Source organism: Dendroctonus ponderosae, unplaced genomic scaffold, assembly GCF_020466585.1.
Source record: "Dendroctonus ponderosae isolate FM_Combo_2020 unplaced genomic scaffold, Dpon_F_20191213v2 Dpon_F_20191213_1, whole genome shotgun sequence".
In the NCBI taxonomy this organism is placed as follows: Eukaryota; Metazoa; Arthropoda; class Insecta; order Coleoptera; family Curculionidae; genus Dendroctonus; species Dendroctonus ponderosae.
In genome coordinates this window covers 40608738-40680826 of record NW_026017110.1, presented here as the reverse complement: position 1 = coordinate 40680826, position 72089 = coordinate 40608738, and the positions used below count along the sequence as shown (strand labels likewise).

At 33.1% G+C, this 72089-nt stretch overlaps 2 protein-coding genes across 4 annotated transcripts in view; one reads left to right on the top strand and one right to left on the bottom strand.

The window, feature by feature from the left end:
- LOC109533970 (protein timeless homolog) overlaps positions 1-29544 on the top strand; it is a 362432-nt gene extending 332888 nt beyond the window's left edge. Inside the window, exons 21-26 of one of the 3 annotated variants that reach the window (XM_048663569.1) lie at positions 21993-22101; positions 24243-24361; positions 24720-24798; positions 25112-25278; positions 27736-27839; positions 28668-29544. In XM_048663569.1, coding sequence (XP_048519526.1) covers positions 21993-22101; positions 24243-24361; positions 24720-24798; positions 25112-25278; positions 27736-27839; positions 28668-28731 — 642 coding nt within the window. In that variant the 3' untranslated portion in view covers positions 28732-29544. Of the gene's footprint in view, positions 1-13835; positions 14712-21992; positions 22102-24242; positions 24362-24719; positions 24799-25111; positions 25279-27735; positions 27840-28667 lie in introns of those variants that run through there. The other 2 variants (XM_048663603.1, XM_048663631.1) reach the window with 2 other exon arrangements.
- Positions 29545-40530: 10986 nt separating this feature from the next.
- LOC109541466 (venom allergen 5) lies at positions 40531-67501 on the bottom strand. Its single transcript, XM_048670591.1, has 8 exons — positions 67302-67501; positions 58671-58765; positions 55492-55613; positions 48839-48923; positions 45651-45820; positions 45252-45352; positions 41446-41540; positions 40531-41105 (listed from the first exon to the last, which is right to left on the bottom strand). The coding sequence occupies exons 2-8, from the start codon at positions 58762-58764 to the stop codon at positions 41044-41046; spliced, it is 729 nt and encodes a 242-aa protein (XP_048526548.1). The 5' UTR covers position 58765; positions 67302-67501; the 3' UTR covers positions 40531-41043.
- Between the last annotated feature and the right edge of the window lie 4588 nt (positions 67502-72089).

Genomic DNA, 72089 nt, shown 5'->3' with positions numbered 1-72089 from the left:
TTACGGCGGAGTATTTCACTTTGCTTACTTTGTAGATAATTCCTTTACTAGCACTTTTTCTTAGTGGTGTTTGCTGCGGAAAATCGTTGTTCTATCAATTTTAATCCACTTCTTGTTCGATTTTGAATTTTTGGAAGTTTCATACCTGTGTAACTAATTATTCTGGGTTAGTTTGGGTTCCCATTTTCTTTCCTTTTCAATAAAATAATACTGTTTTCTACCATGTTATTTAACTTCAACTGACCTTGGCCACAAGGGAAAATTACCTTTCTGACTTATTCACTGTTATAATAGCACAGTTTTGGAAAATCATATTATTTTACTGAAAAGGAAAGAAAATTCTAAGCCAAACTAACTAATGATTAGTTTTAGAGAAATGAAACTACCAAAACCACAAAATCGAACAAAAAGTTGATTAAATCGCTTAAATGGGCTCGAAATTGGTCAACTTTAAATGAGCAAAAATGATAGAAAATCGATTTTCCGCAGCAAACACCACTAAAAAAAGGATGATCTACAAGGTAAGAGAAGTGAAAATACTCCACCGTAATCGTGACATAACTAGAAAATTTTCATTATTTCCATTAGAAATCTATGTCGGTTTCAAACAAAACAATATAAAAGTAAAAACTACGTAAAAACGTCTAATAAATAAATCATTTTAATTTTAAGTTCACTTTTTAATTTTACTGATTAAAGGCCGTAGTCTCCATTTCAACTCAATTAGGAACATTTTTTATCTTAATTTTAATGTTGTCATTTTTCTCAGATGGCAAGAGAAGAAAAAAGAAAAAAATTATATAGATATCAACATTTGCTGAATAAAAGAAAACGAGAAGATGAAATAGAAAAGACCAACTCAAAAATTACCCAATTTTTTAAGAAACCCCGTAGTAGTTGTCTACAAATCTTCCAGGCAGTACTGAGGATAATCGTAGTGGTCCGTCAACTGCAATGAGAGTAGATGAAAGCGATCCAGATTTTATTTTGTTACCTTCATACTGCAATAAACAAGCGGAAGATGGTCAGAAAGTGCCCTTGGAGAAGAGATTAATTCAGATAGGGTACCAGAAATCGTGGGGTCTTTACCCATTTCTAAGGATCCGGGTTTATGGCCTGGTACATTATCTCCATCCCAAGTTAGAGAATTAGTTGTAAAAAGTACTGCACATTACCAAAACAGGGATTATCATTATCCAAAGGACAAAACGGGGCGAAAATTTTCCCACTTTTATTTTACACGAATTTTACCAAATAATGAAAAAGTTCCACGAGTGGTTATTGTATTCCGCCGAGAAAAATGTTATTTATTGCTTTTGTTGTAAAACATTCAATGACTCAAGCACTGCCAAACATACAAAATTAAGTAGCCAAGCTGGATTTAATGACTGGCCTCACTTAAGCGAACATATCAAACTTCATGAAACGAGCAAAATACATCTTTGGTCAGATTTTTTAAAACGACTGAAAGCGAACCAACCTGTTGATTCGGAAATGCAAAATGTATCAAACAGGGAAATCAAGTACTGGCGCGAGGTTATTTCAAGAATTATTTATACTATTCAGTTTCTGGCAGAACAAAACTTGGCGTTTCGTGGTTCTAATAACAACTTATTTCAAAAGAACAATGGTAATTTTCTAAAATGTATAGAGATGTTAGGGAAATTTGACCCCATTATGTCTGAACATATTAATAGATGCCAAAAACAGCGAGAGGGACAAAACATATGCCGAATTATTTAGGGGATAAAATACAAAACGAGACAATTAAATTATTAGGTGATACTATAAGAAATAGTATTTTAAATGAGGTAAAAAACGCAAAGTACTTTGCTATATTACTTGACTGTACTCCCGATGTGAGCCATCAAGAGCAAATTTCAGTTTGTGTCAGATATGTAAAATTGAAAAATACTGGAGCAAGTGTGGAAGAGCGATTTTTAACATTTTATCCTGTAAATGATGCAACTGGTGAAGGTTTAACACACTTTTTGTTACAAACTTTAGAAAATTACGGCTTAGACATTCATAAATGTGTAGCGTTGTTGCTACTTTAAGCCTTGGCATATTCTTTTGCATAGAAACTGATGATGGTGGAAAACACCGAAACGTATTTTAATTGATAAATAGACAATAAATGACTGAAGCCCAGGAATTGACTTTGATTTGGAGTTAAATACATTAAATTGCTTTTTAAAGGAATATCGATCTGATCAAGGTTTCAATGTCATGGTTGTAGAAGCTAAAGAATTAGCATCTTCCCTAGATGTAGAACCAATATTTAAGAGTCAGGAAACTGTAAGACCGCGAAAAATAAAAAGACAATTTGATTACGAAGGCAAAGATGAACCTATAGAAAGTGAAGAATTAAAGTTTAAAGTTAATTGTTTTTATGAAATGTTAGACATTGCAATTTCGTCTGTAAATGAAAGATTCTAACTTCTGTCATCTCACTCGGGTGTGTTGAAATTTTTATGGGACATTGCTGATTTTAATAAGTATTCTGAGCAAGAGCAATTTAAAGAGCAAAATAAACTTGAAGAAGCTTTATCTGATAACAATCGAAATGAGAAAGACATAAACGGGGTCGAACTTTTGCAAGAAGTGCAGTTCCTACATCGTTTCAATCAAAGTGGTTTATCTTTAGAGCAAGCGCTTAATTATATCATAGAAAATAATTTAACTCATTCGTTCCCAAATGTTACCATTGCAATACGTATACTATTAACCATACCGATTTCTGTAGCTACTGCGAAGAGATCATGTTCGAAGCTAAAAATAATTAAAGATTACTTGCGGTCTACAATGAGTCAGGAGCGCCTGGAAAATATTTCCATAATATCTATTGAATCTGATTTATTACAGCAGCTTGAAATTCAAACGCTAGTAAATGAATTTGCGACAAATAAATCCAGAAAAGTAAAATTTATTTGATTTGTGGATGATTTCGGGTCGATAATAATTATTTGTAAAAATTTGTTTATGTACTAACCACTAACTCTAAGTTTCATTTTTACTAACCATGTAATAAATATATAGTTTTTGTTTAATTGGCTTTTTGTCATAGTATTAAGAAAAAATATAGAACATAGTACCTAAAGTCTGTCCAAACTCGCACGACGGTGCCAGACAGGCCTGGTCACATTAAAGAAAATATCGAAGCCGGCTGTTAATGCTGTTCCCGATATTTTCTGTTCATTGAACATTGGTATTTGCCGAATCATGAGTGCATGGATTCGAAAATCATCAGGTCCCACGTCCCACTCCCATACATACAAAACCTTACCACTTCATGAGAATAAAATATCTTCTTTCACTAAAACTCAGGCCAATTGATAACTCCGTGGGGAGTCAATGGGCACAAAGGCAGGTATTTGCCTTTTTTGCTGTGTTGTAATATCGAAATCCCAGATGTTGTACTGGTACTGGGACCAGCATCGTAGGCGAGCTCTGTTATTTCAAATCACATGTTATTTTAAATATCGATAACAAGCACGGACCGTTTCATATCGATATCTGTTTCCAAATAACTGTGACAAGTATTTCGTCCCTAACCCACACGCATTTTTGTTATAACGCATGGGCTCTAAAGTAACCAATTTGTTGTTGTAGTCGCTGAGGTATGGGAAATGCTTACTTATAGACCGGCCAAAGCCAGCAGTACCCACTAAGATCTATTCTTCACCTTCGAGGTGCAATTAATATTACCCTGCCGTTATTTCTGGTCTATTGGGACCTCGCCTGTTTTACTCCCTTTGTATACAATTAATTCCAGACCAATTTGGAGGTTAATACGGATGAATTAACTTGGTTGGCCTGGCGCAAATGTCGTAACGATTTGCACTTTAAATTATTTCTGCAAGCAATAGAACAATATTCATTGGTCTCAAAAATTGATGGCTATATACCAGGTATATACCAAGGAACCGAATTTTGAGTCAAAAACGTATTGTAATTTTTTCCGGTCTTGCTTTATTTGATCTTTGAATTGATCTTCAAATTGTATCAGGAACAATAAATGTTGGCAATTAAAAAAAAAATTGCCAAATTACATTTTATTTAATTATTTTACTTTGTGCCGCAGGAATAAAATTCGCGATAGCCGACAAATGCATTTGATTCGGTGGCAAAACGTAGCAACAGTTGCGTCAATTAAAAAACGCATTATTTCGCTCTATCCGTTCATGAACGTGAATAGCAAATAACTTAGTAATAATTTAAATTATTACAACTTGTTATCATTTAAAAATTAGTTTATTTTTTAATCCTTATGTACTTTTGTATTAATCTTTTCTAATCCGTTTACTCAGGGTATTTTTTTGTGGTGTGCTATTCTTCCCTTAATGATGAAATGTAATGTTTTCAACAGTATAAGACGGTTACTTCAGTATTATGTTGTAAAAATGAGTAAAAATATTCATACGAAATTGTGAGGTTTTGGAACCAACTGCCTGCGCTGTTTCTGAATGTTTAATTTTTCCCTCAAATTATTTTCAAATTAATATACTTTCGTTTTAAATAATAAGTGCTTGTTTATGGCAAAATCAAATAATTTTTCTGTTTATATTTATAGCATGTCTCGAATTTTTTATTTGACGAATAGCGAAAGGTATGACAGGATATTCGTTAAATAGTTGACGCGTTCACTACCATTTGAGTATGACTTTTTCGGTTATTCGACATTTGTTAATACGAATGTTACCCTGAAGTTTAATCAGCGTACTGGACTTTCATCTTCAGATGTGTATTTGATTAATATGCTTAAACTGTATTGTTTGTCATTTCTAGTCAATCAAGTCATGTAATAAAAAGTAGTTCGGCATGAAGTGATGCTATATTACTTTTTATTACAATTCCGATTATATTTCGACAAGCAACAAGGAAAAGTAAATTAATAGATTTTTGAAGGGTTCAAAAACCCGGAAAAATTACAAAATTCAATACAAACGCTATCATTTTATTTCATATAGTGTGTACACACCCATTTCCAACAAGGAATAGGTATCTTGTTTTTAAGGTTAATGGAGATTTAAGGCTCGGAAATGTAGAAGTCGTTATTTACTATTTGAAATGCAAAAGGTAGACATTTCACTGCCCAATAGAGAAAATCAAGAAGTACTGGAAGAATTAATAATCAGTAATAAAAAGCCCTATGGTTTAAGACAATAAAATTCTAACACCGACTAGTAACGGATTTTTTTCTTATTGCCATAAGGAACTTGCATTATTGCTTATTCCCATAATGCCATAATAACATCTCTCCATCTAAATTTGGACGATCAATAATTCAAGTGCAGTCTAAAACATGGCTGCGTACAGAATATTTTGAATTACTTAATTCTCCTGCTGTTTTATTTTTTGGCTTTGCAGACAATTCTGTTTCAATAGAGAACACAAAATATTTGTTAGCGGAAAACAGTTCTCTACCGCCAGATTTAGGAATAGCAAATTACTGCAAACTACCAAAAGCTAAACGATAATCAATTCAATTAGCATTCATCAATAATGAATTAGAAATATGTCCGCCACGCTAGGTGCACAAAACTTAATTGGGAAATCATGATTTATTGGATTAACTTGATTCGTTAGTGTGAATTTCAGCTTGGATAATTCATTTTTAATTGCATATATTTGAATACTCGAAGGTTTCAATTTATTTTTTAATTGTTGCCTTAATGGAAGTAATCTTTTATTAATTACCAATTTTATTCTGATATTGGTTTACATATGCCAGTTTCTTTTTTAATTATAATTCCTAAACTGTATTTTGATTCATTTAACGTTTTCTTACTGAGAACTAAATTTTTTTGTACTTTCAACGTTCAAGTGTGTAAACATTAATATTTTTATACAACTTATAACAACTTCCAAAAACTTTCGTTTTTGGCAGAGCTCTTTGAGCAGATTGAAAATGAAACTAGGATTATCCTCATTTTTTATTGGGAAATATTATACAAAGAGCACAAATGTACGAAAATGTTTACCGCGTCAGTTACTAAATTTAATTATGTCGTCATTTTTTTAAAGTAAATTGGAAGCACCTGAATAAAACCAGGGCAAATCTCGGGTTGATGCGTCATATTGGTGCTCATAGGAATTCCTACCTGAAGAATAAATTGAAAATTTGTTAAGCTGATATGATGTGTTGTTAGTGACTTTCTGATACACAAGACGCATTGAATATTAAAATCATCATATGAAAATCAACGGCAAATATTTTATACTTAATTTTTTATCGTAAGTTTTGTCTCACGCAGATTTATTTACCTCTAATTGTTGTATTTATCTGGCAGATTATAATAATTACTTTAACAATTAACAACTAGGGTTTACAAAGTAATAACTCGCTTAAAAATATTTATTAAGTTGTGACATTGATCTTAATTGATTCGGATTTACACATCGTTGCTCATAAAACACTCAACTGACAGTGGCAAAATTAGAATATAGTAAGTACCCTAACGTAATTTACAATTTCCCATTATTGTAAGATTAAATTTATATAGCCAAACCCTAATCCTTGCTGGTTGATGGTGTTTTTTTTTGGTCTAAGCAATACTTCATTCTCAATTCCAAAGAGCTTCTGTAAAGACGTTATTCTAAATATGCAAATCGAGGTATTATAGAAACAAACCGTAACAGAAAAATTCACAAAAGGTGTCAATATGTGGGTGAAATTATGCTATTGCATGATGTGGGATTTTCTCGAATATCAAACATTTTACAAAAAATATCGTTGTCACTGAAACCCACATACATTTGATATAAAATACAGTTGAATGTAATTGTATTTTTGATTTAAAATTCAATTGTTTTGGCAACGGGATTTTATGTGAAATACACATATCGTAACTTCCGTAAGTTTGCAAGTAAACACAAATATTCTTTTGTAGCACAGTTTTACCTATGGTAGCGGAATTGAATGTTAGGAAACTTTCTGCGTACATTGCAAAAATACTTTGGTTGTAACACCGTTTTTATCTTGCATTTTATTAAAGTATTACATTTTAATTAAAATCGTAATACAATCGCATAGTAGTCGCATACACGACTGATTTTTAGACTTTAAGAATCAGAACGGCCTTCTTAATAGAGGTGAAAAAATCTGTCGGAATTTAAGATATTGGCTAGCGACACTTCATTAGCTTACTTTTTTGTTGAGAGAAAGTTTTCTACAGCAGTCGTGTGCAGAAATAAGCAAGTTAGCCACTTTGAAGCCTCGAATTTTGTAAATGTATGATCTAAGATTTTTTAATATACTCGTTGACTAAGTTTCCAGATACGAAAGCCACTCGTGCTTGCAAAACGGCAAGAAGAAATTCTACCTAACGACGGCCTAAAAACTCGAAAAACCCAGTAGTTTCAATTACAAGTTTGTTTCATAATTTTCTTCTTTTCTTTTGAGGTGTTTCCTGGCGATTTAAGGAGAACAGATGAAATACTCAATAAAACATTTTCAAATAAAAACCGAGATATCTGCAAACAAAAACATCAGAACCTTAGCACCGGTGCATTTGACCCGCAGCTGCAATGTCTATGCTTTGCTAAGAAAGACCGCGAACAAGTTTAGATATTTTTTCGTCACCTCAATATTAATCACACAGGACGTAAAGACAACACAAGCGTGTCAACAAAGGTCCTAAAATGCAGTAATTCCTTTTAAGGGGTAATAACGGGTGATGGAGGCTCACTTGGGGAGTACGAGAAAAATATAGAAAATTTTTTTTTGCGATAATTTCTAGAAGATATTAACAGTTGAAAATCGAGTTTCAACTTTGTTATTAAACATTATTTTGAAAGTGTTCCATGTTTAATTGGAAGCCTATTGAAATACTTAAACATTCAAAAATAAAAATTACGGTCTTTGCTTCAAAGGATGAACATTTTTGATATTCAAAAAGTCCTCTTCTACAATTTTTTGATGAAAAGTCAAAGTGGCAATCATGTTTTTTGGCATTAACAGATAGTTACAGGGATAGCCCTTGTCAATAATAACAATAATTTGTCAAGCTGTGGCTTACTTTGAATTTCCGTTCACGAATTTGCGGATATGCGATTAGTTCAGGGGAAATGCTACAGTAACAGCAGAAGCTGAAAGAACTCACGCCAACAAAGAGCGAGGAGAGTGGTTCCAGAAAGATAGTGGACGACAATTGATGTTCGGGTTCCAGACACAGAGGAACAAGTATTGGACATAATTACAGCAGAGCTTTCCAGGGGCACTCAGAACATTGCACAACAACTGACACTTTCACATTCACCAAATAAATACCGGCTACATTGCTACCGCGTATGTAAGATTCACATTAAACCAATGGATTACTGAACACCGGTATAAATTGAGTAGGAGTTAATTAACCAAATACGAGAAGCTGCTCGAGAAGAGTGCATAATAAGGTTATTACACAGGCACTTGTTTGGAATTACAGACTTAAATGTATGTTCTTGTAATTTCGAAGCAATTAATAATTCGAGGTTATGAGTTTCGAAATAGGTTCCGTCATTCAACGATTTCTGTTGAATTCACCGTTTATCCTTGTCACTTTATTGTCACTTTCCCTATTTATCTATGGTTACCGGAGTTTTAAATACCTACGAAGCAACAGGTATTAACGTAATGTTAAATAGCCAGATTACCTTGAAAAACATTGTTGCCGTTTTTCTAATATAGTTTTTTCCGAATTTCTCGGTTTTTAATAACAATTAATTTTCCTACAAAGCTATAATTAAGCTTAATTTATTTTACTATTTTTTCTGTACTCCCAAAACACCGCCAGACAACACCTCCAGAGGAATGACGAAAATTTTGAATCTATTTGTATACTATAATTGTACTAAACATATTAAATTTGGCTAAATTTGTAGGACAATTGGTGAAAGATGCTTATTTGGGTTATTGGTTTAGCGGTCAATAGCTAGTGCTAGAAAATAAAATCTCATATCTATTGATCGGTATACCTGAGTCTAGATAGGCATCTTTTTCGAATTATTATTACGGTGGTTTAATAAAATACAACTTCAATTTGAATGGTAGTAAAAAATTGACGCAATCTAAACATAACAAGAAGTAAAAAACAATTATTAAATCGACACTTAACATTGTAAATTGTTAATCTGACTTGGTGAAAAGATTTTACTTTGAATCCATTAAGGTATCCTGAATGAATCTAATTAAGATTTTATAGCCGTACGAAAGTGAAATATAAAAGCTCGCAAAATATTAAAATACTTCGACAAAGTCCGAAATTCCGTATGTAAATTTTGCTTAAATGTGGTATACATGTGTACTATTGGAGAGTATACTGATGGAGGAATTCGTTTTATTTGTAAATGTTTAATGTATAAAGTTAACACATTTGAGCAATAACCTCGGACGTTTATTTATTTTATTCTAATTTTGGGGCTACGCTTTAACTGGTGTTGTGAACAAAACGTGTCATTTCAATCCAGAGAATCACCACTTAAGCTTATAAGACTTGCTAGTACTTAACCCCTTAGTATAATTTCTATTTTCTGAACGACAACATTAGCAATATAAAATATGTGACAGTGTAATGTAAATGTCTTTAACATTTTTAATTTCCAACACTAGTAATATCGATCTGGAATCTGGAAATAACTCGGAAAATAATGTTCTTGATTACAAAAAATTAAATAACACTTTAATAAAGAGAGTAGTCTTGTGAATCCGTTACACCTGCGCTTTATGCACAGTGATAAATGATGCTAAAGAAATAACAAAATGATTAATGATAACTCATTTGTCGTCATTAAGCATAAGGTAAAAGCGGCATGACAATTAAAATTTATATTTTATGAGCACTTGCGCCATCTGCTGTATGGACGGAAGAAACTAGATTTAACAGAATTTATATCGATCCGTTCCTTTTGGTGTCCTGTTGAGTTGATTGCCAACGTATATGGATATTTCTAACGAAACTTTCGAAAATTTTGGATGACATCAGTTGCGACTGCAGAAATTAAATGTACAGTATCGATCAATGATATGTTAAATAAAGTACCGTTCAAAAGCAAGTTTAATTTATTTTTGTGCCACACCAATACCATCAAAATCCTTCACAATAATTGAATCGTACTGAATCAAAACACTTTAAAACCGAAAAATAACCGAAGTACAAGTTGAATAACATTTTTTTTATTTCAGAATAATCTGTAAAATTGCAGTATTCGTAGATGACGAAACTATTGGGTACATTTCCATAGAACGTGCTTTTACAATTTTTAGCCAGTGATTTAAATTAAAAAATATTCACTTTTTTTAACATACAGTTAATTTATCATCAGGTTTTGCTTTTTGGCTCATGCTGCACATTTCTGTTTATATAATACGTTTCTTTGAAATTGTATCTACCAAATTTTGTTCCTCAAGAAAAAATATTGTCTGAATTTAGTATCAAGTTGGTTCTTTGGAGAAAAATGTTAATATTATAGTAGACTCTAAAGAGATGTGTATCCTGTAGAAACTCCATCGTGAATATATCGGCTATACAGGGGTTATGAAAAAATGGAACAGACGATAGTAAAATAGTACCGAAATGATCGAAGTGCATGACTTTTGCTGCAGTGTGCAGTTGACACAGTGTTGCCGAAATAGCTTGTTGCACCCATCCAACGCACCGGCACAGTAACTCACCGGCGCAGTTGTGACCTCTGAAAGCTTTAATCCGCCCCTGGGTTAAAAAATTCCAACTTCCAAAGTAAAGCCAGTGGAAACTCAAAAGATTGACATTCTGTAGAAGACGTTTGTGTGTAATGGCGTAAACTTGCACCTTTTGTAATGGCTAATATTCAAATTTCGTGTGACTTTTTGTGGAAAATCCACCAGAATTTACTCACACATGATCTTACAACTGAATCGAATTTCAATTTTCCATCCAATAATATAAAAACAACCTCTGTGGCTCGTAGAACTCAGTCGATTTCGAAATAAAAAAAATCAGGCAAGACTGAAACTTTTGACTTTTTTTATCACAAAAAATATGTAAAACTGGAACCCATTTTTGCATCTCTACAAAATACGAAGGCGCCCAAAATATTTTCAAAGTTTAAAAAATAACTACGGAAGAACCAATAGCTCAACACATACCAAATCTAAAAGACTAAAAGTTCTACTTGTACATGGAAATCAGGGGCAAAGTAATGCTAAAAATCTCTTTAATACGGCAGGAAATCTGTTAAAACCCAAACTTATTTGAAATCGGCAAAGCAAAGAGAGAGGAATATAAAGAATCCATAAAACTTCAGTTGCTTGTCGTAAAACTGAACTCAGTTCAAGCAAAAACATTTATAGATTACAGATAATTCTTAACAGGTTTCTGCTAGCTGGCGCCCTATCCTCTATTTTTACCCATAAATCCTAAAAAAATCGCTTCACTTTTATAACTGGCCACATGGGCCACGTTGATTCTACATTTCCGATCTAAGAACGCTATTCACACAATACAAAGGATCATCGACCGATTTCATCGTTGTTACAGAAAAAGAAGGCACCGAAAGACAGAATAAACATTATTATTTAATCATTTGATTCGCCCTTTCGATGATTCATTCCTTTACTTGACAGTTCGATATCAGTTTTTATATTGTTGACATTTTTCTAGAAAGTTCCTGTTCGCATTGCAATATTTCGAAAGGCAAATTTCACGTTCCAACTTAACGAAAGCCACGAACAACTAAGCGGAAAACGATCCAAGTGCCGATTTTTCACTAGTTTAATTTTAAATTTAGAGCGATCTATATTTGTCTGAATTTCACTGAGCTACAGAGATTAATGCACAACGCCAAAACTAAAATTCATATCCGATTTAATTTTGTTTTTCTGAAAATATTGACTAAACAAAAAACCCAGAAGAAATAACTTAAAAATCAAAGTGGTGCTCAATTTCCGAGCGATGAAAGAAACTATCGAAATTTCAACTAATTAAAAATGTCCTTTAAAAATTATGATTTCAAGAATTATTTCGCCACAAGCGCAATTTGGCGTCCGGCGCAGTGAGGCACCATGAAGAACTCACCAACTCACAGAGCGTCATTAACTCAAAAGTTTAACTCAACATAGTGTTACCCAGGCCTACTGGATACTACGTCGGAGTGATGAAAGCAATTTAGTACCTGCCGCACTGAATTCCCATTTAGTGAATGGTGCATTAAAAAAAACTAGTTCTTATTTCGATTCCTGGGTCAAACAAACTTTATCTGTCACAGAGAGTGGGTAAAATATATCGTTTTGACGACATGCGTAAGTGCTTATTGTAAAATTGCTTCAACATTATTATAGGGCATAATTGGCAGATTGTATTACGAACACCTTGAATGTCCAAACTATGCATGTAGTCTGTATTGTATTACTTTGATGATAGGATCGTAAATTACATGAAAACTTTGACAATACATTACATTTCTCAAACTTCTTGAAAATTCTAGTTAACAAGACGAAAAAAAAATGTATCTCGAACTCAGCAAAACAAACTAAACCAGACAAATTTGCCGTAACTTGCTGACGTTGAAATATATTGAGGCAAATAGAAGTTTTCGGATTTCAGACACTGCCATTTCATACCCAGAGCTTTTCGATACCTGAAAAATATGTTTTAATTATGTAAAATATATTAGTTTTAATTACATTATTTTATTTTGATAAATTCTCGTCACGTCTTCTCAATTTGAAATTCATATTTTTTGAAGGAGTAAATCTGTACATCTTTTCTTTAATTTTCCTTTCAAATATGGGTTAGCATGCAAACAACTTGTTAGCATTCAATCACTAATTCAAGCTCTTTCTGTTTAAACTTCTTCCGGCTCTAGTTCCTGACCACTGCGATGACTGAATCTGAGAGAATACCTAATATTTAGCATATGACATGACATCTAAAAAGTACATATATGACTCGTCCATCTTTAATTAAACCTTTAATATTGAAAGTTAAAATTAACTTAACAATACCATTATTATTTTTTTTACAATATATCTCGATAAGGGAAAATCTCGGTCGCCAGAAAGTCGAGAAAATAGGAATTGGAGCAGTTCCTTCACATATATTTTACCATATATCAAATGTATATAAAAATACACGTTGTGTGGATTTTGGTAGCATAAATCGTATTGGGCTGTTTACTTCATCAAATTAATTCTATTGGTTGAAAAGAGGCCCATTTTGTGATTTAGAACCAATTCTCAATTAGAATCAATTTCTCCAAAGTGGTTAATTTACTATTTTCGGAATAGATGTACACCTCAACTATGAGTTGACATGATATAAAAAGTAATTTTGTTTAATTTTGTCACCGCTCTCATTTTTCCTCAATTGGTTATTGTTGGAACTAAATATCAATTATTGATTCTTTCATTCATAATGATCTTTGCTGCTTGGTCTTTACAAGTATTTCTTACACATACTTTGTTTGTGAGGACATTTTTACTTCATAAATACATGCAAGTTATATCGTATTAGGTAAATGAACGATCAGTTTTCAAAATGCAGATGTTATCCGATATAGGAGTATCACTTACAACGTATTACACACTAACCACTATTTATTAAGGCATAAGATGAGCAGACACGGTCGTCTGCCTTTATAAAAAAAAACGTTAGTTGACGTTGTAAAGTTCACAAATCTTTTTTTTTAGTTCAACCTCAAATTATATTTCACACATCTGAAGATATTCATTCACTTGTTTCCTATTTGAATAGCAACTTTATGAAACCAAACACGATATGTTTCTATATGTCATTAGTCATGTCTATAGTCATTAGAAATTTTGCAATATTTACAAATGATAATGCATTTTAAAACCATGTTTTATTTTGTTTCAGGAGGTTTATTGGAGAATACCAGGTCATTTGACGCCTCAGCTACTGCAGAGTTATGAACACATGATCCAGCAAGCTTTGGATAACACCCTTGTAGTTGAGCCCGAAGAACCTACAGTTGAGACCTCACGTATAGAAAAAGATGAAAGTTCTGATGATGAATATTTGTTTGACAGAATTAAGACTGTGCCTGTAGTGCCTAGAGACACTACAGGAAACGAGCAAGGAAGTATTCCATCCAATATCACAACAGTTGCGACAAAGTCTGCAAATGAAACACAGGACACTAGCGGTTTGGCTGAACTCACCGAAGAAAATGCTGAAGTGCTAGAGCAACCAAGCGAAGTAGAGTTCCATATACAAGAGTTTAATCTCGACGATAATGAAACAGGAACAATTTATGGGGGAGAAAATAAAGTTTTCGATGAAAATGGAAAAGTATCTGAAAATGATGATTTTCTTAATGCAGTTGAACCTGCAAAAGGTGAGAGCAGCCGGAAGAAAACGAGGCACGTATTCGAAAGCGACAGCGATGATGAAACTGAGAAAAGGCAACGATCAGTGTCGTCTTCGGATTCAGACGCACCTATAACTAAAAGAGCTCGAATCATTGACAGTGACGATGAATAAGATTGTTCCATGTTTTGTAATTTTACACTAAACATACTTGATGTCCCGTAAATAGCTAGGTGTTTATAAGTTCACATTAGCATATTTAGATCGATTGCTGCAAATGTTTTAGGCTATTCGCATGTCAGTATTAGATATTTTCTGCTTTGTCATTTATTATTTTTAATTGATTTTATTGCTATTTTTTATTAATTTGTTTAGGTTTAGTTTCACCTGTAAGCTGGTTCTACAATAAATCAATTCCAATTACATCTGAATTTTGTTCACATACGCCTAGTTATTGGCAATGTTCTTGAGTTTCATTGCAACAATAATTTTTTCATTATTTATGCAAGAGTGCACATATTTATAGCTAGTATTAAGTTGTTGTCCAACTGAGGTAAGTTTTTCTGTTAGGAAATGAATTTTAACTATCCTGTTTAACAATTTACAACCAATATAACATATGAGGATTCCAAGAAAACAATCAACTGAACTAGATGCTCGAGAGCTAATAGCAATTTAATTCCGTTGTTGAATAACAAGTTTGATTTATTTAACCTCGGATTAAATAGTTTTACTCACATTAGCTATTAATTCGCGTTAATGATATTCGTTTTTTTCGAAATAGATGGGAAAGGATTGGCATTAGGTATCTTTACTAATAATTGTATTTATTAAAACCGAATTTTATATGCCATTCCCGATATTATAATTGCACGTGCCTGATATTGTAAATAAATGCAGTTAGCTTTAACGCAGCAAAGTGGGCTTTGATTAACCAAGACAACAAGAATTATTGAATGAAACAAGTGAACTTATTTTGAAATTTGTTTTTGCTTGTTAAATAGTAACGCGCCAAAAGTAAAGCAACTTTTAAATAATTTGTTAAAAAAGGCGGTTTTACTTAATCAGTATTACATATGTGTGTGAGGTTGGTTTTATAGTTCTTTGAACATACTCTATGCTAAATTCGTCATGCCAAGAGTAATGCCAATTTCAAAACACTTAAAGCAAAGAGTTGAAAATGCATTCATGGAAGGTACTAGACAAGCGGATATTTGAAGACAGTTTGTGTTACCCCGGTGAAGTGTATCTGAAATGATTTCATTATATAATACGAGAGGACATTAGACAAGTTACCAAAATCGAGAAGACCAAAAATAACAATAGCATTAACTGATATGTAAAGACCGGATAAAGAAGCCCAAAAAAACGGAAGAAAAGTGCCTAAAAAAGCCTGAAAATATTTTTGAAAAGCACAAAATTAAAAAAGAAGCATTTGGAAAAAAATTAAAACAAGTTGTAATGATAATATATTGTTATTTTTATGTATTATTTTACATTTAACACGTTCTATTTATTTTCAATATACTTAGTTACTATTAACAATGCTTAAAAGAAAGTATAACTAAATGTTTCTCCAAATTTTCCGTAGTAAAACTATGTTCCTGTCTGATAAAATGTTTTTGTATGCAGAAAAACTTCGTTCTACATCTACACTGGTTATAGGTGCATAATTAAATTTTGGTATAATTGCTGGATCTATTTTAAAATCGGAATTTGGCGAAGCATTCAAAATAGTAGATACTTTTTGCAATGTTTGGAATCCTGTATTCTTTGAAAGAGTCTGAACCAATTTTTCTTTTAATATTTGACCGATAGATCCTGGAACACTATTTGCTGCAGCTTCAAAATTTGTAAAACACTTTATGGATTCCACTAACGACAGCTGCTGTTTTTCCAAAAATTGAATGCTTTGACTTACAAATTTAAAATAGGTTTTGATAAAAGCCAAATTATGTGCAAGTTCGGGTACTTCTAAAACTTCCTGACATTCTTGAATTGCTTTGCTTTCTGTACCTTGAAATTCAAGTATTAAGCTTTTAAATTCGTTAAAATTATTTGCATAGTACAAGGTAGCATCTAGCCAAGTTTCCCACTGTGCGAAAATAGGTTCTGGGAGTAAAGGAATATCAGGACCTTTTTCCTTAAAAAGTTGCACTCTCAATGGAGTTTTTATAAATATGTTTTGCCATTTTTTATTAATTTATTTACCAACGGATACTGTAATCTTATAGTTTCAGCTATGCGGTTAAGCCCATGTGCTAAGTAGGTGCAGTGGATTAAATTATAGTAAACAATTTCAAGATTTGATGCAGCTTTAATCATGTATGCTGCTGCGTCGGAAAGCATCAATACATTTTTTTTCATTTGGAACCACCTCAGGCAAAACAAACTTGTTTAACTCTTCATGTACAAATCTAGAAATAGTATTACTGTTCGTTTTTGTTATTTCCTTCGACCTTATTAAAAATCCTTCTGTGACAATATCTTCATTCAAGACTCCTATAATCAGGTTGGCTATATATCTCCCACATGTGTCAGTTGTTTCATCTACAGTTAACCATATATAATTATTTGCAATATTTTTTTTAATTTGCTGCTTTTTAATTTTTTTAATTTTTCATCATAAACTGGGCTGACGTAATTTTTCCGAAGAGTACTCTCATCTGGAATGATTTTTGACAATATTTTTCTAGAAATTATCTAAACAAACTACTTCGTAATTTATTCAAAGGAATGTGTGATTTAATCATAGCACTGCACAAATCAAAATCAAATTGTTTTTGTTCATTAAAACGAGAATTTGAAGCTAGTGAAGTCAAAATAGTTTGTTGATTATTTTGACTTTTCTCATATTTTTTAATGTGCTTCTTATGCTGTTCAGTTTGTAAATGTTCAGTCACGTCGTATTTTTTGTTACAAACAATTTGCAATAAAATAAGAAAATATTATCTACTCATATTTTAAAATTTATTAAAACCAATTTTTTTTATATAGTATCTTAAAGTCGTTTAACTAATGTCAAAAAGGAAATCTCTTAAGACTCAAAAAATGCAGAAAAATAAAATTATATTTTAAACAGGAAACAAAGACGAGAATAAGAATTTGCGAATTGTTACTTACAGTTTCAGAACATGCTTGACAAAAAATATTTTTATTGTTAATTTTTAGTTCTTTGTGACCCTTAATCCACTCTTCAATGGTTGGCTTTATTTTGGCATTGTTTAAATAGTTACCACGTACAGCTAATTAAATGCAAGTACAGACGATACAAACAAACTGGAGACCAGACGACCTCGTCGTAACTAACTAAATAAATAACAAAAGTCTTGGCATAGCGCAAGGCTAAACTTTGGGGAATGACCTACGTGCGCACGGATTTTTCGGGCAATCACGAGACGCCTTGTAAAGTTGCCAAATTTACTTTATATGGACATTTATTCCCGTATAATGTTTTGGACTATTTTTAAGATTATTTAAATATGCTGAAAAAAAGCATAAAAACTTAAAAAAAGCAACAAAAGCATAATAAAAGCTATCGCAATATACTTAGTTTGGTATAATTCGTTTAGAAATTAAATAATCTTATGGTTGCTTATAAAAATCAGCAAATAAGCAAAATGCTTAAAATCCGGTCTTTACTGATATGCTTTCATTTGAAACTTTCATTCACCCAAACTTGCGAGTTACGAACTTAGGTATGGTATCCTAAGTAAAATGTTCTAGTTTCCATATTTTTCTTCTTTATAATTTTATTTGTTGCCTTCAACTGATTACGTGTATAAAAACAAGTATTTACGTGATAGTGAAAAGAAAAATGCCCTTTGTAGGCAGAATCCTGATTTCGCTTGTTTTGACCAAATATTTCATCTTTTAGTTAAATTTATTTTTATCTTCTGAGGAATGACGCTAATCACTCTGTGCAAGTAAGGCACTGTCTTATGCCGCCTAAATAGTTTATCAATTTTTATACACAAATTGACTGCAATGCGGAGTAGTTATTTTTCTGTTATAATGTTTTATCTTTTGCCTACTTCGTATGTGCATTTTGAGCCAACTGAGGTTTGATGCTAAATGCAACAAATCTTTCTATTCTACAACTAGGCAGATTTGTCCTTATAACAAGTTTAAACCAAATGGAAGTTTTCTCCTGAAATCAAGTAAAGTAACAGTAAATAATTCCGAAATGCATGTATAGGTACGTTTGATTGTTCACACTCCGGCCAAAACTATATACAGTCTTCTTGTTTTTGCTAATTAAGGCACCCTAGTGGATACAATTTAGGTGCTCTGAATTAATAATTAAATTTGCTGCTAATATGCCACAAAGTTTACTGCTGATATGCCACCTATAATTTTAGATTTTGGTTTGAACATGAAAGCCATGACGACTATGCAAACATCAAACAAAATTATTTAAGTGCTAATGCTATTGTAAAATATCATCCAATATCTGTCAAACCGGTAATTTTTCAATTGCAGTTAATGTGAGGCATTATAGACCTAATTAAATTGCGAGTGACCTTTGTTTTGATTTATTGTTTTCTCGGACAATAAAATTCCGATTTTGTATCTCAAATTACTAATCAATTTTAAAGTGTGATTCGCATTAATCCACCATGTCATTATTGATTACATGTTTTATACATTTATTGCCATTTAAAGCATAAAGCTAATACAAAGCAGAAATCCTACATCGTTTCATGTTAGCTTAGTTAGTCTTAGAGAAAATAGACCAGAATATAGCTGCCCATGTTGAGCAAGCGAGGTTTTTAGAAGCCTCAAAAGAAGTGGCTTTAGAAGTGCCATCAGCGGAAATGTTTTCTTTACAATTTTTTTGTAAAAAATTGTGCATTATGACTCCTTGAAGAAGAGAGTAATTTTTCTGGAAGTCAATAGTATTCGATTGACCTCAAATTCCCAGTACATCTTCCTGGCCAATTCGACCGACTTTTTCAATTCGCTTTAATAGTTTAATTTGCTAGATTTGTCACCTAAGTCAGTTTTGCAATTAGTATTTGAAAACTCAGTTTCCATATGTGTTGTTAGAGGCCTTATTTTTGTGGGAAGTAAACCTCCATAACTTTGTGCAAAAAAATACTTATTTCAGTCTATTATTTTCCAAACTCGGCAATAACTACCTTCATTGCATTTGGAACATTCAAAATCGGACTGCAGCTGTACCTTTCAATAAATTTTGTATTTTTCCTTTCGACTAAGTTATACAGGGTGTCCCACCGGCAAACGCCGCAATCGATATCTGGCTAACTATAATTAGGATAAATTTGAAAATTGAACAGTGGGACGAAGTAATTGGGGGCAAGCGACCTAAAATATTTTCAAGATGACTACACTATATATTATTTCATTTTTAAATTCTACTCCAAATTTGAAATATAGTTCATGTATAGCATCCTATACCTGAATCTAAGCGTTTTTGAAATATTTGAAATTGTATGTAAAAAATGATAGTTGCAGCCCTTGGAATAGTTATTCATTTTTTTATACGAGAATTTGTGCTACTTAATTTGAGTCGCATTTATTGTTGAAAAGGACTTACTTTAGTGAAATTTCGACAACATTTTGGAAACTATTAATAAAAAGCGTTGAAAAAATAAGTTTCAAGTTTCAAAAGACACTTGGGAAAACCGCCAAAAATCAATTTTTCCAAATGGAAACCTGCGTTTCTGATAATTTCACCTTATTTAAGCTTGGAAAAGGAAGAACTGCAGAACACATCTTGGAAACTTTGGACTGGGAGAGAGAAATGAGCGTGGCGATACTCTGAGGACATTGGCAGCGAGACATGATCTGATTGTGACCAATACATTCTTTAAACATAATCCTAGAAGATTGTACCGGGGGAAATCGAATGGTGGAAAAACTAGGAATCAAATAAACTTCGTACTCTTTATTAGGAGGATTAGAAACAGCATCATAAACATGCAAACTTATTCAGGAGTAGATGTTCAATCGCATCATAACGCGTTGATAGGAAGAATGAGAACTAGGCTTACATTTAATTAATTTTCAATTATTTTAATTATATAACTACATTACATAATATGGTTTAGAAATAAACAGCAACAAAATAAAGTTCGTGATAATCAGTAAAAACCAAATCACGCGCGGTACTTTATTGGTAGACGGAACTCATTTAGAAAAAGTCAACAAATACACATACTTGGGCACGAACGTAAATGATAACGGGGACCATTCTGTAGAAATCAGAACGCACATTGAAAAAGCCAGAACAGCATTTAGCAGAATTAAAAAGTCTTTAGCAGCCACGAGTTACGGCTGGCAACGAAAATTTGCCTATTGCGATGCTACGTGTTCTCGACCCTTTTTTCGACGCCTCCTCCAAAACCTCCAGGCAATTGAAATGTGGCTGTACTGAACAATCCAACAAATACCTTGGACAGAGAGAATTACCAATACGGAGGTGCTGAGAAGGATGGGAAAAGAAAAAGAGTCCTGAATACAATTAAGACTCGAAAGCCTACAATATCTGGGATATATAATGCGCAATGAGAGCAGATATGTCCTTTTGCAGAAAATTCTCCAAAGCAAGGTATATGGAGCTAGAGGAGTAGGCAGAAGGAGAATATCGTGGTTGAAAAATTTAAAAACGTGGTTCAACCAATCAACCACTCAGCTATTCCGCTGTTAGCAAAAAAGTTCCAATTGCCATCATTATAGCTAACATCCGGAACGGATAGGCATTCTAAAAAAAAAGAAGATTGTTTAAACTTATTTATTATTTAGGAAGAATGTTATAAAGCTGAATCATGAACATGTAACACCTTTTCCATTCGATTTCCACAAAAACAGAAGCCTTCATGCTGTGATGTTAAACAAATTATAGAAAATATCAAGAATTTTGAATACGTCTCGGTGCATGTTCAATTTAGGGCAATCAGAAAACTTTGAAACCTCTAACTTGGAAAAAAAAACTGGTTTTTGTTCTTGATATAATAATAATTAATAATACATAAACGGTTCTTGATATAACTTTATCACATTCCCCATAAATAATAAATAAGTTTAAATAATCTTTGATTGTATAATTTAGGCATCTGGGTATGATTATTAATTATTTTCAAAAGGTAAATGACAGCTGTCAGCATTCTTTTGGCATTTGATTGTATTAAAAATGGCCACTAATACTGGCAGGATTTAAAATGAGATGAGGGCAAAATAGCCATATAAAAACATTAAATTGACAATATTTCGAAAACTAATCAATTTTGGAATAGATAAAACTATCAAAAATGAGGGTTTCCATTTGAAAAAATTGATTGCCATTTTGAAAATATTTTAGATCGCTTGCCCCCAATGACTTCAGCACACTGTTCAATTTTCAAATTTCTCTTAATTATAGTTTGCAAGATATAGATCGCGGCGGTTTCCGGTAGGACACCCTGTATTATAATTTTATTTAACCCGTTTGAAAAAAATGTCAATTTTAAATCGCCTTGTAGATTCGCAAATGCAATAAAAAGCAATTTCCAAGAAAACGTTTCATGTATTTGTCAAAGCACAATAATCGTGCAAAAGACTAGTCAAAAGCCAAACAAACAATCGTAATCAACGTTGTTAAAATTATCAACACATTTGTCACGGGAAAATTCATTTCATAAATAAAGTGTTACTGTTTCAGTTAGTAGGAAAGTACGCATTATTGCTTTAAATTTTGTGTAGGGTTCAATACGCATCAGTCAATCAATCAGTCACGAAATGGGAACAAGAGTTGTGCTGTTGCTGGGTCTTTGCAGTCTGAGCTATGCCTCATTATGTGGAAATATACTTGGTAAGTTTAGTTTCCGACCATGTATTATTAGACAGTATATTTTTTAAGTTTTATCATTAAAATAGCGCTTTGAAATTATTTCGTTGAAATAATGTTTGATCTAAGTTTGCACTTTGGCGAACGTCTTGTGATAAGTTATTGCTTAAAATTAATAATGAAAATGCAAATGCATTCACGGAATATAACTTTTGATTGTCTAGCTCATATATTTCTATTGATAAAAATTAATTCTTAGTGCAGTTACTTACAGAAAAGTAATGCATTTTTGTCGAATTGTTGAATGGATTAGTGACTAGTTTAAATGATTTGCAATATATCGCTGTTAATTTTCAATAATGCTTATAGTTGATAACATTCCAGTAACGAAACACAAATAATTGCGAAAGAATTTGAAATATTTGAAACAATTGCAAATATTTACGTGCTGAATAAAATGGAAGCATTACAATATTACGGCAGTTCAATATTTTTTCCTGAGGATCTCTTTTATTATCATTTAGTAAGAGTCATATCTGCTCCAAAGGAAAAGTTGACTTATGTTCTACCCCAATTCAGGGTGATTCAAAATGGGCGTTATTACTCGGGAGGTCTTTAGGGAGTTAACATTACGCAAATACCTATTACTTCAGTATCGAAAACTCATGGTCAATTGAAATAGGTTAGGGTAACAAGTAAATTTAACGGATTTCAGCAATATCTCCTATAAAAATATATTGCTTAATTATCTATTTATAATTAAACCCAGGGTAAGTGATGAAGAAAAAGGTTAGTAACCTATAAATAAGAAACACATTTTCGTGATAGATGGAGAAACAAAAATCTTAGATAGGAATCTGTGAGGTTTGCAAAGAACCGTTTTCAAATGTGAACAACTTACACCAGTACAAGAGGTGTGTAGAGTTTTGCCCGTTTAACTCCAAACATGTTTGTGCTCGTGTAATCATATTATTGTGCACTCTTCGCAAAATTCTTGGGATCACATTTTGAGAAGTTTTGTGTATTCGGTTAATTAAATCTTGCTCAATTTGTAGCGGTGTTCGGTAGACCAGATATTTAATGTCCTTCGTGTCCTGTTAACGTTACAAAACTGGTAGGGATGTAGCTCTTTCTCGGTAATTATCCAGTGCACCGTGGCCTGGGCAAGTGTCGGTTGTCGCGCAGTACTCCGAGTAATCCCCGAAGGAAAATGCGGTAAATACATATTGGATATGTATGGAACTCAAACAACTCTTGGTCGCCTACTATCTGCCACAATTTCTGGAGCCAATCGTCCAGTGTCTCTAGCCCTTTCTGTAGGCTCCGAATGAAACATAGGACCATTTCAAAATAATACTTAATGACAAAGTCGAAATTCGATTCTCAACTGTTAATATGATTTTTCCAAAAAAAGTTTTCTATGTTTTTTTTTTCGTAATGTTCTAGTGGGCCCTACAAGTAACCGCCTAAAATAATGCGAATTTTGGAGCATCTAGTATAAGAGTATAAGAGAAAAATGTTTTTTTCTAAAGCATATGCGACATCTCGAAATTCCCATTCAGTAATATCTTCGGTGTTTTCTATAAAGAAATGGAATATGTCAGCAGAATAAGTTATCCCTGAAGATGAACTTTTTAATAAGGACAATCAAGAAAAGTTTCGGTTATAACATCTAAAACAGGTTCCAACAAAAAATGTTCCAATCATCCAACCTTGCTATCGCAGCAAGTTACCATTACTCACAGGCGACGTATTAGTAGAACGTGCTTTCTTCATATGCAATTAAATAGATAAGAAACCATTTATTATGCGACTTTAACATGAAACATCCATTATATGCAACAGACTGCTAAAGTATTTGTAATTGTTTAAAAATAATGTAGATACAAAATTTGCAGGTAAATTTAGCACGCCGTTAGATACATAAAGCACTTACGTTGATTAAAATCAAAAATTACTTTTTCCAAATCACTCGTTCTCTGCATTAGCGGTTAGCTAAAGAGTCACAACATTTTTAAATTTAAATAAAAAAATTTTGACTGGCCATGTTATCCGAAATAGAGATAGCAAAGCATATTTGAGCTCAACTACACAGTAAAATACGTTGATGATTATCAGTTAAAACCTTTTGTTGACAATTTATAGTAATCCTGTTAATGTTTTAGCAGACAGGATAACGGACTCTGATGCAAGACTTATTGAAAATAAGCACAATGAACTTAGAAAGCTTATTACAAATGGCAAAGTACCTGGACAGCCTCGAGGTGTTAATCTGAAACGATTGGTGAGTTTCACAGTTACAGTACAACAGTAAGCATGAATAAAGCATTGAATTGTTAAAGAAATCCTATATCTAACAAAAACCTCAATGACGAAATAAAAGTCGGGTAGCCACACTCAACAAAATGTTACCATATTTAGTTCAACAAAATCTAATTTCACCAAAACCCGCCACATTAAATGGATAGTTTTGAACCCAGAATGTACTAGATAATTCGCTTAAAGTGGTTAAACATGGTTCGTAAATAAATACTGAATTGTAATTTCAAGACTTTTGCGCTTTTCTGCTGCAAAATTGGTCTTACTTATTCATTTTAGAGTTACCCGAGCGTTACATTGTAAGGGCATATCCTTTTTTTCAGAGTTATGATGACAAACTTGCCTCCGCTGCTCAGAAAATAGCGAACACTTGTAAATTCGCTCATCGAACCGTTGAAGATGGTGAGTATTTATTGCCAAGATCGTGTCAGCAATAAATTCAGTATTAATTGACGAATTTGAGGAATAAAACGTTTGTTAAGAAATTTGTATGCATGACAATACTTTGGACTTGTCACAACAGATTTGTGCTTTTCGCTTCCGATTGCGTATCCAATTGATGCACTGAAATATTGATTGCCATGTTTAGGCACGTTTCTATTCAATGTACCATTATTTCAGTTAAACAAAATGAAGCTTGATGCTTTTCGAGTTAATTTAGAAACATTCCATTGGAAAAACACGATTTATTTATTAAGTCCAACCTAATTTTCAGGACGCTGGCACGCAGTGGGTCAGAATCTGTATATTTTGTATTCGACAAGTCCAAGCAACGAACCAGACTGGCCAGAAGTAATACAAAGCTGGTTTGATGAGCACATTAACTATCATTTTGGAACATGTTGTGACAGCGGGCCCGATGCTACAGGACACTATACTCAGGTAGTAAAACTTATTTTGTAGTAATATATTAAGTATTTAATTAATACTTAAGTACTTAACAGAATTAAACAGAGCTTTCATTTTGCAACCAGCCAGCCTCAATAATTTCGAATTGAAGAAGTTTACGGTTTTCAGAAAAACACGTCCATTTTTTTATGAAGGGGCAATCAATTCCAGTTTCGATTGGCTTGTTTTGCTTGTCATACCGTTGCTTTTTGCGTTCATTTCTTTTAAATTATACAGGGTGTCAATTTGAAAACTTTCTTCCCTTAATATATTTCTTGTAGTTGAAAATATAAAAAATCAGAAAGGCGCGTCAATTTTATTTGTAAAGGGGACATTTTAAATTAATATTTTTAGCCGCCTTGTTTTGACCCCCTAGGAGGGGTAGATGTCACCCTTAGAATCTTAAATGGGAAGGGGGGGTCAAGTGGCATATCGTTTTAAAGGGAGTTCAATTCTCTACATTAGTTATCACTTTGCTGCTTTCGGTCAAGATATTTCTGAATAATCGCGTTTCAAAGGTGTAGAAACAATTAAACTTGCGTGCATTCAGATATTGTTTTTCAGGTTAGTGTTTACACAAAAGCAATTGTACCTATTGGGTCTCCTTGTAATACATATGACGAGAAGAGTGGGTTACACTGTTAAAATCGTTGAATAACAGAAAGAAAATTTAGTTTTAGTGTAGTTTAAACATTGAATTCTTATTTCTGATTTTGATCTTATTTCCTATTTATTGATTATTTTACATCGACAAAAATTACTTTTTATTTGCGGAAGGGACATTTCTACAATAAAACCTATGACATCTACTTACGCTCTCTATCTTATAAGTTGTTCAAGTGTTGTCACTTTTCCTGTAAACAGTATCAAGGTCTGTTTTTAACTCTTCCCAGCATTTCGAAAAACTTCACTGAGAATTGCAAATCATCAATATCAGCAGGTTGTGTTTTTTAAACAATGGACTTCAGATGTCGCCAGAGATATAAGTCTAAGGGTGTTCAATCCGGTGATGTTGGAGGCCATTCACTTGGCCTTCTACCAATAGATCTATCCCAGAATATCTTCTCAATGCTGGGGAGGATTCGAAAATAGACTTTATTATTGTTTACAGGAAAATTTATAGCAGTCTAAACAATTTATAAGATATTAATGAGTTTTTCGGGTTTTTCGGGTAGGGACGGGATTCAACATTTTGATGAAAGTAAATATCTATCACTTCATTCAAAGGAACATCATCAACGGTATTTAAAAGGTTTCGTTGGACTATGTCCGAATATCTTAATTTGCTCAACAAAATAAACGTCGCAAGACCAAATTTTCCCTAAATCGGAAAATTGATAAATTTTGACTGCTGCGGGTGATTTGAATTATCTTTGAGGTGTTGTCTAATCCAATTATTTTTCTATCAGTTCGTGTGCAAAAAATTAGTGATTCAAGCAAAGTTTCTGCGGGGTGGCAATTCAAACGATACAATTTTTTTTTTATTTGGGATGCTCCACACCGAACCATAAAGATGAACCTCAAATCTCAAAAAAGTTTTTGAACTTTTCCCCTATCCTTTTTTTTACTGGGTGATGTCAAAAAATTAGTTTTTGGTCTTGTTGATAACATTTTTCCTCATGTACTGTTTTTCAAAATCTACATTCTCATGTTGAAGCTGAAACTTTAGTAAAATGTCTTTAGTATGATTCTAAAAGCTCAAACTACAATGTTGCTTTATAGTTTTTCATGTCGCGTAAATTATTTTTGCGTACCGGCCACATTCTTTAATACTGATGATGTTCACATATTCAAAACTCAATAAATAATGCAGTTTTTCTTAGTTTCAATTTACAATTTTCCTATTACTTACATCGAAAACGACTAGTTCGGTATCAGTTTGTTTGAAGTCTCTGAACACAGAATTTAATTTCCTTTAATATTAGAAAGGTTCTGATGCGACAGGGACGAGGGATGAGACATAAAGCTAATTAAAATATAGACTTAAATGTTCCTCCTTATATTATTCTACATGTATTCTGTACATTTTTGCAATTAATAATCCTGCTTCGTTTCAGGTGCAGGCACTCTATATCTAATTGTTTCCGGAAGTTGGTTTCATTTTCACAACCGAAAATAAGCGAAAGATTAGTTCGGATTTATTTCTTATAATTTTATTTGCTTTTCGTATCCACTTAAAGGCTGAAACTTCAGTGTAAAAAGTTTGAAGTTTTATTTTAAATATGTTCTACAAACTCTCGCAACTCAGTATTTTTTTAGAAGAAAGTTGAATTATTTCTTGTTAATAAAGGGATATAAATGACAATTTTTCGTATACTATCGTTAAAATGACGTTGAAGAATATTTTAATAATTTTGCATGTAATCCGGCGTCTGTCCTTGGGAAATTACTATTATCAATAACTATTGTTTGAAAAATTATTTGTTCTACTTTATTTTCTTATTATTTTAGCTGGTTTGGGCTGATACTGAAGCAGTGGGATGTGGCTATACGTATTATGAAACAAACGAAGATTTTAAATATCACAAGCTATACGTTTGCAATTACGGACCTGCGTAAGTAGATTTTGCAACTTACCTCGACACAATTGTGACATATATACAATGAGTACCAGAAGTAGGTACTGTCTTAATTCGTTTAAAATTGTGTGCGGTTTGTCGACCTAGCTACCATTGGGCGCGCGTAAGATGTGCAATGAAACTTGTTAAAATCGGTGACTAGGAAGGATAGGACCTATTGAGTGGCCTCCTAGATTGCGAGGCCGATAGCATAAAAAAATCGCATTAGCTAATAAAAGTTGACATGTACCAATTTATTTTCATAGCAAAGAGTTCGCTAAATTTTAAATAAAGTTATGCATTAATTTTGGGATTCATAATATATTCGCATACAATTGAAATAAATCGTCGCTATTAAATATCTATCGTTCCAATAGCCAATTTATTTTCAACTGTTGAATTTACGTTTTGCAAATTTTTGCTGAATCATACTTAGAATTTAATTGGAGTGTTCAAAATTTAAATAAAAAGCTTCCATTTGAAACAAAAAATATGTTGATTGGTCGTAATTTATTTTTGGTCCACTCGGTAAAAATAAATTTGTTATAAAAAAATGAAATTTAGAAATAAAAATCGATGGATCCGGCGTTTTTGCCAAGAAACAAAATTTAGACATTACTGCTGGTAAAAAAAATGGCATCTAGAATTTGTTGAATAAGTTGTAAAAAAAATGCGTATCAAACAAAACAGAGAATCTAACTAACTAATCTGAACATCCGCCTAATAACTTCGGGACTTAAGATATTTGTTGCCGAATTACAAATACGATGTAGCAAACTGCAATTAATGGATGCATTTCGGGAACTAATTACTTTTATTTTTTAGAGGGAATTATATAGGACGCCAGCCATATCAAACTGGAACGCATGGATGCGAAAATTTATGCTGAAATGTTTTTAAGCGTTCTTCGCAATAATTAATTTTCAGTTGGTTCACACACCAAACTACCCATTAAAGAGGCTAAAGTTTGCTTCCTGTTGCTTAAAATAACTTTAATGCCCTAAACTCCTTTAAATATTGTATGCTTATATAATAAAAGATAAAATATTAGATAGGTAAGTAAAAAATACTAATTTTAAACCCCTAACATTTATATCTGTCAATTCTATCCCACTAACTATACTTTTGATTATCCCCAAAAACATTCAAAGTTGCTGATCTTCCAATATTTGTTGCATAAAAGGTAAGGTATCTGAAATTCTATAGATACTGTTTACTCATTTATATCCCATAGCATTGTCAGGTTTACAATCTAAAATGGTTGAGTAATATTCAGAGTCCTCCTAAAACATTCTGGAGGAAAGTGCTAGTTTTTGTATTTAAGAGCGTCAAAGACCACGAACATTACAATATGTTACTAGTAACTATGATGTATAATGAAGCAAGTACTTCAAACGATCTCCATTATTATGAAGGAACAAGGAGGAAGAATTGCATTTGTTTTTGGAAAAACTGTATTCCGTATTTACTGGGGTTGTTTCTGGAATTCATAAAACAATATTCTTTACAAAGCCCTACAAATACAAAAATGGTTACATTTTATTCTAAAACTGAGTAGATAAGAATGGCAGACCTTAACACTAGTTATTGAAGTTATTAACACAGTTATTTGAACTTACTATTCGTATGTACCATAATAAGTAGAGTATTCTAGTTAAAATAAAAAAGCATTATAGTTATCAAATAAAATATGTTTATCAAATTTTAATGTATTTTGAACACTATCTAGGCAAAACAAATTATTAAAATAAAATTCATGTCATTTAAATTCGCAGAAATACATAAAATAGCATTTACCTTCGAAGCCGAATAAGGCAGGTATAGGGAACGTTATACCGTTTGACAGGTATTTTTAAAGCGTAAGTATTGAAATATGTACATCATAATATACAGGAAATTCTGTTTCAAATAAAACAGTTTAATAGTCAACTAAATATAAGTATATCAAAAATTTTTATGTTATATGTTCCTACCTTCTCTACGATGTTTCGGGAGTACCTACATGAAAAATAATTAAAAAATTAATTTTTATTAATATAAGATATTTGCAAAAAACTAGATCAAAAGGATTGGCACAATGTTTTTATTAATACTGTTTCTTTGTAATTATTAAAAACTCCAGTATTCATGGATATACACAAAGCAAGGAAAATAAAAGAGTAATAACATACTTTGAGGTTAGGATAACCGTGTCACCTTGCGGTCAGTGCTGCCACCTTTTTGGGGCAAATGAGCGATATAACTAAATCCGTCATAGCTGTCATCCGAAACCACCTGCTAAACGTGACGTATCATTGATGAAGTAAAATACAATTAAGTTGTTAAATAACTAGAAGTGTTCAAAGTTCTGCCAGTTTAACTCCAAACATGTTTGTGTCTCAATCACTTTTAGTGCACTCTTGGCAGCAGTCTGAGCTCACATTTTGAGCAGCTTTTCGTATTCGGATTAACAACTACTGCTCAATTTGTACCGGTGTTCGGAAGATCAGATATTTAATGTGTTCTCGTGTCCCGTGTGTCTTACATACATGGTAGGAATGTAGGCCCTTCCTCGGTGGAGTTATCGAGACAACTAAGTATCCGGTGTTTGAGAAAGAGTAGTTGTTGTCAAATGCTTCAAGTACTCTTGGAAGGCTCAGCTGCAATTATCTGCTATACCTGTTCCTCTAGGTCTGGAATCCGAGCATCTTTAGATTGTCCACTATCGGCGTCAATTCCTGGAGCCACTCGTCTAATGTCTCTAACCCTTTTCTGGTGTAAGTTCTTACAGCTTCTGCTTTGTTACTGTGGCATTTCCCCATAACTAATCTCATATTCGAAAATTCGCTGCTGGTGGACATTTTGTAAAAGGAGCTGTAAAATGAGTTACAGTTCGACAAATGCTTGTGATTATTGACAAAAGCTATCTACCTGTAACTATCTGTTAATGACAAAAAATATCATTGTTGCTTTGGCTTTTCACCAAAAAGTTGTAGAAGAGTACTTTTTTAATATAATTTTTAGATTTTTAGATTTTTAAGAAGGCTACCCATCAAACATGGGACCTTCTCAAAATAATGCTTAATAAGAGAGTTGAAATTTGATCTTCAACTGTTACTAACGGTATTTGAGGTTGGGAAAGTAAAACCTCGCGATTTGATCTGTCAAAGGTAAACATCATCCGAAGCGTTTTTGTTTTAGTTGAAGGTTTTCCATTTTGGAACATATCTCGTTTAATTGTCGAAAAACGCGTAAAAATTATTAAATGTTACTATAAAAATGGTGGTTCTGCTGTATCAACGTTTAGGGCTTTACACGGTTTTGACGGTCGACATAATTGACCCACAGATGTTGTTGCTTAAAGTATGGAGGAAGACCCGAATTAATCGATTCCCCAACGTGCTCAACTTTTGGGCTTGTCTTACGGTTCATTGTGGCGAATTTTGAATCTCCATCCGTACAAAGTGCAACTGACTCAAGAACTTAAGCCTCAAGTCCATGGGCAACGCAGAACATACGCAAATTGAGTGATTAAATAACAAGCCGTTGATGATGATTTTCCGAACCGAATTTTCTTCAGCGATGAGACTCATTTTTCGGTCGGTGGTTACGTGAATAATCAGAACAGCCGTATATGCGGCTATCAAAATTCTCAGGTGATCTCAGAAAGACTTTTGCATCCTGAAAAAGTGACCGTATGGTGTGCATTATGTTCCGGTGGTCATTCCGGTGTGTTCTTGGCCAGAAGTTTTTTTAAAACAATCAAGGAAGATCCATAACCGTCAATTCTGAGCGCTATGGACGTATGTTAACCGACTATTTTTAGAGGGAAATTGAAGATTATGATCTGGAAGACATTGTGGTTCCAGCAGGATGGGGCAACGAGTCACACAACACTGGCAGTTAGAGCTCTTTTGCCACAGAAATTTCCAGGGCGCGTAATTTCGAGATTGAGTGATGTCAGTTGGCCAGCAAGATCCGGCGACCTAACACTGTTAGATTTCTTTTCCTCAAACTCTTGAGCAACTGAAAGCCAATATTCGTGAAGTTATGACCGAGATATTACCGCTAATGTGCCGAAAAGTCATTTAAAATTACCTCAAAAGGATTGAGGCCTGTAGGAGGTCCCGTGGAGGATACTTAAATGATATTGTCTTTCACGTATAATGGCAAGGTTTAATCTTCATATCGAATTCAAATTTCCGTCTCTATCTGAATTTTTGTGTGTTTTTTTTTACTTTACTTTCCCAAGCATAAAATGGATAACCCTGTATCTTTCTTCTCAATATTTTCCTCATACTCTCTAAGTGAGCCCCTATAGCCCCTTAAAAGGAATGTCGTCAATTTAGAATTACCCTGTATAATAGTAAAGTCAACGCCATTTATTTCTTCACAGACCATCATTTTTATTTAATGTGAAACTCCATCAAGAGATATCTTTTGGGTAGGTATAGAACAGTCAAAAAGTAGAGTTTTTGTTAACTCTACTTTTTTAGCCGTCGAATTCAACTATGGATTGGAATATCGTTCCATAAGGAAAATAATCAATTCAATCAGTGTAATGTTTATGGAGACTGTGTATATTCTTCAAGAATTTTAAGTTGTAGCCTTCAGAATCCAATGTAATTCCAAGTGCCGCAAATGTTCAATCTTATTTCGGTTTTCGCTGCATTGAGCAAGACGTTTGGAGTGTCCTGTATTTAGTTGCCTATACAGAACTCTGGCTTTCACAAAAATTATCCGAAAGTTTTGATTACCCAGCAAGCTTATTGTTTGAATTATAATCATTTTGTAACACTAAAATGGACTAGCGACCTCTTTCGCTAGATACTTTAGCTAACAATTTTCGGTCATAGGCAAAGATTTCCTAAAGACAGAGTTCGCCGATATTACAACTTTGAATTTTGTCTTAGGCTAGTTTGCAAAGAAAATCAATGATTTGAAGCTTGTAATACTAAAATATAGATGGCCCATTTATATTTTTAGCTTTTTAGCCATAGTTGGATGGGCCTTCCAATAGCATATGCAGTATAGAAAAATTGACATAGAAAATGTACAAAAATCCGTCTTTTTAAAAAGCACCTACTCACTTTTTTGGTCCTGTTTAGTTTAGTTTCTTATTGTTTAATCACAGCAAAATTTTCAAATATGACCAAAAAACTTAAAAAAATATCAATGTTTGTACGCTGCTACAAAATAAGTACATTAGTGTCATATAGAGAGTTAGCCTGGCCTTTCAGCTAACTGCCTGCCAAATTTGGTTCTTGAATTTGGAACAGTTCCCTAGATATTGTTGTTTGTTCCGTAAACATCTGTAATGTCATTATTTTTTTAACCAACTGATCTATACAATATTGAATTATTCAAAATCATAACAGGTAAGTTAACAAAACTAAGGTGTCTCAAACTCGAAATTGAGCCGTCCAGCCATGCCAAAATAAATTGGAGTTTAAATTTAATATAAGAAAATTGTTATACTTTTCATACACCTGTACAGCTGGAGGGCTTAATGTATTTTATATGGCTTCAGCATGAGTCGTTATGACCGGAAACAAAATTTGAAGTTTCAAAAACAACTGTAGGTTGGAAAACTTCTAATGCACGGTCTACGTAAATCACCCTGTATACTGGGACATTCTCTGGGTCGAAAGACGATCTGCCCTAACTTTTATTAAGGCAAAATGTTTGATTCTGCTGGTGATGGTGTAAGTTCCGAAAAAGTTATGTTTTTTGAACTATCGGGAGAATGGTACGATGCATTTTAGATGGCTTCCTGTATATTTTTGTGATAATATCGTTCTAAATAGAGAAAATAACATAATAGCTTTAGATAAAATAATGTATTTAAAAAGTGACGTGGAAAACAACTTAAAAATATCTTAAAGTACAACACTCTCCCCTACAACCGACGATGCAACCATCGAGTTGAAAAAAAACCCGAAATGTTCAGGATTGTCCAAAAATTTACCACCATCCGAAAAAATTCGATTTTCATTGCGCATAAAATGCCACTTGGACGCCGGATCTGAGTTGTTTATCTTTTTTTATCCTGTCGAATTTTTATTTACGGCTACATAGACTTCCTCAATAAAAAAAAAAGTTCATTATTCAGACGAGTAAAACGATAAAATCCATCAGGCAAACGATCACATCATCATGTTTGTACTGTACAAATCGCCAGTTTTTTTTGAAGAACTCGCAAAACTTTTGGTGCTGAAAAAAAAGAGTGGTGGTGAAAAGTAAGAGTGTGTTGATGAGTTTTTCTAAAGCGAACTTTTGGTGCAAGTGAATCATTAGAGCCGATTCGGAAATGGTTCAGGATGGGGCCACAGCGCGCAGAAAGTTGGTAATATATATCTAATATACAGGGTGTCCGCAAGAAGTAGGCATTTTTCAAAACACTTAGTTTGAACTTGTGATGGTTTTCTGAGAGCGAAGAGATATTTTACTGCTTTTTTAGATTCCAATTTCAATGGAGCTCAGATTACTTCCTGTACACTAAACAACTTTTTTTCTATCCAGGTGACACGATGCAGCTTTCAGTTATTTCGGCTTTACATTTTTCTTGGAAGATCGCTTACAGATATTGTTGACATTTATTTTATTATACATACATGTATTAGTGCATGTACTATTTACGCGACGAGGAACGACGAGAATCTGGATTCTCCATTGTGTATTGCGTTATTTCAATTTATTGTTTTAATACGAACGTAACAGCAAACAGGTAAAACAGGTCGTGTCGTTTTTCTGTGAATTTCACTTTCTCTTCTCTTGTCTGTACTTTGTTACATTTATGAGTGATTTCCTCTGTGAATTATATTATATCTTATAAGCTCTTATATTCTCAATAGGGATTTGCTCCATTTTCAAAAACATCATTTTTTACTTGGTTTTTGTACCTTTCCAATTTAATTTGATACAACATTTTCTGCTAAATTTCGCTATAGACTTTTGCTATATTTTTACTTGAAATCTTCAGTGGTCGATAGAACACTCGTAAATTTGGTTCTACTTCAATCAGCAGCTTAACCATAATAAGTATCTAAACTTTGACCTCATCGACCGTTTTTTAGGTAGGTGCCATTTAAAAACATTATTTTTTTACATTTTTTTATGTCAATGTCAACATATGCACTCATATGTTAACAAATAAAAGCTTCATATAACTACCTAGCCAACTTGGAATTTCAATTTAGAACCGTTCCTTAGATATAGCTTGTTCCGTACACATCGTTAATGGCATTTTTTCCTTAAACAATTGAGATATCACAAACTGTAAGAGACAACGTAATAAAACTAAAGTTTTCCAAACTCGCCATCCGACGGCCAATCGAACCATGCTAAACAAATTAGGATTTGAATTTAAAATAAGAAAGTTAGGTGATGTTGGAGTTGTAGTACACCCTTTAGCTCCCCTTTTAATATCATCATATTTCATTAAAAGCCGTAGTTGTTCTTTTTTTCGGTAAGGTTTGGGAAATGCTCTTTTATGCACTCCCAGAGCCGGTGATCCGTCGCTCTGGGTTGTGTGGGACTCCAGCTAAGCTAGTTACTCACTAAAACCCTTTCCTCACGGCCGAGGTGGTGCTTGGCCTTGCACCGCGGTCATTTCTGCCCTATTGTGCCCTCGTATTTTACTCCCTCATTATCCCTGATTTCTCCCAAATTGAATAACATCGGATTTTTTTATGAAAAGGTCATAAATTGCATTGCCCATCCGCAGACTAGCGCAAGCTACTTAGTGCGACAACGTGCAGAGAAGAGGTTGATGTCAAAACAGCAAAATTAATGTGCAGACTCATCTCAAGACTTTGGAATCTATTTTTTTAGTTGAATTTATAATTAATATTTAATTTAGTTTAAAAAATGGCGAAAAATATTACTTTTTGTTGTTTTTTCTTTAAAACGGTTTAACATTGGAAACTAAATTTTGGTACACATTATAAGCTAATTGAGTGCCATTCTATGGTAGTGTTTTTTACTTCAGTCTACTTTCATACAGTGTAGAAATGTGGAACTCCTACTTTTGTTTTGTTCAGAACTTTTTTGTGTGCACTTAAACTTTTATCAACAATTTTTTTTTAATTACTACAAGTTATTTATCAACTTTTTTATCTCTTATTGTTTTTTCTAAAGGGCACTAGTTTGCCCGCAAAAAAATTGAATCGTTTCGGCTTAATCAAAACTTTCCAGGCCGTTGGATTGCTAGAGGTCAAGAAACTCCTATAAACTTGCCTCCTAGATCTTCCGAACTAAACTCGCCTGATTTTTACTTCTGGGGCCATTTAAAAAAATACGGTATATTCACCAGAAGTGAATACAATCGAAGAACTTTAGGAAATAATTTTTAATATTTTCAACGAAATAAGAACTTCAGTGCAAACTTTCCGGTCTGTAAATTTTAAACTCAATAAAATACTGCTGCTTAGCTAACATTAGAATGGGTACTTAAATTTAATTTTGTTTGTTTATATCGTTGCGCATATTGTTACCATGTTTTTATTTAAGTAAAATTTATTCAAACTTAATAATTGTAATCTGAACCAAAATACACATTTTAGAAAAATAATTTAGCTTGTTAGGAAGCAACTAATAATGCGTACCAAAATTGTTATATGAAAACGTTATAAGATTTACAAAAATTAACTTAATTCCTTACACATTTTGAGAACGACAAAGGAAACGATTTTATGTTTTTGCGGGCAAACTAGTGGTATTAGGAAAAAACAATAAGAGATAAAAAAGTAGGCAAATAGCTTGTAGTAATTAACAAGATTATGTCGAGAAAAGTTTTTAAGTGCACACAAAAAAGTTCTGAGTAAAACAAAAGTAGGGGTTCCACATCTCTACCTTGTATAAAATCAATCTGAACCACGAAACACTATCATAAAATGAAACTCAATTAGCTTATAAAGTATGCCAAAATTGAAGTTTCTATGTTTAACCGTTTTAAAGGAAAACAACAAAAACTAATATTTTCCGCCATTTTGCAAATCAAATAACTCAACAACGAAACCTCAAATTTAAAAAATTCTCAGGATTGCCTTCCTCCTTAAATAGAAAAACACGATGTTAGAATATTTTAACATATTTGCGGAACACCCTGTATATGAATTATACAATTATATTGGGCTCGGAAGTTTGTGTTTTTGCGGGTTTTTCACTTACAGTTTTGTATATGGCGTAAACACAACCAGTAATAATGATTACATATATAATTAATGTCCATAAATTGACGCAGGTGACTTCTAGGGGCGTTGTCAATTCTTGAAGGTGGATTTTCTGTTTTTCTAATTTGTTGTCGATTTGCTTGGTTTCTTCGATATTGATTGATTGTAAATCAATATAAGGGTTGCCTAGGTGTGGCTTCGGTTGAAGATAATTTGCAGATAAGTTCAGCATCGGTAGGGAGATGCTCTCGTAGTTTAATCGGGCTAGTTGTACCGGTTGTAGGGTGGACTTTTCGATTGTCAGGCTACATTCATTGGTCAATTCGATTAAATGGGAACGAATGAGTGGAATATTGTCTTTTGTATTGGGGCGCAAAACAAACATTATCACTTGTGCTTGGAATGTCAGTATCCTATTTCCATTCCTGATTTTGATTATTTGGATTTAATGTATATTGATTCGGAAAGAATGGCAACTGGTGATATTTTTTCTGTGGGATACCAGTAGGGACAGCACATGGGGGATTGTTCACGATGTAGTTAATGTGGTGCGTTTGCACAGGTATTGATTTGGTGATAGTTCTTGGCAAACTTGGTCCACGTACGAATATTTAGTATCGCTAATTGCAAGGTATGGTTCATGTGGAAAGTTTATGTGGAATTCAGTTGATTGGTTCCTAGGGATAGGTACTCGGTATAGTTGGTAATAGTGATACATTTTTGATTCAACCAGTGGAATTTCTAAAATGAAAGTAACCACTAAACCCTTTGAATAGCTTTTATTGTTTATGATTCTTTCCAAGTTTAAGGTGTTTTACATTTTTGTTTCTAACGGTAAACTGTCAATTTGCGATTGAGTTTTCAGTTGCTCGATTTCTTTCATTAGTTTGCTTGGATTGATTATTGAATTGTGGAGCACATTTTTGTTTTAGGTCTTAATTGTAAGCTTGTTGCAAAATCTTATCTTTGCTTAGTGTACATTTTATTGATGCTAGTTTAAGTTACATTAATGTAACTCATGCGCTGTACTTTTGAGGATGTTACATGCGTGTTTCGTAAAAAAATATTGTATCAGCACAGATCAGCTAAGTATTGACTGCAGTTACGGTTTAGAGTTTCGTTGACAAAAAAAGAGCCCTCATTGGACGAATACCAGTTAAATCGAAAATTTGGGTCTTGGTTTGCTCTGTCGCTAATAACTTTGCAACGTTGCAGTCGCGTATAGTCATCCTCGTTCAGCTCTTGCACTAAATGGATTTTATCTTTTACAAATGGTTTTTAAATATTCGTTCCCTGAACACTTGAAATTTCACTCAACTGCCACGTACTTATCTTTGATTCTTGAGTTACGTGTCCTTTAACTGATACTTCCATTGCTTAATTGACTTTTGGATTTACTCCACACTTTTTGCTCAGTACCGAACCAGTTTAAATACATTTTCCCACTAATTCGAGGACATACATTCGATTGACATGTTTGACTGCATGCTGTTGGTTGAAAATCTCATCGGATAGGTCTCCATAGATTTACTATTTGAAGCGAATATTGCAATAAATTCAACTCTTTCAGCTGTATTGTAACAAATTTTTGTACAATCCAGAAAATTACAAAAAACCACTGAGTAACATTTTAAGATAAGTTCAAGCGTTGATCTGCCTTGTGGTATTGAGAACGAAGTTTTTAATGTTGTTTGGGATCTTGTGCTAGATAAATCACGCAAGAAATAAATACCAAGCTTTTGACCGGTACCAGAAATGATGCAGTGAACGAAAGGTAAACAAACAAAGGACATCGAGCACCAATGGGATGATGGTTTATGTATTTTGCTTAATTTGTTACAATATAGGTACTAATAATCCTTTCTAGCTTGTTAAGTTGAGTATCTTTCGTTCGCTGCACCATTGCTGGTACCGATCAAACGCTTCTTGGTAGTTGTTCCGTGGTTTCCCTGTCACAAGATCCCAAACAACATTAAAAGCTTCGTTCTCAATATCCAAGGCAGATCATCGCTTGAATTAATTATAAAATGTGTAATTTTAAGACACAATTTGACAATGAGAAATTCTCATTACCTGAGTTCTGTATTCAATTTTAGAACTAATTATTTTTACTCAAATAATCATTAAATAAATAATCGTGATAGTTGTAGAACAAATGTTGTACTTACATCACATCCTACTGGTTACGCAAATAACTATTAGCTCAGTACTGACTAATGCTGCCATTATAATATTTTTGTTATAAATATGTGAGCCTCCTCACATGCGAAGCAAAACCCCAGGGGTCCGTCAAATCCAGAATTTCACAAATGCCGAAAGACTACCTATTTTAAAGTATAAGTTTTAATTTCTCCTAGAAATTTTTTATTTAGTCATTTTCACTTTGATAGACTGACCTACAAATCTAGCAACAACAAGTTATTGAAATTAAATTTATATAAATAGTATTAAATTTTGTATCCACGTGTGGGGTTTTCAATAATTTATTCAAACTTGTGGGTTTCTGCTCAAAATACAGCATGGTCTTGTGATATTACGGTTAAACAACTATCTATAAGATATTTAATAATCAAGTTCAGTAAAATTCTGAATAATTATGCTTCCGTATTCTTTCAAATATTGCCAATACGGGATACATAATAGTTCATCTACGTTTTTTTAACTATACTAATTGGATGAATAAGAAGAATTTCGATGACAGGAATCTTAATAATTTTGTCCCATTTCCAATCTCTCTTGAGCCGGTGTTGCTTTGTAATATCTGGCTCAAAACAAGAAAAATACGTTCTCCCTCACAGAAACGATGACACGACCCTTTTTTGAAACTCCTTTCCCAATAAAAATTATTTTTAGTTTTTGCAAACAGGTTTGAAGCCCTTTGAAATTCTTCAAACTTCAATGTTTTCCAAGTTGTTTGATTATTCCTACTTTGCAGAGCAGATATATTAGCAATTAATAAAAATGCGTACAAATCTGCTATGCGATGCTGCAAACAATAGAATTGGGGAATCTTGTGCAAATCAGACATATGCATATTTGTGGTTTTGCTTGGAACACGAGTTTTTCCAATGATGGTTTACAGAGATTTGTGGGATTTAGTTTTATCTTGAGAGCTTTATGTAATGTGAATTATTTAGATATGGATCAGCCGTTAACTGCAATTCATTAATTTTGTGAACATTTTTGGCACCTTCTCATCTACTTTTAAAATTAAGAGATAAGACATACATCCTACTTTTTATAATTTATATTGGTTTACAAAGATTCCGCCAATTCAATTGGTTGGGGTAAATTAATGCAATTTTGCCAGCGTTTAAGCTTACCATACGTTGTTTTTACATATGAAGTACGAATATTTGTGGACTCAATAGTCACATTGCATAATTATACTGAGGATTGTTCATGGCTGAATGCTGCAAAAAAATTTCCCAGTGTTTGACTTAATATTCTTGCAGTATTTAATAACTGCATTTTTAAACCCTGTCACTGTTCCTTAACATGTGATTATGAACACATAATGAATAAATAAACACAAATGTAAAAATATTATTTATTTTGATAAGTTTACGTCTGTATTTTAACAAAGGTTACTAATTCTATAATACTATTGAATTAGTTTAATTAAAATGTACATACATTCTACGAATGGAATTAAATCTTATTTACAAAATTTACAAAATTCGGTAATAAAGTTTGGCCCATTTTAAATTGGAGGAAAATGCCTAGGTATACAGATAATATATCATTGATACTAAATCACTGGTGATAGATTTCACAATATATTTATAGTAGACATCTAGAAATTTGCCACGATAGGCCTACCACTACTATAGAATGGTAAATTAATCCTACAAATCTATTAAAACTTTCAGCCTCTTTCATCTACAAACTACATCGGGCAACGTATTTAATATAATTTCCCATTGTCCCGGTACTCCATCACTCCATCAATTTAGTTCTAAACATGTTAACTGAACACACTCAATCACAACACATTAAATACATTTAGGTACATTCAAGTAATGATCGCCAACGTAATTGATATTTGTTTAGTGGGAGAGCCTGTCCAGAATAAAATTTGATATTCCAAAATAGTAGTCCGTGGGCTTTGCTAAAACAAATAAATTAACTTAAGTATACATAGTTAACTATGCAATTCATTAAGTTTGCAGCTGTGTGCAATGTTACATTTCATCGCATTCATTAGTTATGCCTATAGGAATTGGTGCAACAATAGCATGTAACCCTGAGGAAATTTCAAGCAATTTTAGATGTTTATACTGAACTGTGTGAACTGAACTGAAATATTGTGTTTGATAGATGCACTTTTATATTTGGACGAATTTCTGATACGAAGTAAACATAAAAACCATTTAAATACTGGTGCGCAAAGTTAATATACTGGCAAGGTGTTGTAATTCACAAATCCAGAAAGTTCCAAAAATACTTACAACATAGTCCAGAATAGTGGCTCGATTCAAGCAAACCGTATTGATTACAGCTGGGGTGCCCCTTTTCATACGGAGTCTGACCCAAAACGTTCCCTCTGTAATTGAAATAGAATTCATTACCATCCAACAAAGGATCAACGGTATAAGGGTCATTTCAGTATAGCAGTCTAGACCGACACCGTGTAAATGAATATGTTTTGCAAAATATCCAGTAATTAATATTACACTTCAATATAATAAATATATTTTATAGAATATTACGAACCAAAAAACATGTTTTAGAAACACGTGTCTTTGGAGGTCTGCATAGAACAACCAACCTAGATTTTATGTTTGTGATTCGTTTATGGACTTTCAGCCTATATGTGATTTTATAAAGTCTGTGGATGGTTTAATATCAGAACACTCATGATGTTTTAATAAACCTAAGAAGTGAGATCGAAATAAACCGTCCACTTCAACTCCTACGGATGGAGGCAAGACAATTATTCTGCAGATGCAGATTGGATATCGCATTTTAACAAAAAATAAAAATGCAAGAGCTTCAACAGTTGGCGGACATCCGTGCTTAAACTTTTTATATCTGGATTAGTTAGGCACCTTATCTGGACGGACATATTAAAATATACAGTACCCACGATTCATATGCGGAAAATAGCATATTTGCTGATTCATATGTAATTAGAATTGCTAAATGTATTTTAACGCCACAAATGCATCGGAGTTACACTTGTCCAAAAGCTTTACGGCCTACTAAAGCTGCACCAATCCTGAACAGGTCTTGTGGCACTCAAACTCGAGGTCCACCAAACGTAATATTATGTCTAAAAAAACAAACACGTTTCTGCGTCTAACTATGGAAAGACTTTGCAACACACTTGCAGGAGAAGTTGATTTTTCATTATTCTAATCTCTCTGTGCTTCCATTGAAAATCTGATTAGAAAAGTTACTCTTAGTGCTGATTTACAAATTTTGAAATTAGTGTCGAAACATCCTTAGATTGTGAAGTAGATACTGAAAACATAATGAAAAAAACTGCTGCTAGCGTGCGGCGCATAAGGTATTGCGAACACTTTTTACCAACGTTCATATAAGAGATGTAAAGAGAGGCAGAGTGCATTCATAAAACAGGAAAAAGGTAGCAATATAAATAAACGCAGGACTTAAATTATAAGGAAGTAGTTTTGTCGCCTGGAGTGTTAACGCCACTCATCACTCACATAAATGGAATGCAAACGAAAGCAAACTGACAGCAAACTAAAATTTACGAAACAGGTCCAACATATCAGAACAGAAGCAATAAAGCGAGCTAAAGTTTTTTGGTCACTAACATACAAAAACCAAGGGATAAGTACGAGGACAGCAACCCAAATTTACAAATCAATTTGCAGACCAGTACTTGACTACTGTAACATCCTACTAGCAAATGCAACGAACAGAACAAAACCACATCTCCAAATCACAGAACAAATGGCACTACGAACCATAACGAGGATAAGACATCCAAACTACCCACTGCATAACCCACCAACGCAACTGCTGTACGACCTGACACGGCTACCAAAAATAATGGACAGACATATAGTACTTCAACAAAAATGGAGTAACAGAGTAAACACCTGGACAGTACTGAAGCAACTGTGATTATCAAGGCCCACACGAAACTCACGTTACTTACACCCTACGGAAACTCTACTAGAACACTACAATAATGCATAGACCACGACATGACCAAATACTTAGTTTTTACTTCTAAGATTGTTAAATTCTTGTATAGTGATAATTGTTACTTATTTTTTTGCTAGTCATTAAGTTGTTTTTTTTTACTATCATTGGGCGGAAAGACCGCAATGGTCCATAGCCTTTTCACCGAATAAAGATGTTGTTGTTGTTGTTGTTGTTTGGAATGCTATATAACTTCTCCTATAGAAACTCAGCACATGTCTTTTTCAATTTTTAAAATTAATTTTAGATTTTTAAAATTTTCAATAAAATAGTTTTTTGCACAACTAAACTCGTAATTGAAGAACTACTGACTAAGTATTGAAACTATTTCAAACCGTCGGTGTGTTTTTATTTGTAGATAAACTAACTAAACTCAACTACGAAATATGAGACATAATTGCAAACTTGGCAGGCAAGGTATAAGCAAAATATATCTAAAGCAAAATTAGAGTACTTTAGCTAAGTAAAAATGTAAAGTGCTTTAAACGCAATACTTAATTTAGGAGAAGACTCTATAAGACAATATCAACGAACCAAAAACTTCAAGCAAACTTGTTCACGATGTTCCAAACTTAATAGTATTTCTGGGTAACTCTATTGTAATTGCCTTCTGTTCTAATGGTTATTTTAGTAGCATTATAATTTCCCGTACGCCGATATATTAAAGCTAACTTCTTGTAGATCAGTGCGTGTTCGTTAAACGTAAGCTGATGATTAAAATTTGAATAATGAATATGTTGTTTTTGTCGAAGATGAACGAAACACAAAAAATCAAATTTTAGTATAAAGTACCAAACGTCCTGCAGCAACCACACCAGACCCAAAAAAGATTGATATTCTAGCCTCCTCTATCATTATACAGGGTGATTCAAAATTGTCGTCATTCCTTTTAAGGGGTAATAGGGCAAAAATATTGAAAATTTTTTTCGATGGTTTCTAGAAGATATTAGCAGTTGAAAATTGAATTTCAACTTTGTTATTAAGCATTATTTTGAAAGTGTTCCATGTTTAGTTTGAAGCATTTTGGAATACTTAAGCATTCAAAAAGAAAAATTACGATCTTTACTTCAAATTACGAAAATTTTTTTAAGAAAAGTTCGCTTCTACAATTTCTTGATAAAAAGTCAAAGCGGCGATGGTGTGTTTTGTCATTAACAGATAGTACAGGTGGATAGCCCTTGTCAATAATAATACTAATGTGCCAAACTGCGTTTATTTCCTTTCTCTAATTTGCGGATATGCAATTAGTTCAGCGGAAATGCTACAGTAACAGAGCAGAAGCTGAAAGAACTCACGTCAATAAAGGGCGAGGATAGTGGTTCCAGGTAGACCACAATCGATTTTTAGGTTCCAGGCACAGAGGAACAAGTATTGGACATAATTGCAGAAGACCCTTTCAGGGGTACTCAGAACATTGCACATCAACTGACGCTCTATCAGGCACGAAATAAATACCGGCTACATTTCTACCACGTATGTAAGATACACATTAAACCAGTGGATTACTGAACACAGGTATAAATTGAGCAGGAGTTAATTAACCGAATACGAGAAGCTGCTCGAGAAGAGTGCATGATGAAGTTGTAGTAAGGATTACAGAGGCACTTGTTGGGAGTTACGGAGTCCAATGTATGTTTGTGTAATTTGAAAACAGTCATTCCCCTACAGAGGAATGACGCCAATTTTGAATCACCCTATATACATATGTTTAAAATTAATCCATTGACTGGTCAATTTTTATCATATTTAATTGGCTGCAATAAAAAATATTAAAATTTTCTGATGGCTAATAATTTGTGCATTTTTTAAATTTTATTTACATCCAATACAATGAAATCTCTATTTTAAATTATATAATGAACGAAACGCCAAATAGTTAAAAATTATGTATTTTACACAAACATAAATAAAAAACAAAATAAGAAATATTTTAAATTGACTTAAAGCCATTTGTGAACTTAACTGAAAGTTAAACTTATTTTACTAGGACCAAAAAAATGTCATGCGCTTTCTTTTCGAGTGACGCTTTCCAAATAATGTGTGATCAAAGCAAAACATTAGAGTTTGTTTCAGTGCTTACCCTGGGCCATAATTGCATACGTAGTTTTTTGTGTATCCTTTCGACGGGTCGTAATAAAAGGCAAATCCGCATCCTATAAGATTGGTCTCAGCCCATAGCATCTAGAAGTAAAATATGAACTTAGTTGAAGCCGAGAAATCTTGTGTTATAGGACCAAATTATTTTACAAATATAGCAAGATATATTTGCTACTTAAATATATCGATTAATGAAATTATCTGTTATTGGACAATGATCCAGGTTTTTTTAAAATTTGCACTATTCTAACGGGTCGCATATCAAGGAAGCAAATTTGATATCGTAACTTTAATTTTCACTAACTTAAGAAATAATCAAAACAGCTTTCCATGACATAAATATACCACCAAATAGTAAAAGTAGAAAAAACTGGTAAACTACCTGTGTATAATGCCCTGTTCGTCCTCGACCGATTCCTCCAAAATTAAAGAGTTTGTATTCGTTGAACCATTTGCGAATAGCGTCGGGAAAATCTGAATCAATATCGGAGTAAGTGGATGGAGGTTTCGTCGTCCACGTTGTCGCTATATTTTGGCCGACCGGAAACCTGGCTGAAAATTAAAAATACTTTTTCTTTTACTCCATTACCGAAATAAAACACTGAAACAAAACTAATTGGAAGCGGTCATCTGACCTGGACCTAGTTATCGGAAACTGGCTGCACTAGAGTAGGCGCTAGTTGAACGAGTAAGTTTTCCAATCCGGAAACTTCATTAACCGGTAGTTGTAATTAAAATGCTCTTTTTTTGCTAAAAATTGTTAGCCAAGCGAAAGTCCTAGCTGGACTAAATTAGATTTATTTCAAGAGTGTCTGAGTGGCCAATAGCGTAATAATTACTTTTAATTAAATTTGATTTAAAATAAATTAATATGCAGTTAAATTTCTACCGGCTTCAGCAGGCTAGAATATTGAAATTAAATGGTATAACTGGACTATTTTTGATTTGCAATCAATCATATTAGAAAACGATATTAATGAGAAAAATAAAAAAACAAAAGCTGAGGAAAGTGTAGAAAATCGATACAATGATATAGTTTTTCACAAGGAATCCAATTACGGAATTCTAAAAATATTAGTAAAATATTTTTGATTTAGCAACAGTTCATCAATAGCTATGGAATATTTTCCTTAAATCTTGCCTAATAACCATGCAGAATTATCTAACACATTTCTAAAATAACAATGTTTCATCGCTTTCATCAGAAATAGGCATTACAATGATATCAGGTTCACTAACGTCCAATATTATGTTAGTGGCGCTTTGTAATTACCGGCTTATATCCTTAATTTTCCACTATAAAATATGGGCTGAATAGTAATAGTGATTTTCGGAAATCTTCGTTCTATGTAAATGACTTTCTATAAATACACATACAATAGAAACGAATTCATGAAAATGTAGTAATAACTGTATATTCACGTAAGTTATTCGAAATTAATTCGTACTTTAAAAAATATGATAATTTTTTTTTAAATATGCATAAGTTAAACACGATGTGTCTAAAAAAAGTTTTCATAGAATCAAATGTTGCGAACAGCACTTTTCCGGTTCTCAAAAGACGTAATTGGTTATTTTATTAGAGAACTTGTTCTAAAACATGTATTTTACTATTTGTCCGAAGCAGTCTGCAGCAAAACTCAAGTGTACGCCAGTAGTTAGATAAAATATTAATAAATTTCAATTTATTGGGACGCACCTCAGCTGCTGAGCAACTTTATGGTTCAGCGGGGGCAAAATTTTCATTTATTTAACAAAAATTCAAAAAATAACGTATCTTTATTTATTACAAAATATTTGTAAAATTTAGGTACATATGGCACCTGTGAATGAAAATCGTCTAGGGGTATTTCTGATCCTTGGGTTCTAATATACCAGTAGTTACCCAAGTCGGCTGACACTTGTTCAATATTCGTATTGATTAGGTGAAGTTTTTTGTTTGCAAAGGTAGGTTTAGCACTGGCAAGTACTAGATTAATGCAAGTTCGTCAGAGGTAATAGATTTTTTCACTTAATCCAATTTAGTTATTGATTTCATGTATGTACGGAATTAAGTCTATTTTCTGAGAGAAAATTCCAGAATGCAATTAATTCAAAGTCGCATATATTATGAAGACTTTTTGACGTAGACAAATAACGTTTTTTCGATTAGATCTGTCTGTTCATGTGTCTGACCGATAACCGATCGATAATTGCATTTTTGCAATAAAAGACTGATATAATATACATATTCTACGAGTATCAAAACTCAATAAGAAATACACTCCACTACATATCAATGTGCAAACCTGTGTAAACCAAGTGTATAGTAAATAACTTTTCTGAAGGTACATTTGTAGAGTATTGGTGTTCATTTTAAATGATTAAAAATGTTAAAAGCAATTAGTGATAGGTGTTGCTTTGTTTATATTGAGTTGATCGGTCAATAGATAATGGATAATAATAATTTCTTGGGCCAAGGTTGCGGCTTTATTCAAGCCATCAACGGGGCTCTAAAAAGTAACAGAGTGGCTTGTCCTAAAATTGAATAAAAGTTACTTGTCATAAATATAAAATTCAAACGGAACCGAAATCACAGTCAAACTGAATATAAAAGAGAAAGGACAAACATATCTATTTAACGGTAACCACAAGCAGCCAAAAAGTTCAAAGTTAAAAAAGTTTTAAAAACAATATTTGGCATCATCAATCATAACTAGGGACACTCATCAAGGAGTTAGTGCATTTCCCCCGTATAACATTGGACAGAGCATGTTAACAGAGGAAGATGTAATATTGTACTAATTTAGTTCTTCATTGTGCTCGTATTTGAAAAGTGTGAAGAAAGTCTATCTGAAAAGGAAGCATTAATTCTTTGCTTTAACATTTATTTATTTGTTGTTATCAAAAAAACATCATTCCAAGGTTTGTTTCTCTTTTCGACTATAGTAAGTGGTTCGATGTTCGTCACTTTTTAATTTCTAGCAGAATGTTGATATAAGCCTCGTTCAAATTTTCAGTGTCCCTTCTAAAATTAATCGAGTCATGGATTTCAATGAAGATTGATTCTCTCAAAAGTCTTTTGGATGGTTGCAGTTGACAATTCAAAATTTTGAGATTGTTAAAGTCAAACCTATGGTTTTGAATTGTTTGATGTTCTACCAATGCGGTGGTGCTGACAATATTGGTCTTTGTTGTATCTCTTTTATGTTTAGAGATTATCTGCTTTAGATGTCTATCTGTCTGTTCAAAATAGCATTGACTGAAATCAGAACAAGGTATTTTGTAAATTATGTTTGACTTTAATTTTGGAGTATTGTTTCAGCACATTGCTGAAGAAGTTTAAAGACGCATGCTTTACAATCTCCTACACTACTTTCTCTACAGGAAATAGCACGAAAAGTCAAATGCTGAAACAATGCTTTTGAAGTGGCCAAAGGTGCAATTTTTTTGCACAAATTTCATTTTAAATAATGTTACTTCTATAACTTTATTATTTGTGCCTGAAATGTCTGAAATTAATTCACTGAAAAATTTATTCGTTTAATTATTCACTGAACAATTCACTACTGAAAGCAAAATTCTACTTACTGTTATGCCGACCTTCGTCATGTCTTTCCGAGTGACAAGAAGCCGCCCACCATTGAGCACGATTTGCCAACTCGTCGTCCCATTTCTAAAGAAAAATAAAAATGCTTGATTTTAAAGTGTAACTAAATACACGTAATTCACGAATTAAAATTAATGTCTACAATTGCAAGATCATTCAGGCTGTGATTTTCGGCTCGCTCTAAATTGCCAAATAGAAACAAATTGATGAATAATGTTGGCGCTTTGTCCGAATAGAGAGTAGAGTAGAAGATATTTACATGCTTCAAATGAGAAATATAAATAATAAAAATTTATTATGTTCTAAGGTAATTTAATACGTTTTTAAATTTTCTAAATCAAAACTTAAAGTTGAATCATACATTTTATTACTACAAAAATATAAGAATGTTTTTTATTTAAAACACGAAGAAAACTGTTGATTTATTCATCTCATAAATGGGCAGTCTGGTGAGGATAGTTGGTTGGCTATTATGGTATTGTCAATTGGACACGGAGGTGAATATGAGAGCCACTTGATCTTGTAGTAATACAGGAAAAGTCATTGATTAATCGCCACCGACTCACCAAATATATGAGATTAACTTTTAAAAATTTGCATAATGTTGCTCGTTAAAAAATCCAATGGATATCATTATCGCTCAGCTAATAACTATAGGACTGTGACTAATTATCAAATTATAGATGAAAATAAAAACACATCGTCCGGGACTAAAATACTAAAATAAACGCGTTTCTGATCAATTTTACTCGTGAAGTTCTCCTATTCAAATTAAACTGATTGATCACATTGCCGGACTAAGACTTTTCGTTCATATGGTTAAGGAAAAAATGGTATTACCAGCTAATAAGCGAAAACTAGGACAAGGTAATGGGTGAATAACAAGTGTCCATCTTTTAATATATTTAAAAGAGGCAATTATGCATGGTATGTTTCAGCAATAAAAACGATAACAATGATGCTTATAATGTTAAATGTACTAGTTTGCTATTACTGAATAGGTCTGTCGCATTATTTTTTTAAATTCGGTCTTTAAATAATCTGATTACGGTCAGTACTAGGGACTTACGACCCTTGCAATACTAGATTTGAGACTTAGCTAACTCCGACCCGTGCAATATTAAGGGGTTGTGTTTAAATGAAAATTACATTTTGTTGATATCAACATATGTAAATGAATCATGTTGTGTAAGTTAAAGTGAGCTCTTATTCATCATCATTAATTAGCCTATCGTAGTCCACTGCTGGACGTAGGCCTCACGTGCCAGCTTCCACATCTGTCGGCCTTGCGCTGATTGCATCCAATTTGTATGAATACGTTTAATATAATGGGATCATCTTGCAGATGGGTGTCCTCTGCTTCGGAGAGCTTCATGTCTTGATCTCCATTCCATTACTGGTCTGGTCCATCGGTTGTCCTCCATTCTCGCAATGTGCCCTGCCCAGTTCCACTTCAAAGTTGGCACTGATCTCTTACTTCTGCGTTATTTAAAAGAAATATATTTTTGGTGTCTCATTGTATATTATATATAGGACTACCCAATTACTAATTCTTCTCGGGTTAATCCAAGATAGAACAACGACTTAATTTCGTCGTCAATAAGGTCTTCCTGGGCCAAGAGATGATCTTGGGCAAACTCAGGAGTGAGGAAATCTAACGACCTCACTAATACATGGGCAATAACTGTTGAACTGCTCCCAAATATAGTTTATAGGGATTGATGTGAAGCTAAGATGCTTTTCGAGGCAGTCTGATGTTGGCCTGCGTGAATTAACTTTACTCGCCACATGCATTCTTCTTATTATTACGTTACTCGCCCCAATTTCGGTTTGCAGGCTCTTTGAGACCCATGATCCTAATTACCGAAGGCATTATCTGTCGTCTAGTATAACTAATAATAATTGAAATAATATAATATAATAAGGTCCATGGCCATTTATAAATTCCAAGGATTACGAATGAAACACAAGTTTCCCAACTTTGATAAAGCAGTAAAATTAATGTGCTGCTACGTTTTTAAACTCCGGTAGCAGCTTTGATTTTCCAAATTTAAGTTGACAATATGTTGAATGTCTGTAATATTGGTGGCTTTAGGTTTTTTGACCGACAATAAAAACAATTCCTATCTTTTTCAAGGACTCGCCTTTGATGATCGCATTCTGGACGGCCTTCGACGGCTTTATCAGTGCTTTGTAAATCACTCAGGATTTACCATGATTGAAACGTATGTATTGCTGATCATTCTATTTTTTCGACGAAGAGAAAATGTATTCATAGTAATTACAAGAAAGAAAAAAATCCAAAGGCCTTCAATCGCATGATCTGAGCGGCCAATGCCGATCTCCCAAAAGAGAATTAATACGACCAGGAAATGGCTAGTGGAGTAATTCAACATTTTCCCTGGCTGTATGGCATGATGCACCGCCCTGTGGAAACCACATGCTGTTGAGATCCATATTTTGCAATTTTGGAAGAAAAAAGTTAGTTAAAATTTCACGATAACGAACACCACTCACGGTTAATACTTTACCAACTGCATTTTCTGAGAAAAATGGTCCGATGATGCCTCCAGCTTGCAATGCACACCAAATAGTGCCTCTTTTTGGATGCATTTGTGTCTGCACGATCACTCGTGGATTTTCCGAACCCCAAATGCGACGGTTTTGTCGATTAAGGAAGCCATCAAAGTGAAAATGGGCCTCGTCACTAAAGACGATTTTTGTTGGAAAATCGCCGTGCAATTGTCGTTGTTCCAAAATCCAATAAATAAAGGCTCTTCATTGCACATGGTCTTCCGGCTTTAGCTCTTGAGTCAATTCAACTTTGTACGTATGAGGCTTAAAATCTTTTGTTCAATTGCGATCAATGGTAGTTGTGGAAACACCAATTTCTTAAGCTCTATGCCGAATTGATGTGATTCGGCTTTCCTCAACAATTGCACGTACTGCTGCGACATTTTCAGTCAAACGACCAGGACGAACGCTGTTTATGTTTTCACTTCATTAACAGACACAGTTTGCTGAAATTTCTTCATTCATTTTCTCACAGTCTCTTCAGTTGGAGCATTCCGTGTTACGTGCAAATATTTTGCCGTAAACCTTTGAATCTGTTTTGGACATCGGTGTGCGTTTTCAAGTTGTTGTCACGCAAAAGCGCTTTGGTTTTTTATCATAATTAAGTTAAAATTTTGCTGTAAAATCCAAACCGAGAAAATTTGACAATTTTTATCGCGGTGAAAAGATTGTTAAGCAGATAGCGTGGGATCACGTGTCCGTTAGGGCCAATGAATTCGGGAATTTTTTTATTCCTGTGCCAACGGAGAGTTCGAGGGAATGTTATGTAGTAGTATTTTTGGTGGCTAGGATGATTAGGCCGTTACCATTTCGATCGAGTGGTCGATTTTTGAGAGGAGAGATTACCATGGTCGGTTTTTGAGTATTTTCTTTTTAGTATCAAGATATTCTTTGTGAGCGCTTTTCATTGGATAAAGAGAGTGTCCAATCAGCCCAGGTAGAAATTTGAGACACAGAAGTCGGATAGACAAATCCATGATGGCCGCCATGGCCGCGTGTCACTGATTACAAGTTCTTGGAACAATTCTTTAAACCCAGTTCTTTTCGTAACCTCATCGTGGGTTTGATCACCTTACGAGGAAGCTATGGTGACTATTGGCTTTTGGGATTTTGATGTTGATGCTGCTTCCCCGTCCTTTTGGTACAAGTTGTATGCTACTTCGAAGCATACTGGCACCCAACTGTTTGGTGAAGACGATTATCATATATAGTTTTGAATTTTTCCGTTTCCGATTTTTTTCCGTTTAATTTTAAGATTAATCCTGTACTGAGTTGTTGATTAGTTAATTACTTTATGCTGAAACATTCAAGTTTGACTGCATTTTCGTTCAGTTTATTTTCTCCTTTAATTTTGATTCACAGTTGATTAATTTCGGCTAATATTTTGGTACTTCCTTATGTTTACGACCGTTATTCATTGGAAGAGCTGCGAGGCTGCCGACGGAAGTGATTACTCCAGCTGGTCCCCTTCAGAATCTTTCACCATCTAGGCTTAATTGAAGTTAAGGTACTCAATGGATAAGAGTTGCCAGAATTATCCGAGTGTTACACTCTGCTCAAATTTATTTCCTTTCATAAAGCCATAAAGTGTTATCAGTGAAACACAGTCAATTATTTGCTAAATTATATTTACTGAAGACTTAACTCTTAAAATAATTTTAATTTCTTGTTCATTCCGACCGTGTTTCTGTTATAAAAAAAGTTGTTGAATTGAATTTGAGTGTGCCTAATTTGGTGTTGTCCATTAAGGGTTCAAAGTGTTACTTGCTTGCGGCCGAATACTAGCTCTTGCTCTAACTCACGCCCGAGATTTATACAATCTAGTTAGAAATAAATTTCATAACATCCCATAGTACATAATTGTACGCATTTTGTGAACAATGGCTGCAAAACTTCCACCACTTTTAATTTTAATTTTTTACAATGAGTATTCGTTATTGTGTATTGAGCCGCTCCATTTTACTTAACCCCCTGCTCTATTAGGGAACCGCATTTTTTTTATTTTAAATCATGGCTCTATGAATGGCGCGCAATTTAAAACCGTTGTTCTTATTGGAACACCCTTTATGTTTAGCATTTTCAATTTTCAATTACCCTTTGAGCGGTTTTAAAAATTTTGAAAATATAGTTATTTAAATAAATAAGCCTGTGAAACGGGATTTGCGTGTGAAAAAAATCGGAGTACTATTTTTCTGTACTTTCCAATAATTTCCCACTCGTAAATCCCGATTCACAGGCTTATTTATTTCAAAACCAAAGTTTACAAACTTTTTAAAACCGCTCAAAAATCTATAAAAATTGAAAAAAGGTAAATATAGCAATTGTATCTATATGATAATTTAATCGTCCAAGAAGGTGTAAAAGCGCGGACGCAAAATTAAAAAAAACTGTTATTTCCTTCTTGTTAGGTTATATTTAACATTGCAAAAACTGATCCTAATTGGCCTTGCGGCTCTAGTTTTCCATCGCAGTCAAGTACTTTTATTTAAATGTATGGCATGATTGGGTTATTTTCCTTTGTTAAAAAAAATTATTTTTAATTTCCTTGTTTTTCAGCTGCTATTTTTACACTTTCGAGCATTTTGCATCGAACACTTCAAATCTACGGACATCGGAGCCACTCTATCGTGTGGAAAATTTAATCACGAACAAATTTATATAAGTACCTATACGTTTTTATCTAAAATGCATGTTTTCCGACATATATGCGATTGTTTCCGGGTTTCCGCGTTTCCGATTTTCGATTATCGATTTTTTTTTCACCCTTTCGTTGTTTATGCAAATAGCACACCTTTTCAATCTAGCGCACCTCGATATTTTCCATAGGTTTTTCCCGAGCGATTCCAATAGTTATCCAAGTTACCTCCGTTAGAGCCATAATTGAAAGATTTGGTCGTAATTCTCCTGGTCAATTTTTACTTAAGCAATTTGTACATTGTATTTTTAGGTATCTGCTCGGTGGAAGAAATAAATTGTTGAATGTCTCAATACGAAATTTTTAAGATGCATATTTTCAATATTTAAAAAAATTAAGTGCTACATTACACATATGATTGATTTCATGACATTCTAAAATTATGCCTAGTTCACAGAAAGAAGACGTATGTTTCGTTCATACGAGTTGCGTGCATGTTGAAGAAGCAAAAAGTCCCCCATGAGAGCAACTGGTGTTATATAATATATTTTGCTATATTGGAAACATGGGGAAGTTTTATTTACGTATCCGTCTGATTACGGTAGCTCTAGTTTCAAATGTTCCTGACACAAAGCGTAATAAAAAGCTGACATAAACAGCTCATTCCATTTTTAACATGGCACACTTTTAGTGCTAAGGAAATGGGTTTATTCAAAGTTATATTAGGTATTGTCCCGGCAGACATAGCTGGTGGCCGATGTGAATTAAACGTATGAACTGCTGTTATGTTTTAAAGTTATGACGGACACTATCTTATTTGTTAACTGTTTTCTCCGCAGACTTGTACAAATCTGCGAAGTTCATGAAATTCGACTTATATCCAATGTGTTGAAAATCAATTTTTTTAGACTTTTCTTTATTCATGCAAATATAAAGCATATTCTTCATTTCGAAGTAAAAAAGCTGTGACGGATGAAAACAAGTTGAGTGAGGGATGAAAACAAAACTGTAGGTTTCAAAAAAGATTTCAGATACTCCACGGCTAGTTTTTACGCACTCACCGCAACAATATGTAACATTTTCAGTCATAAGTTTCTAAAGTTATTTGATTTTGTTGATTGAATCTAATATCAACTGTAGAAAAAAACAGGATTCCGAAGTTAGTTTCTTTAACGTTTCAGCTAGCAACACAAGGATGTCGCATTTTTTAAAACTCGAAAACTTTAACGCTTACATGATCCTGAGATTAACTCGTATCTACGGAGCTTCCGGACCGCACACTTTGAAAAGTAAAGTAATTTGTTATAAAATAGGAGGCTATTTATACTACATGGAACGTTGGATTTAAACCGCTCTACGTACAAATATTTAAAGTGGAAATTTGGGTTTGATTTTGGATTAAAATATAAAAATGTCTATTCTCACCATTTCCATCATATTTGAAGCGGGCGGTTGACCCCATATCTGGCCCAAAGCGACGCTCTGTCTCATTTTGTTATGATGGTCTATTATAATTTGCTTTTCTTGTGGAGTAACTCCATTGGCTCCTGAAATAACACATTCTTCATAATGTCGCCTGTAATTTGGAGACAAGGGTTTCCATTATACCATTAAATTTGTCGATTCCTCTTCTTACAGAAAATTATGATTAATTAAAATAAATAGAGCGATTTATTATTATGGCAACAGCCGTAAGCTTCGTGTATAAGAAAATTGAAAAGCACATGAAATATTAGTATTGACTACATTGAGTATACGTCTGTGGAGTTAACATACCGAACTTAAATTTTCTGTAATTTATTAGAAAGTTGATAAGAAAAACGAAATATAGTCCATGATGAAGACCTTCACATAAATTATTTATGTGTAAAACAAGTGACAACTGTGTTAGTTAATTTCATTTTTTAAACATATGAACATCCAATAAAATTGCATAATAGGATGGGTTGATACAAGGAAAATTTGATTTTGATTACGCAGAAATATTTTCTCAATCGCAGTCGAAGTAGTTGATAATTTTCTGATTAAATTAGTTACTAAAAGCATCCTGGTTCACTTTAGTATTTTGTATAAAATAATTTAAAATAGCAAATAAAGTTTGGAAGAATTTGCATTTTATATGACCACTCGGGTCTTCGACTATGATATAGAGTGAGAGATTAACCTATGAAGTGGGTAGGTACTCAACTAAAATATTTCCTACCAGAATACCTATAGAAAGTATCGTAAACTGGGCTGCAGTTCTGCAGAGGTAGGAAAAAAGCAACTAATTATTTACCGGCATCTAGTGAGTTATAGGGTGTTTTTAGTGCGAGAGAGTCCATTATTTCCGTTGGTGTTAAACTTTCGAAAAATAGTTTTATATAGAAGTTTTTGACGCATAAAGTTCGCACAGTTTAAAATTTTTTATATGATACAGAGTGTCTCAGAAAAGTGAGGGAAGATCAAAGTGTATTTTTTAAATAGAACTACCCATTTTTCATCAGCTCATGGAATCCAGCGTAAAACGCTGCATATGCACCGTAAATTGTTTTTTCTTACGGGCGACGTTGGCAGATTATCGCCATTTTAGTAAAATTTTGCTTAAAAACATGGTATGTATCTAAAAATTAATTGTAAAAGCAAAAAAAAACGCAGTTAAAGATACACAAAAATACGTCTTTCCAATCGCCACAGATTCGTTAAGAATTTTATTGAACCAAAATATCAATTCAATGTACAGTGTCATTGTACAGGGTATTGACAATGTGGACTTAAATCTAAAACTTTTAACGCAAAATAACTTTTGTTTTTCAAATGAAAGTACTTGTATCTATTTTAATACGTCATTAGACAGTTTACAAAGTTACAAATTTGCGTTTACACTTTAGACTGTGAAATCAACCGTTTTCAAATTACAATTTATTTTATTAAAAAAATTCAGAAAGTTGTTACATTTTGTAAGATGGCTATGGAATTCAATTAACGAGTGTCAAAATTTTCTTTTTATCTATGCAACTTCAAGTAATTGAATTATAATAATGTAAAGATATTTTTATTCGAATGAATCTAAAAGTGACATTTTTCGATCTGAAACGATGATCAAGCACTTTCCTTTACTGTTCCTATGTTTAACTTTTACGCACATGTGCGCAAAAGTGAATGTGACAAATTGAACGTGTCACTGTCATAAAATATTTTCATTAAAAAGTAACCGAAAGGCTTTTTTAATTAATTACGTAGGTTTATAGGTAGGTATCTATTGATCATAATCTAAAGTTTACTTACAATTTGTAAATTATAACTTTGTTACAAGTTCAGTCTCAAAGTCATTCAAATGGTCTATTTTTATGCGCTCGCCGATGTTTCCACAAGCAAAACACGATTTGTTTAAAGAGCGCAAATTTTATGCAAAATATGCATCTTATACAAACACCATATTGTGAAAGAAGCACTTGAATTTTCAACACTCATTGTTTCACCTGCATATGCTTACACAAGTACGCTTTTGAAAAATTGCAAAAGACAAAACATGACAGTTTCAAAAATGGCATTGACATCAGATATGTCTGTATGTATGATAAAATATGAAGTTGATGCCTTTTATTTTCGGCTATTCTTATTTACTGTAACTTATGATTCGTGATATGTTTTTCATTCGATTAAATAATGTTATTCGATACTAGGGCGAAAATACGTTTTTCGCCCTTGCATCGAAAACTACTATTTTTTAATACGTAGGCGTTCTGGAAATTATATGCCTAAACATGTAAATTGATATTAATAATGTCAAATTCAACCTGATTTAAATACATGTATATCAATTAGGTAGTAAAAAAGATTAAAACACATTCGAATGAATATAAGTTCTATAAACTAAACTTAAAGAAAATTTGATAGGTAACAAACTTAATATATTCTTTTGATTTTTGCGGCGTCAAAAGTTGAATAAATAGGGTCCGGCAATAAAACGGGAAGATTTGCGGTGGGGTTGGCAGAACGCACAAAGTGGTGGAGACGAAAGTTACCTTTTGGTTATGGCCTCCCATATTTTACAATGGATCATTGGTAATGGTTCATATTTTTTCGAGGATGATGCTGAAAATGTTCTGACTGAGGTTGAGGTGATTCAGAACTTTTCCACACCACATTTTGCTCGCTTTCGAACGAACACAACGAAACACACAACAAGCCACACTACAAAAATCTCAATAAATGATTTGCATGTTTTGTTTACGAGACGCATTATTTGTCGGAATCAGAATTTGAATTAGCCCTCTCGGTCTCCCGACCTCACAGCCTGCGACTTATTTTTATGGGGCACCTAAAAACGAAAATTTTTCAAATTGATCCACCCAGGAATTAGAGACGAGATTGAAGCAATTGCTGTCAATTTGCTGCACCGAGTTAGAAACAAAGGTCATTTGACTGATGTAAAATTCAGAAAATAATGATTTTCCCATTTGCATACCAAACGCCTAGTCTTTAGCATTTTATTAATATCTTAATGAGTTAATGAAAAGATAAGTTTATAAAATAAAATCATTTTCGAAATATTTCCGTTTCATTGCCGGACCCTGTCCTGATATGGTTTAATTCAATTATTTGCTTGTTCAGTAACTTACTTAGAAGTTGCCTCTGGCATGTTGCAGCTTTGGTAAGCCGAGAAAATGCAATGATCAATATGATTAAGTAGATCTCGTGGATTAACATGGTCATTCTGAAACATAAAGAGTATATAAGTACATTTTAAAGTCCTGTAGATATGGATAGGTTTCAGTCAAAATCAAAATATTGAATACACAGTTTTAAACAATTTTTGGTCTCGAAAATAGGATTAAATGTTATAAATAATGAACACATTAGACGCAATCGTAATTGCAAATATTTGTCAAAAAAATGTCTGGTTCAATCGTCGTCAGTAACAACTAGCTCAGTGCATTTAAATTAGGAGCAATATCTTAATACACAAATCACAATACCTAAATACATATGTATATTTGCATTATAATTTAACTAAACTAATATTTATGTTTAAAAAGTTATTTGCGCGCTAAACTTGTGTTTAATTTCTTAAAATTCAATGAACTTAAAGTGATAATTATTACATCGTCTAGATATGTGATTTATACTACTAAACACTAGAGTTTAATATTACGTAAAAATTCGTATTAGAACAGATCTGTTTGCTATTTAATTAACTTAATTATAAGAGATGTGATCCATACGTAGTTTGGATTAATAGAAATTAAGTTATGAATATTGAAAGCATTTTTTGGGTTCCTTGATATTCTAACTGCTGATGTGTAATTTATCGAATTATTTCATATCAGTCATAGTTAGAAGATATTTAATGACATCAAAATTAATTAAATATACCGTAACTTCAACTGAACTTAATAGCTACCAGTATAAACTATTAACATAACATACACGTAGTAAAGAAACCCGATAGCTTTCATCAAAATAAAACATTTTCGTTTCCATTAATGAAATAGTATTAAATATTAATGTGTTATAATTGCTGTTAAAACTTTCATTGATTTATTTACCGTAGGTACAATAACATATTTATGAGAATTGAAATATCAAGATTTTGTAGAAGCTTTTGAGAGAAGTGCTGTTTAGCATATTTTTAGTTTACCGTAATTTTAATATTAGATAAGGCATACTACTCAAGGTTATAAGCCGGTAGATTTACATAATGGCAAGAATCAATAATTTTTAAATGCACTGGGAATTTTTTATTGAAATGTGCCGAATTGCATTGTTTGACGCCCTGGTTTACAGAATGGTGATGGATTGGATCAGACCCAACTCAAGTATTTTAGTTTGATGAAAAATTTAACTGTATGTCGAAAAACCGAATAATTGGAAAGCTTTCCCTATATTAATACTAGTCAGTTCGGAAAATATGGAAAAAAGAACATACGCAGATTTGAAGAGAGTTATGAAGCTAGCGGCACAATAACTAGGTTCAAAACTCACAGCGCATGGTGAATAAATAGCATGAACTTAAAACGCAGCTAATTCATTCATCAATGATCCACACAAATATATGTAATGAAGAATCGGTAATTATATAACCGATAAGCCGTTAAAGCCTTCTCATAAAAGTGTTTAAGTAAATCTTATTTAAAAAAAAAATTCTGAAAAATTGCCACAGCACACTGACCAAAAATCTTAAGCACAGGTTTTCCAAATGGAAGCAAATCAGTAAATGAACCGTTGCGTGATCTGAGAGCGAAATTACTTTCCAGTTTCCACTAGCTTTAGAAAAAGTGTTTGCTACAGCCACAAATGTATACATTTTAAGAAGGCACAAATCTGTGCTATATGAAGATTTTCCATTAGCAGTGGCGTGCGGTGAAATTTTAAAGAAGGGAAGCAATTTTTAAATTTACCTGACCTACTACTACTACTTGTATAGTAGTACAAGACACACTATCTACAATCTAAGTAAGTTACATTCTACGGATTGTAAATCAAACGCACAGTTCTGTTATGCTTCATTTCTGTCTAATCGGCATATTATTAGTCAAATCATATTGTAAAATTAACAAATTGAACCTTTTACATTTAGAAATGTTTTCCGGGCTTTGAAGCCGTGGTCTATCGGAATTTCTTCCTGACGTTTCGTCCACAACTGCGGTGGACATTGAACCTTAACTGTTACTAAATGCCTCTTTATGAAAAGCGAAACTTTAACACCTCCAAATATTATACAAGTAGCAGAAAGCCACTACGAACTACTTGCTACCAACAAAGCATCGGCAAAAATAAGAAGTTGCTCATTTGAAGTTTTTTAGACAACGTATTGTTGCTTATTTTCAAGAATTATCACGTAAGATGTAAAACGTTCTTCGATGTGACCCTTAAATTCTGCGTTACGAACAACACATTCATAACAATATAAGCACTTCTACCAAATTACTAGAACTCTACTGAAAATAAAGTCTGATGGTATTAAAAGCCTCGAAGTCCAAGATTTGGTCTGCAAAGAACATTAAAACTATTCTGGAAAATGCACTGAATAGACAATATTTATCTATAAAAGTATAACGTTTACATTTTTTAATACATACGAAGGCGTATGTAAATTTTAATAAAATTTTGTAGTTCTGGGCTGCTGTCAATATTTCAATCGCAAATGCAATTAGCAATAATTGTATTCGCAACTTCATTCTTAAACTAGTCGTTGGTTTTTTCCGAATTAATATTGTAATAGTAGTTTTTAGTCGAATGAATCTAAAAGTGCCATTTTCCGATCAGAAGCGGTGATCATAAAGAAACACCTTTCTTTACTGTTCATTTGTTTTACTTTTACGCACGGACTTTTACGCGCAAAAATAAATGTGATATATTGAACGTATCACTGTCATTATGTTTTTCATACTCACTTTAAAGGTATTTCATTCAGAAGTAACCGACGTGCTCTTTTAACTAATTACGTAAGTATTGACAACTATTGGTCATAACTTAAAGTTTACTTACATTTTGTAAATTATAATTTTGTTACGACTTCAGTCTCTAAGTCGTTCTAATGGTCTATTTTTCTGCGCTCGCCGATGTTGCCACAAGCAAAACACGATTTTTAAATAGCGCAAATTTTACGCAAATTATGAAACTTATACAAACACCATACCGTTAAAGCAATACTTGAATTTTAAACATTCATTGCTTCACTTACACAAAAAATACAAACGTGAAACGTGACAATTTCAAAAATAATATTGAATCAGATTTAAAATATGAAGTTGATGTCTTTTATTTTTGGATATTTTTATTTATTATAACTTATGATTCGTTTTATGTTCTTTATTCGAATAATAAAATATTCTTTGATACGAGAGGGAAAACTCGACTTCGTCCCGGGTCTCAAACGTCGTCGTCCTTCGAAAAACGACACTTTTCGCCGTTGTATCGAAGTAGTAGTTTTCGAGAAATCAAGATATATTGTGCGAGGTATTTAATAGTTTTGTCGACCGAAGTATATATAGAATTTTTTTACTACTAACACGGATAATTTTCTAAATTTTTCTCTAAAATACTGACTGTCGTTCAGTTGTCAAACTGCCGCAATGTACTTTTTCTGTCTCGAGAAAACATGAAAAACTCTCCTGGGAAAGGCGAAAAATTTGTGAATAGTCAAGTTAGAGTGATTTTAGAACTGAAAATCGCTGGAATCGCTCTTGAACTTATAGAGGTAGGCAAACTAAAAATAATGAAAAACTTAAACATCTTTCATTATTTACCTAGGGACTTTTTTATTATTTTTATCGACCTAGTGAGAGAAATATAGTGACTTAGGTATAGTGGTAAAAAAATGTTTTAATGGTTTCAGTTAAATCTGTCAATTTTTGCAAAAGTTTGCAGCAGTCGTCGTAAATAACGCGAACATTTTTACCACATACAGTCCGCGACACTTGATTACTCTCACCAACAGATTTGAACTCATGTTTGTTAACAGTCAAAATTTTGATAAGCAAGCCACATGTATCATTGGATACAACTAGTAATTCACTCGTTCTTCACAATGGAGAAATTGTTAGAAGCAACTATAATAATTGATAGTGCGACACTTGATTACTCTAATTAACTTTTTAGAACCTTAGCTAAGTAGAAGAAACAAAACCTAGTCACTTGACAACGGATTGGCAGTTGTCTAATAGTAATTTGAGTATATTTGAGTGTTCTAGAAGTGATTGGTATTGATGTGGGACGCGGCAAAACTATATCGTTAAAAGAAAGAGGGCGAATTCAAGCTTACCGAGAGGAGAATATTCAAAACGAGAAATTGCATTTGCTTATTTGAAAAACAGCGAACACTACTGGAATAATCGACAAGGACGCACTTCCATTGCAACAACACTAAGGGAACGTCGTGTAATTCTTGACTTGCATCCAATTCTTCGTCCACAGCTAGACAAATAAGGGATCGAAGTGGAAGGAATGCGTCCATACGCACTATCCAAAAGGTAATAAAGAAACGTCCAAACTTAAAAAGACGAAAACTACACAAGAAGCCTTTGCTGCTTGCACGTCATCGACAAGAACGTCTAGAGTTTTCATGCATTCACCGTAACTGGACAGATGAATAAAAACATGTCGTTGCTGTCACGACTGAAAAGAAATGTAACCTGGATGGTCTTGGTGCTTTCCAATATTACTTTTATGACGTAAGGATGGCAGATAAATTCTTGGCTCACCGTCACAGTCGGGCGTTCAGTAGTGATTTGGGCAGCAATTTCAAGTCAAGGCAGAGTTGGCATCGAGTTTCTAGAAGATCGGCAAACTGCTCAAAAGCATTTGGAGCTGCTGCAATGGCAAATTGCTAACATAATCGCTTTATTTCCGGATCAAGAATGGATATTGCACAAGACAATGCGCAAATTGACACCGCCCAAATAATCCAAACCTAGTTGACTGCTAATAATATTTCAGTTCTAGACTGGCCCGCTATTTCCCAGACTTAAATATTATAGACAACTTATTTGTTTCGTCGGTCAAACGCGTTTATACTGAAGGAAGCCAGTTTAATAATAGAGAAGAATTAATCGCCGCTGTTAGAACCCCATGGGACAAAGTTCCAGTGAATCTAATAGAAAATGTATTCAATTTATTGCCTCGTCGAATGTTAGCAGTCATTGAGAAGCAGGAAGGGCATACCAAATATTTAAATAAGTATTGGGTTTCAATGTTGGGTTCTAGATCAATTCCAAAATATAAGAGTAATCAAATCTCATTGAAAATTACAATATTTGCTCTACAGGAAAAAATCAAATGTAGAATACAAAAGTGTAAAACAAATTATTAAATAAATGTTGTTAAAATTTTTAATCTAGTGTTTGATGTAGCTTATTAAATAACATTTTTAACATTAGTAAAAATTAGTCAAAATGATTAGGTGAGAGTAATCAAATGTCGCGCACTGTATGTCATATTTTCGGTTAAAATAAAAACAATAAATTGTGGATTTGCTGGAGCAGCAATGACATATTTTTAGGAAATGAAAGTTTCAAAAAAGCACCTTGTACAGGTAAATACAGATGAGATGACTATTTTTCAATGGAACACATGTTCTATTTTTCGTTCAGGTCAATTTTTGTAGAACTCACCTAAACAAAATTTTATGGGATTTAAGGAATCATAGCAAATTCTTAAACAGTGATGAGTTGTTTAAAAAATGTGGAATTGCGAAAACGTTTTAATAAGTTTTACTGTAATTGCCAATATGTACTAATTTTTCTTAGGGCGATTTTGGATGCGACAAAGTTTGCAAAAGAGGACTCGACCCTAAATGACTTTGATTCTTTGAATTCAGAATCTAGTTGCAGTGGTGGATTGAGCCATTTTTAAGAATTGCAGATTTTAGGTTTTCTTTGGCTCTAATCGAACTGAAAGTTGTTAATCTTAATAGAAATAATAGAAGAACAATTTCCACAAAACCTCAATTAACCGTAACTCTAAGATTATAAGTTTTGCGTCAGTCGATTTGTGCAGTTGCTCATCAAATTTTCGACAATATCAAACCAAATTATTTTTCAGTTTATTCGAGAAAACTTATGATAGGACTCAGGAAAAATGTAAAGCTTTTTTTAGGACGACTCAATGTCGGTAAGGATAAACGGATATACGGATACGGATATACTAGATAAATCTGATGATGGATTTCGTAACATCTATATAAAATAATACAGGGTGATTCAAAACTGGCGTCATTCCTTTTAAGGGGTGATAGAGGCTCACTTGGGGAGTACTCCAAAAATATTGAAAATTTCTAGACGAAATTAACAGTTGAAAATCGAATTTCAACTTTGTTATTAAGCATTACTTTGAAATTTTTCAATGTTCAATTGGTAGGATATTGCTTGAAATTACGAAAATTTTCGATATTAAAAAAGTACTCTTCTACAATTTTTTGATGGAAAGTCAAAGCGATGTTTTTTGCCATTTTTTGACAATTTGTCAAACAGTGACTTACTTTGAATTGCCTTTCACGAATTTGCGGATATGTGATTAGTTCAGGGGAAATGTTACAGTGACATAGCAGAAGCTGAAAGAACTCACGCCAACAAAGGGCAAGGAGAGTGATTCCAGGAAGATAGTGGACGACAATCGATGTTCGGGTTCCAGACACAGAGGAACAAGTATTGGACATAATCGAATCAGGGCCTTCCAGAGGTACTCGGAGCACAATAACTAACACTTTCCCAAGCACCAGATAAATACCGAGGAAGGGCTACATTCCTACCACGTTTGTACGATACACACATCACAAGGAGATATAAATGGAGCAAGAGTTAATTCACTGAATACGAAAAGCTGCTTGATAAGAGTGAATAGTAAGGAGATTACACAGGCACTAGCTTGTTTGGATTTAACTATTCAAATGTTTGGTGTTGTATGGTTTATTTTTAGACACCGATTCGAGGTTATGAGAACAGGTTGTTATTTCGAAAGTCCGTTGTGCGTCAACGAATCTTGTTGAATTTACCATTTATCCTTGTCTTATCTTATTGTCACTCTGTATAATTCCATAGTTACCGGAGTTTTAAATAATTACGAAGCAACAGGTATTTGCGCAATGTTAATTAGGTAATTACCTTGAAAAACATTGCTGCCGTATTTCTGACATAGTTTTTTGCAAATTTCTATGCTTTTAATAACAATGAATTTCTTTTACTTTTTTTTATCTGCTCCTATAACAGCGCCAGACGAATCACGCCAATTTTGAATCACCCTGTAGATTAAAACTTGGGTTTGACTGTGCAAAGCATCCACACCAGAAAAATATGTGCTCGATTCTTTAATTCTATAAACAGTCGACGACTTGATTCTCTTCAGCATTGGAAAAGCTTATTGGTCGGCAAAGACCAAGTGAGCCGTCCACATCAGAGCAATATGTCGCAAAAGGTGGGAAGGCGCCGTTATCTTTGCAAAAACGTCCCATGTCCTCATTTAGGTATCTTTGCAATTTAAAATCTTTTGTTCTCTGATTTTAAAACAATTCGCCGTACAAAAATCTTTAAACTCGATATTCATTCTATACTTGATAATAGATCTGCTGTTTAAAGGCATTTTAAAATAACATTAGCAGTAATACGCTGGTACTCGTTTAAACATTATTCAATATCAACAAATAAGTAAAAGTAATATAAAACGAGCTTTGATGGCATTGAAAATAATAAATTTATGACGGAAGATTCAAAAGCATTCAAATACATACTGCCTTATTCGCTTACAACTTTCATTCAGTTTAATTTCATGCCTCGCGAGTGATTTAATAAATTTTACTGTTGGTAAATCAATCAGATACAATATTCGAAATTAAGCAGTGTACCACAAAACATTTAAATGCTTCTCTCTCTATCCTGTTAATTGCCTGAAATTAATTTAAATAATTTTGTCATTACCATGCCACTCTTTGCCCGTTTTATGGCCGTCTGGTTCTGATTTTTTGTAGAAAAGTTATATCTTCAATCAAACCTTCAAATTAGAAAACACCTGTAGTACCACTTATTCGTTATTATATATACTTTTTTATTTAGTTTTTATTGTCACAATGTAGGTGTTTTTAATGAATATCTATGTAAATTATAGCTTGTGATGAAAGACGCAAATACGTTTTATGGATATTTAAGAACTTATTTTAATGTAAACATTAATGATTTCCCATTTGTATAAAATGTAATTTCAATGGAAAACCACCAATAAAAACAGTAGTTGCTAAGTTTGGATGTTTTGCAGTAGTGATTTATTAAATTCTTATTTAGCTCGTCAAAATTATCATTATTTAGTTAAAACATAACATACCAATTTTAAATTAATAATAGGCATGAAATGAAATGTGCGCATACTACAAAAAAAAACATTAACATGTAATTCTCAATTCCAGAATGTCTTCAAAATACTTTGAAATATTTTATGAACTGCATATAATGAGGTATGATTTGAGAATCAACTCCATACTTGAAACTAAATATATTGAAATTTCTTGTTAGTAAATTAGAGAGGTTGTCCTTACTTAATATGCGATTTTAATACTAAAACATATTTAAAATTTGCTTGTCACTAAAGTCTTTAGTACTTGCCTAATTGATGTGTTTCATTCATTAATAATTAATAGTTATATTTTAATATTTGACTAATCCAATAAACTATTTCAAAATGCCGGTATTTCCAAAATACGAGTTTCAGAAATTTAAATCACATTTAAACAACATGAATAAGTCATATGAACTAAAAGGACTTACTTGATTTAAAATATGGAAAATCCAGGTGCAGTAAATAAAAATTGAAATCAAGCTGATTACACGAAATGTCCAATAAAGAATCACCTTCACGTGCAATTTCGTTTGCGGAAATGTCTTTACTATATGGACGGCTAAAAAAAGACGACGAATGCCGCCAATCTGTCTGACCAGCACAGATAAACTCGAGCTGGGAACTTCGGTATCTGATTATATATCCTGCCGATCAGCCAAACTTGAGCCCCAAGGGCAATTAATTTGAAGACCTGCTGGTTATCGCGATGCAGAAACAGTCAGTCCACTGGGTGTCGTGGACCTCGGTTTAATCATTTTTAATTATTTGCAAGATTTGAAAAGATAGCTCAATGCTAGCTGCTGAAAATTGATGATTAGCACACTTCGATTTTAAAATAATGTATGTTAAAATGTATTGTTAGTACGAATCAGGTAGCCATGAACAAAACCAAGATCAAAAGTTGCACCTGCCGCGATTTTTAATAAAATATGTGGTTTAAACTTGAGACACACACATACCTTGATGACTGCATTATGGATGATCTTCGCACGCAACGGGAGTATGAAACAACCTAATTGGTATGGACAACCTAATTGAAGTCTGAAAATTAGATTTGTGTTTTTGTGGACGCATGTACATTTATCATATTTATTAGTAAGTGCAAATTTAAGTTTTTAACTTCTAGGGTAGTTGATCAGTAAATAAACTGGAGTGTATTGTTGGAGCTTCAAAACAAACCAAACATATTTATGGGATCACTGCACATTTATTTTACATTTTAATAAAACAACATGACATTATTATTATTGGTGCCAAACAACTTTCGCCTTTCTTTTAGCTGAATTGATAGAAACTGCAGAAACACTTGATGAAGAATGTGATCTTGATCATATAGCTGTTTATGACATACTTGGCTAGACATCAGTCCCATCACTGTATCGCATTTTTTCAATTCTTATGTTAATGATGTTATTCATCCATTTGGGGATGTTGTGTAAGAGATTTGGTTTACGAAGTTGCAGTAATTCTAATTTAGTAATTAAATATCGTACTTAAAATGTAATTAGTTGCTGTTCTTTAACAACTCTATGACCGATTGATATGTAATAACTAATTCAACGCCAAAGGCTATTTCTCGAAAAGTACACACCGCCAATGGACATCATCATACGATGTTGTTTCAATGAGCTTTGATTTTGACAGGTTTTCAATTGACAGCCTTATATTTTTAATATTAGCTGATTTTGAACGTAAAAATTCAAAGTAACTCGCTGTCGACTTTAAATGCATATGTAATTGCTTAATAACTACATTTCTAATGTTACTAATTACTACTTTATGCAGACGCAGACCGAAATCGAGATATATCATAGTAACGAGAGAAGTAATTATACTGTTTTTATATAGTAGGCTTATTACATACGATAGAGGAAAAGTCAGGTATTGAACATTTATTTTTAGTTTGTTTTAAGAAAGTTTTATTAGAGTTCGTCGCTTTTAAAATATGTCCATGCCTGATTTTTGGAAAGAGTTAAAACGAATGCACTTTCTGGAGTTACACAATATGTTATATTTCAATAAAGTCATATTCACAAACGTATTTTGCCAAAAATCGTTGATATGATCGACAGCTTTATGTGAGCCTGTTAATATGTGAATTTTTACTTTACTTCTTCTGCAACGACTCATTTATGGCAAGTGATATCTGAATTGGAGAGGCGTGCTAAAGAGTTATTTTTCTGTAACAGGTTCCAACCTTGCAGTTCCACTTTAGAAATAGGTTCCAAAAGGAACATGTCACTTTTAAAAATTTCTTTAAAAATTCGCAGGATGATGATGATAGAAATAGTTGTCTCTATTTATCAATTAAAATACGTTTCGTATTTTCGGGAAAATGTAGGCCAAGGCTTAAAGCAGCAACAACGCTACACATAAAAACTGATGATGGTGGAAAAATACACCGAAACGTATTTTAATTGATAAATAGAGACAATAAATGACTAAAACCCAGGAATTAATGTTCATTTGGAATTGAAACACAGGCAGGAAAGTATATACAATGATAGAAATAGTGATGATAAATAATGATTTTGTTTATTTAAAAAAATAATTCTTACAATAGTATAGTAAGAATAATATATTCTAAAAGCAAAAACAAAACATAAGTCATAAGTAAACTACTTAAAGAAGAAAAAAACTGATAATAAAATGGAATTTCAGCATAAACAATGTTCCTGGGTCATTTATTTGGAATATCACAATTTAGCCATTAAAAAACGTTTCGGTGTTTTTCTACTATCTAATTGATGGTGAACAAACTGATGACAAACTGATAATGAAAAGAATGGATTAAATAAAACATTCGTTTTGCATCGAAAATGATTTAGTTGATTTTTATTTTAAAGTTAATTAATTATTAAAATAATAAATCAAACTCGCTTTGAAAAATAATCTCTCGCACGGTACGGAAGTAACTATAATGTTAAATTTCTATTTAACTAATTTTGTAATGAAAAGGTAATTGGCATCTAAATATCTATTATCTGCCTAATCAGTGCCTATGATAAAGGTGTATCTAAAAAGAAATTATAGAGAATCAATATCGCACAAAAATTAAAGTATGTATGTAAAAATACTTGTGTTTTTTGTTAATAAAACATATTTATCCTTTTTTTTATCTTGAAAATTAAATAATTTTCTTCTTGTCGATATTTTAACTGAACTTCCTCTGATAGATGGGGACCACAGTTTTTTATTATATCATTTGAATTATTTACGCCAGTTATCAAGTCAACAATAACATTAAATAATCCATATTAACTGGAACGCTCTCAAACAAAAATGCGTGTTTGTCAATCCTGGACGAAGTTATACTCGAGTTTCGTAGTCAGAGGAATCCTTTTTTTAATTTATCGTCGTCAGAGAACAGTAATACTTATAGACCCAAAATTCTCAATTATATCACCGCAACTAAACTATATTTCGCTTATCTGACTGATTATCGTTCTAGACGAGCAGAACCAGTAATTCTTCTAGACGAAAGAGTGATAAACACAATCATTAAGACAACTAAACACATTTTTCGTTGAAACAAGAAGCTCTTAATCTTATGTTTCATAACTTGAAATCTTGTAATAATGATACGCTAAAGATAAATTGTGCTGCTGTCCGAGACCTATTTCTGATACTTTACTTTTTAGTTAAACCCAAAGCTGAAGTTTTCCAAGAACTCGCCATTTTCAACTAGAAGTAGATTATCGCTGCTGGTATTTACTATAATTTTGCAAACCTGTCTTTTTCGATGTGGTTCTCCTTCATTTCATTCTTGTACCTGCAGTGATAGGTAAAGATCTTATTCGTTGTTCTGATTCTTACTTCGTTGTTTTGTACAATGTGGTAGACATGTGATGTGGTTGCAATTAATGCTTAATTAACCAATTGGTTCTAGGGTTCGTAGTTCAAAACAAAATGGAGGTTTCCTTGCTTGCAAAGTTACTCGAATATTGCCATGTCATGTAGATATATTATTTCCATGCAGCTTTGAAAAAAGAAATACCCAAAGGTTTCACCATTATCCTACTGAGGAGCGGGCAAGATAAAACTTACTTTGTTTATCCCTTTGTCAACCCTTTTAAAAATGGAGCACATTCATTATTTTGTAATCTTGTTGGAAAATTTCTGATACGTTCCATATGTGTACTTATTTATATTTATTTAATACTTATTTTTATTCTGAGCTAAACTGAAAAGCTGAAGTATTTTCAAACCATTACATCTTGATCTTTAATGGCCATTAACGGTCGAATTGACAAAGTTCAGTAGCACGAAGTGATATCGCAGATTGCCTCGAAACTATTGTGCATTTTGCATTGACTTCGCGAAGGCTACATTTAAGGAATATGTATTTATCTGAATTAACTTAAAGTTTAGTTAGTCTTAGTGTCATTAAAACGCATATCAATTCAAGAAGTTACAGCTACTTGACACTCTTTAATTGGCGCGAAGACTAGGTGCTTTAAAGGGCAGTTGCTTTTTACAATTTTAGCTCAGAGTTTGTGTACTGAAACCTATTTATTCGCAAATTTCCAAATTGCAATTCTCTTCCAAACATTGATACGCAAGTTTAAAGAAATCTAAAAAAAACAAATATGTGTGAAAGCTATTTTTTTTCAAAGATTAGTAGATTCGAAACTTTTGACTTTATTAACACAGCATACCTTGTAAAAATGATGAAACAAGCTGCAAGTTTAATATTATTAGTGAATACTATTTACTCGCGTGGGTCGTCGTGGTTAGATTAGTCCTGTTCCGAGGCAAGTGTGCGTTTCTGTGAGCTTGTGGTGTCTTTAACCCATGGTAGCCTGACCCCTCGCCTGACCCTGGAACCTTCCTCTTTTATCCGGGCTAAGGACCGTCAGCATAGTCATCAAGCTACTCAGTTCACCCAATGACCATACAGGCAGAATTTTGACCATCGACAATCGATTACATTGTGACTAATGGGCAATTTCACCCAACTCAAGCACTCGAAATAAGAACGTTTAATTCGGCAAATATCGGAAGCGATCATAACCTTTTACTCGAAATAATTAAATTGCAAATACAAATACCAAAACAACCAAGACCGGTGATATCAACACAGAAACTCAATATTGGACTGCTATGGGACCCCACGATAAGATACCTATACAAAAATAGGTTACAACAAAAAGCGAAGAAAACCCTATTTTAAATACTAACGACATCAAACTAGCTTTGCAGAAGCTAGATATGCA

Coding starts and splice junctions, on each gene's coding strand:
- LOC109541466 (XM_048670591.1), bottom strand. CDS start 58,764: ATGACCATGTTAATCCACGAGATCTACTTAATCATATTGATCATTGCA. Junction 55,614..58,670: donor ATGCCAGAGGCAACTTCTAA/GTAAGTTACTGA, acceptor GTGTTATTTCAG/GAGCCAATGGAGTTACTCCA. Junction 45,821..48,838: donor TGACGAAGGTCGGCATAACA/GTAAGTAGAATT, acceptor TTTAATTTTCAG/CCAGGTTTCCGGTCGGCCAA.